Raw genomic sequence first — 72,089 nt, 5'->3', positions numbered from 1 at the left:
ATTTTGGCGTTTTTGTACGTGACAAGCTTAAAAACACTGAAAATACACGTTTTTCGTAATGTTAATCCGTTTCTCCATAAAAGGGTTTCGATGTTTTTTAGTGTTTTAGTTCGTGAGAATCGCAAAAAAAAAAAAAAAAAAAAAAAAAAAATTAAAAGACACGTTTTTGGTACTGTTGTTTGTATTCCAATAAAGGGTACTTTCCATGCATTTTAGCGTTTTGGTTGATAAAACGCTGAAAAACACTGAAAAGACAGGTATCTGGTAATATCTTTTCGATTTCCATAAAAAAAAGTGCTTTTGCATGCACTTTGGCGTTTTGGTATCTAACAATGAGAAAAACACTAAAAAACGCACTTTTTTTGTAATGTTGTTTTTCCATATACAGTTCGATTCAAGTGTTTTAGTATTTTGGTACATAAGAATATAAAAAAAAAAAATACTCTTCATACAATTTTCTGGTAATATCGTTTTTTTTTTTTTTTTACCATATAGAATACATTTCATGTGCTTCCCTTTTTCAACTTACGCAACAAGCTCAAAACCACTCAAAAAAACTTGTTTTTTTTGGTAATGTTATAGTTTCAAAAATGCTCAAATACATACAAAGTACACTATACATGGAAACGAAAACACATTACGAGAAACGTGTATCATAAGTGTTTTTCAGCTTCTTAGGTACCAAAACGCTAAAAGACATGAATATCACTTTTTATAGAGAAACAGATCATTGCCAAAAAATTATATATATATTTTGAGTGCATTTCTCATTCTTAGGTGCATAACGCCAAAATGCGTGGAAACCACTCTATATGAGAAAAAGAAACGATACGATATTACCAGAAACATTGTCTTTTATATGTTTTTGAACGTGCTAAGCACAAAATGATAAAAAAATTTTCTTAGGTACCAAAACGCTAAAAGGCATGATTAGAACTTTATATGGAGAAACAGGGAAACATAACCGAAAACGTATATTTTGAGTGTATTTCACATTGTTAGGTACCAAAACGCCAAAATGCGTGGAAACTACTCTATATAGGGAAAGGAAACGAGATTCCAGAAATATTTTAATTTAAGTGTTTACGAAAGCACGTTCAAAATGCTAAAAAGCATGAAAAACACCATATATGGGAAAACAAAAGAATATTACCTTAAACATCTCTTTTTATTGTTTTTAAGCTTCTTACGTAAGGTAACGATGAAACGGATACAAAAAATCCTTTAAGAATAAACAGTATAACTTTACCAAAAAATGTGTATTTCGAGTGTTTTTGAGCTAATTACATAGAAAAAAAAAAGCAAAAATGCATGGAAACTACTATTTATGGGAAATGATAAGACATTATTAGAGAAGTGTATTATGAGAGCTTTTGAATTTAGGTACCAAACTGTTAAAAAACAAATAGCATTCTATTTCGAGAAACAGAACATCATCGAAAACGTTTATTTTGGGTATTTTCACATTATTAAGTATCAAAACAGCAAAATGTATGCGAAGCCCCCTATTTGGGGAAACGATTCATTACTAGAAAAAAAAGTTTTGACTGTTATTTAGCATGTTATGCACTAAAACGCTAAAAAAAAATAAATGAAATTGGAATACAAAACAACATTACAAAAACCATGTCTTTTGAATGTTTCTAAGCTTTTAACAATGGCAAAAAACACTCAAAATACACATTTAAATGTTCTGCTTCTCGATATAGAGTACTATTTATAGGTTTTAGCATTTTGGTACCTTAGAACATCAAAAATTCTCTTAATACACATTTCTCGAAATATGCTTCCCTTTTTCAGCTTTGGGTAATTTCCATGTATTTTCTACGTATAAAGGTTAAAAGCACTGAAAATACATGTTTTTTGGTTTCTCCATATTTTTTTTTTTTTGCATAGCTTTCAGCGTTATGGTACGTAAGTAGCTCAAAAACAATGAAAAGATACATTTTGGCATTTTATTTATTTTTTTTTATATAAGGATCTATCCATACTTTTTTTTTTCTAAAACGCTTATAAATACTGAAAGGACACGTTTCTGGATATGTTCTTTATTTTCTCCATATAGGGTGTTTTTGTATTTTGGCTTTTTGGTACCTAATTTTGTGAAATACACTTAAAATATACGTTTTAGGTAATGTTATTCTATTTCTTCATATAGTGTTGTTCATACGTTTTAGCATTTTGGTAGCTAAAAAAATCTAAAAAAAACAAACACATAATATACGTCTCTCGCAATGACCATTTCTTTCCTAATAAAGAGTACTTTGCATGAATTTTTGCGTTTTTCTTTTTTTTATGTAAAACAGTCAAAATGCTGCTTTTTGGTAATGTTATATTTTTTTTTCTCCATAAAGGGTGTTTTCCAGGCGTTTTAGAGTTTCAGTAAGCAGTCGAAGAAAACACCCAAAAGACATGATTTTGTAATGATCTTTTTTATTCCCATATATGGTGCTTTTCATGCTTTGTAGCGCTTTGGTGCCTACCACGGTCATAAACACTCAAGAGACACGTTTCTGAAAATCTTGTTTCCTTTGTTCATATATGGTGCATTGCATGAATATTGGCGTTTCGGTATCAAACTGTGAAATACTCTGAAAATATACATGTCTGTAATGTTCTATTTCTCCATATACAGTGCTATTCATGCGTTTTAGTGTTTTAGAACCTAAGAAACTGAAAAAAAAAACACTCATAATACACGATTCTCGTAATATTTTTTTTTCTTTTCCCATTACCTTGAATGAATTTTTGCTTTTTTCTACGTAATAAACTAAAAAAAATAATCAAAATACTTATTTTGGTAATAATATTATGTTTCTTCATAAACTGTATTTTTCATGCTTTTTAGCATTTTGGTACGTAAGATGTTCAAAAACACTCAATAGACACGTTCTTCGTAATATTGTTTTGTATTCCTGTATAGGGTGAATTCCATGCTTTTTAGCACTTTGGTGCCTAACACGCATAAAAACAGTTAAAAGACACGTTTCCTGTAAGGTCGTTTTGTTTCCCCATATAAAAGGCTTTGCAGGAATTTTGGCGTTTTTGTTTATAAAAAAAAAAAACCTGAGAACGCTCAAATTACACGTTTTTATTTTTTATTATTTTTCTGTTTCTCCAAATGGTGTGTATTAACGGGTTTTTTGCGTTTTGTTACCTAAATTACCACCCCCCCAAACAAAAAATGCACGTTTCTCGTAATGTCTTTTCTTTCCCTTTCCTCTCATAGACTACTTTGTATGCATTTTCGCATTTTTCCTCGTAACAATCTGAAAACACTTTAGTTGTTTTTTGGTAATGTTCCCCATGTATTTTGGCATTTTTATACCAAACTGTGAAATACACTCATAATACACGTTTTTGGTTATGATATGTTTCTCCATATTGAATTGTAGTGTTACTTTTTATCCATTTCGTAACTAAGAAAGTTAATAACACCCATAATAAACATTTCTCGTAATATCTTTTATTTTCCTCATATAAGAAATTTTGTTTTTCGTTTTTGTACGTAACAAGCTTAAAATCAGTCAAAATAGTTGTTCTAGGTATTCTTATTCTGTTAATCATATTCTCCATAAAGTTTTTTTTTTTTATGTATCAGCGTTTTAGTACGTAACTAAAAAAAAAAAAACACTCAAAATACATGTTTTTGGTAATGCTGTTATGTTCTTCTATATAATGTGCTATTAATGCGTTTTAGGATTTTGTTACCTGAGAGGCTAAAAAAAAAAAAAACATAATACACATCTTTCGTAATGTTCTTTCGTTACCTCATATATGGTCCTTTCCATCCATTTTAGCATTTTTATACGTAAAAAGCTCAACAACAATCAAAGTACCATTTTTGGGGGTAATGTTATTGTTTTATTATAAAAGGTCTTTTAAATACGATCTAGCGTTTTGGTAGGTAAGACGCAGAAAAACAATCAAAAAACACTTTTTATTAATCTTTTTTTTTTTTTTTTTACCATATAGGGAGATATCCATGCTTTTTAGCGTTTTCGTGCATAAAATTTATAAAAAAAAAACACGCAAAAGATGTTTTCTGGAAGCTTTCGTTTCCCCGTATAAGTAGCTTTCCAAGCATTTTCCTTCGCAACAAGCTAAAAAAAAAAAAAAAAAAAAAATACTCGAAATACATTTTTTTTTTCGTAAAGTTGTGGTGTTTCGAAATGAAGAGTTTTTACATGGTTTTCAGTGTTTTGGTATATATCTAGCGCAAAAACACTAAAAAGAGTAGTTTTTAGTAATATGGTTTTCCTTTACCATATAAGGTCCTTTCCAGACTTTTTATCGTTTTGGTGCCTAGAACGTTCATAAACACTCTAAAGACACGTTTCTGAAAATCTCGTTTCCTTTCCCCATACAGGGTCCTTTGCATGTATTTTAGGGTTTTGATACTTAACTGTGAAATATACTCAAAATACACGTTTTTGGTCATGATGTGTTTCTCCATATAGATGTTTTTGGTCATGATGTGTCTCTCCATATAGTTTTCTCCTATTGATGCGTTTCTTTGTTTAGGTAGCTAAGTAGCTCAAAAACACCCATAATAGACGTTTCTCGTAATGTCTTTTTGTTTCCCTTTATAATTTAGATGCATTTTGACGTTGTTGCACGTAACAAGCAGAAAAACACTCAAAAATAATTGTTACTCCGTTTCTCCATAAATTGTTATTTGTATGCTTTTAGCGTTTTGCTAAGTAGATCAAAACACTCAAAAGACACTTTTTTATTGTTTGTTTTTACTCATATAGTCGGCTTTGCAAGCATTTTGGTGTTTTGGTACCTGATAATGGAAAAATACTCAAATACGCGGTTTTTTTTTTGTAATGTTGTTTCTCGATATAAATTGCTATTCATGTGTTTTACTATTTTGGTAACTAAGAAGCTCAAAAGCTCTCATAATACACGTTTCTTATTTTCTTTTTCCCATATAGACTGCTTTGCATGCATTTTGTCATTTTTGTACGTAACATTCAAAATATACGTTTTAGGAAATGTTATGATGCTTCATAATTTTTTTTTTTGGCATGTTTTTTAGTGTTTTGGTACATAGGTAGGTTAGAATATTGTTTTGTCAGAATATTGTTTTGTCTTTGCATATAGGGTGTTTTCCTTTTTTTTTAATCGTTTAGATGCCTAGCACGCTTGTAATAACTCAAAATACATACCTACAATACAATACAATACAATACCTAAGATCAAAAACGTGTTTGGTAATGTTATTCTGTTTCTCCATATAGAGTGCTGTTCATGCGTTTTATCGTGTTGGTAACTAAGAAGCTCAAAAAGACTTATAATACATGTTTCTTTTCGTTTTCCCATAGTTGATCATTCCCATGAATGTTGTCTTTTTTTCTACGTAACAAACTCAAAAGACCTCGAAACCTTGTTTTTTTTTTTATTCTGTTTTTCTATTAAGGGTGTTTTGCACGCGTTTTTTTTCTTTCTGTTTTTGTACGTAAGTAGCTCAAAAGCACTGAAAATAAACAATTTTGAAAAAGGTTTTGTTTTCTCATTCGGGATGCTTTCCATGCTTTTTATCTTTTTGGTCCTTAGCATGCTTATAAACACTCAAAAGAGAAGTTTTTGTTTGAAATCTCGTTTCCTTACCCCATATAAGGTGTTTTCATGCATTTTGCCGTTTTCTTCACCTAACAATGTGAAATACACTCAAAATACACGTTTTTGGTAATGTTCTCATTCTTCATACAAAGTTCTCGAGTTTTCGTACCTAACAAACTTAAAAACTCTCAAAAAATGTTTATTTTTTTGTAATGTTATTGTGTTTCTCCTTAAATGATGATCTACATGCGTTTTAGCGTTTTGATACGTAAGTAGGTGAAAAACATTCAAAAGACACGTTTCTAGTAATATTGATTTTTTTTTTTCTCACAAAGAGCGCTTTTGATGCTTTTTAGCGTTTTGGTGCCTAACATGCTCATAAGCATTTAAAAGAAACGGTTCTGGAATTTTTTTTTTTCAATATGGGTTGCTTTTTGCGTTTGCGTTATATCTCCTAACAATATGAAACAATCTCAAAGTACATGTTTTTGGTAATGTTTCTATTTATTTTTGGTAATGTGCTATTTATACGTTTTAGCGTTTCGGTTCCTATAAAGCTCAAAAACATTCATAATACATGTTTCTTGTAATGTTTGCTGGGTACTTTGCATGCATTTAGGCGTTTTTTTTCTTTTTTGTACGTTCAAAGCTCAAAAACATTAAATAGCTAAAAAAAAAAAAAAAAACACTCGATAGACATTTTTTTTTTTTGTAATATTGTTTTCTTTTTCCATATATGGTGCTTTTGATGCTTTTTAGCGTTTTGTTGTTGTTGTGAACGTTGTTGGTACACTAATAATACGTTTCTTTGTTTTTCGTAATACTGTATTTTCTCCATAAAGAGTGTTTTACATCAGTTTTAGCGTTTTGGTAGGTAATAAAAAAATATTAAAAAAATACTTAATTTTTTTTTGTCGTAATGATTTCTATTCCCGTATGCGACGATTTCCATGTTTTTTAGTGTTTCGTCGTCTACCACGCTGTAAAACACTCAATAGACTCGTTTCTGGTTATGTCGTTTCCTTTACCCGTATAAGAGGCTTTGCATGTACTTTGGTGTTTTGATATATGATAATATGAAAAACATTCATAATACGTTTTTTTTTCTTTATGTTTTGTTTCTCGATATCAAGTATTATTAAAAGGTTTGGCATTTTGGCACCTAAGAATCTCAAAAAATCTCTCATAATACACGTTTCACGTGATGTCTTTTCGTTTCCTCATATAGGGTAATCTGCATTCATTTTGGCGTTTCTATAATACTCAAAATACACGTTTTAGGGGAAGTTATACTGTTCCTCCATAAAGTTCTTTTTTTTTTTTTACATGCGTTTTAAAATCACCAAAAAGAGACTTTTTTCATAATATTCTTTTGTTTTCTCAGAGAGTGCTCTCCATGATTTTTATCGTTTGTTGCCTATCTCGCTCATAAACACATAAAAGACACGTTTGTAGTCATATCTTTTCGTTTCCGCATATAGGAGGCTTTACAAGCACTGGCGTTTTGATACCTAACAATGTGAATTACACAAAAAAAATATAATAAAAAAAATTTGATGTTATTCTTTTTGTCGATATAGACTCCTATTCATGTGTTTTAGCATTTTGATACTTAAGAACCTAAAAAAAAAAAAAAAAACACTTATTATACACGTTTTTCATAATGTCCCTTCCTTTCGCTAGATAAGGTGGTTAGGCACCAAAACGCTATGATGCATGGAAAGAACTCTGTATTGCAATACAAAAATACATTACAGAAACCGTGTATTTTGAGTGTTTCTGAGCTTTTTATGTACCAAAACGATAAAAGTATGCAAGACTTGCTTTCTGGAGAAAAAGAATAACATTACCAATAATGTGTATTTTGACTTTTTTTGCTCTTATTAAGTACAGAAACGGAAAAAAAACAATGCATGCAAAGTACCTTACATGGTGAAACAAAACGATATAAACAAAAAACTTGTATTATAAGTGTTTTTGATATTCTTAGATAAAAAAAAAGCTAAAAAGCGTGAATACCACTCTATAAGTAGAAATTTAACAGCATTACCAAAAACGTTTGTTTTGGGAATTTATCACGTTAGGTACCAAAGCGCCAAAATGGATACCAAGCACTTCGTATGGGGAAACGAAATAACATTACCAGAAAGGTGTCTTTTCAGTGTTTTTTTTTTTTTTATCGTTTTAGACATCAAAACGCGAAAATACATAGAAAGCAGCTTATATTCGAATACAGAATGTATTTTCAGTCGTGTTTTTCAGCTTCTTAGGTACCAAAACGCTAAAAAAAAATCTTCAAAACACCGATTATATATAATAAGTGTTTTTTAACTAAATATTTGAGATTAGGTACCAAAACAAAAACAAAAACGAGTGAAAAGCACTCAATATGGAGAAACAAAACAACATTACCAAAAACATGTGTTTATGTTTTTCACATTGTTCGGTACAAACATGACTAAATGCATACAAACAACGTGATTTAAAGAAAAGAACAGTCATCAAAAACGTGTATTGTGAGTGTCTTTGAGCTCATTAGGTGCTAAAACACCAAAATGCATGCAAACCATATTATATGAAGAAACGAAAGGACATTATGAGAAACGTGCATATTGAATGTTTTTGAGCTTCTTAGGTACCAAAACGTTAAAACACATGAATAGCTCTCCATATCGAGAAACAGAACATTACTAAAAATGTTATTTTTTTTTTTATCTTGTGTGTGTGTATTTCACATTGATAGGTACCAAAACACCAAAATGCTTGTAAAACCAAAATGCTTGTAAATATGGGGGAAACCAAAAGACATTACCAAAAAACGTATCTTTTATCTATTGACACCAAAATGATCAAAAAACATGGAAAGCACCATCTTTGGGAAAATAAAACAGTATTAACAAAAACGTCTCTTTTTAGCATTTTTTATCTATTTATGTACCAGAAGACTAAAATTAAATGCAAAAAACCCTTAAGGGAGAAACAGTATAACTTTACTAAAAACGTGTATTTTGAGTATTTTTGAGCTAGTTACATAAACACCAAAATGAATTCAATTTACCCTATATGGGTAACCAAAAAGACATCACGAGAATATATAAATAGCACTCCAGATCGAGAAACAAAACAACATTAACGAAAATGTGTATTATGTGTGTTTTTGCACATTATTATGTATCAAAACACCAAAATGCATGCAAAACAGGGAAAAGAAATGACATTATCAGAAACATGTCTTTTGAGTGTTTTATAGAGTGGTAGGCATCAAAACGCTAACAAAAAAAAAAAAAACTTGGAAATCGCTGTAAATTGGAATACAAAACACCACTATGAAAAAGTGTCTTTTGAGTGTTTTTGAACTTATTTCTTACCAAAACTCTAAAACGCAAGCAAAACACCCTTTATGGAGAAAATAACTACAAAAAAAATGTGTTTTTGTACTTGTTACGTACAAAAACGACAAAATGCATGTAAAGTACCATACATGGGGAAACGAGAAAATATTACAAGAAACATTAATTATCGGTGTTTTTTTTCTTTTTAGTTTCATAGGAACCAAAACGCTAAAACGTATGAATAGCACTTTAAATGGATATAAAAAAAATTACCAACAACGTCTATTTTGAGAATTTTTCACGTTATTAGATGAGATAACGCCAAAATGCATGGAAAGCACCCTATATGGAAAAAAAAAAAAACGTTTCCAAAAACGTTTCTTGTGGGTGTTTATGTGCGTGTTAGGCACCGAAACACTAGAAAAAAATATTATCTGCCCTATATGGAAAAAGAAAAAAAAAAACATTACTAAAAACATGTCTTTGAGTGTTTTTCAGCTAATTACATACAAAAAACGCTAAAACGCAAGCAAAACATCCTTTACGGAGAAACAATTACCAAAAAACAATAATTTTGAGTGTTTTTGAGTTTCTTAGGTACTAAAACTCGAAAACTATATATGAAGAATCAGAATAACATTACCAAAAACGAGTGTTTTGAGTGCATTTCACATTGTTAGATAAACAAAATGCATGCAAATCACCCTATATGGGGTAAAGAAACGACGTTTCCAAAAGACTTCTCTTTTCAGTGTTTATCAGCGTGGTAGGCACCAAAAGACTAAAACGGATAGAAAGCACCCTACTTGAGAAAAAAAAAAAAAAAACATCATTATCAAAATTGTCTCTTTTCAGCACTTTTGAGCTATTTGCGTACGCAAAAAAAAAAGAAAAACGTATGTAAAACACCCTTAATAAAAGGAAAAGGAAAAACAAGGAAAAGGAAAAAGACACTAGTCGAAACATGTATAATGAATGTTTTTTAGCTTCTTAGGTACAAAAACGATAAAGCGCATGAATATATTGATAAACAGAATAACAGCGAAAAACGTGCATTTTGACATTTTTTTACATAGGTATCAAAACGCCAAAAAAATAATGCAAATTTTCCTATATGGGGACGCGAACCGACATTACCAGAAACGTGTGTTTTCAGCGTTTTTGAACGTGTTAGCACCACAACGCTTAAAAGCATGCAAATCATTATAAATGGAAATAGGAAACAACATTATGGAGAGCGTGACTTTTAAACGTTTTTCACCTTCTTACGTTTCAAAACGCTAAAACGCATACAAAACACCCTCAATAAAGAAACAAAATAACATTATCAAAAATAAGTATTTTGATTGTTTTGAGGTTGCTACGTACAAAAACGCCAAAATGTATGTACACTGCTCTATTTGGCGAAGGGAAAGGACTTTAAGAGAAATTTGTATTATGATTATTTATGAGGTTCTTAGGTACAAAAACGCTTAAATGCATGAACGATATTCTATATGGAGAAAAGGAATAACATATACAAACATTTGTATTTTGAGTGTTTAACATTGTTAGGTAAGAAAATGTCAAAATGCATTTCAGGCACCCTGTATGGGGAAAGACAACGAGATTTTAAGAATTTTTTTTTTTTGAGTGTTTATAGAGCGTCCTTGGCACTAAAAGGATATATAGGGTGGAAAGCACCCTTTATGGGGTCTCCTTCAGTGTTTTTGAGCTACTTAAGTGCCATATCGCTGAAATGCTTGCAAAAAGCCCTTTATGGAGAAAAAGTATAATTTTACCGAAAACGTATTTTCAGTTTCTTTTCAGCTAGTTAAGCAGAAAAAAAAAAAAACGTTTATTAGAGAGTTTCTTAGCTTCTTTGGTACCAAAACGCTAAAACGCCTGAATAGCACTCTATATGGAGAAATAAAATAACAAATGCATTTTTGATCTTCTAAGTTACCAAACCCTAAAAGGCATGAATAACGCTCTGTATAGAGAAACAAAACATTATCAAAAACATATATTTTGAGTGTATTTCACATTGTTAGGTACCAAAAACGATAAAATGCATGCCAACCACCCTATATGTGGAAAGGAAACAAAGTGTTAAAAAAACGTGTACACGTCAGAAATCAGGCGTTCTGTGGCTTCCCTGCGTGATATGTTTACCTCCTGAAGGGCTGGACGTCTATGAAAAGACGTGGAAAAGTGCAGTGTGGTATCATCAGCGTAGGAGTGGATAGGACAAGAAGTTTGGTTTAGAAGATCATTAATGAATAATAAGAAGAGAGTTGGTGACAGGACAGAACCCTGAGGAACACCACTGTTAATAGATTTAGGAGAAGAACAGTGACCGTCTACCACAGCAGCAATAGAACGGTCAGAAAGGAAACTTGAGATGAAGTTACAGAAAGAGGGATAGAAACCGTAGGAGGGTAGTTTGGAAATCAAAGCTTTGTGCCAGACTCTATGAAAAGCTTTTGGTATGTCCAAGGCAACAGCAAACGTTTCACCAAAAACTCTAAAAGAGGATGACCAAGACTCAGTAAGGAAAGCCAGAAGATGACCAGTAGAGCGGCCTTGACGGAACCCAAACTGGCGATCAGATAGAAGGTTGTGAAGTGATAAATGTTTAAGAATCTTCCTGTTGAGGATAGATTAAAAAAACTTTAGATAGGCAGGAAATTAAAGCAATAGGACGGTAGTTTGAGGGGCTAGAACGGTCACCCTTTTTAGGAACAGGTTGAATGTAGGCAAACTTCCAGCAAGAAGGAAAGGTAGATGTTGACAGACAGAGCTGAAAGAGTTTGCCTAGGCAAGGTGCAAGCACGGAAGCACAGTTTCGGAGAACAATAGGAGGGACCCCATCAGGTCCATAAGCCTTCCGAGGGTTTAGGCCAGTGAGGGCATGGAAAACATCATTGCGAAGAATTTTGATAGGTGGCATGAAGTAGTCAGAGGGTGGAGGAGAGGGAGGAACAAGCCCAGAATGGTCCAAGGTAGGGTTTTTAGCAAAGGTTTAAGCAAAGAGTTCAGCTTTAGAAATAGATGTGATAGCAGTGGTGCCATCTGGTTGAAATAAAGGAGGGAAAGAAGAAGAAGCAAAGTTATTGGAGATATTTTTGGCTAGATGCCAGAAATCACGAGGGGAGTTAGATCTTGAAAGGTTTTGACATTTTCTGTTAATGAAGAAGTTTTTGGCTAGTTGGAGGACAGACTTGGCATGGTTCCGGGCAGAAATATAAAGTGCATGAGATTCTGGTGATGGAAGTCTTAAGTACCTTTTGTGGGCCACCTCTCTATCATGTATAGCACGAGAACAAGCTGTGTTAAACCAAGGTTTAGAAGGTTTAGGACGAGAAAAAGAGTGAGGAATGTATGCCTTCATGCCAGACACTATCACCTTTGTTATGCGCTCAGCACACAAAGACGGGTCTCTGACACGGAAGCAGTAGTCATTCCAAGGAAAATCAGCAAAATACCTCCTCAGGTCCCCCCAACTAGCAGAGGCAAAACGCCAGAGGCACCTTCGCTTAGGGGGATCCTGAGGCGGGATTGGAGTGATAGGACAAGATAAAGATATGAGATTGTGATCGGAGGAGCCCAACGGAGAAGAAAGGGTGACAGCATAAGCAGAAGGATTAGAGGTCAGGAAAAGGTCAAGAATGTTGGGCGTATCTCCAAGACGGTCAGGAATACGAGTAGGGTGTTGCACCAATTGCTCTAGGTCATGGAGGATAGCAAAGTTGTAGGCTAGTTCACCAGGATGGTCAGTGAAGGGAGAGGAAAGCCAAAGCTGGTGGTGAACGTTGAAATCTCCAAGAATGGAGATCTCTGCAAAAGGGAAGAGGGTCAGAATGTGCTCCACTTTGGAAGTTAAGTAGTCAAAGAATTTCTTATAGTCAGAGGAGTTAGGAGAGAGGTATACAGCACAGATAAATTTAGTATGAGAGTGACTCTGTAGTCGTAGCCAGATGGTGGAAAACTCGGAAGATTCAAGAGCGTGGGCACGAGAGCAGGTTAAGTCATTGCGCACATAAATGCAGCATCTAGCTTTGGATCAAAAATGAGGATAGAGAAAGTAGGAGGGAACAGAAAAGGGGCTAATGTCAGTTGCCTCAGACACCTGAGTTTCAGTGAGAAAAAGAAGATGAGGTTTAGAAGAGGAGAGGTGGTGTTCTACAAATTGAAAAATAGATCTTAGACCGCGAATGTTGCAGAAGTTAATGAAGAAAAAGTTGAGGGGGGTGTCAAGACACTTAGGGTCGTCGACAGAAAGGCAGTCCGACCTGGGGACATTTATGGTTCCCTCCCCAGATGGGGACTCCGAGGCTGGTGTAGGAGTCGCCATGATGATTTTAAACTTTTTGAGTGAAAGGTGTGTGTGTTATTAGGTGCTTGTAGTTTTGTGTGGAGGAAGAGAGTTGTCTTTAGAGGGCAGGCTGGGACTACCCCCTTGTGTTGTGAGACACAAAGGGAAACGTTCAGTGAGGTCACAGCTGGGTTTAATGATAAGTTCACAGCACCCCCTGAACAGTGCTTTAGACCTCACTGGGAGTAATTATCGTTTCGGCAGGTGTCTACTGCCTCCTCCTCCTCCTCCTCCTCCTCCTCCTCCTCCTTTTGAGTGTTTATGAAGGAAATAGGCACCAAAACATTTAAAACATGGAAAGCACCATATATACGAAAAGTAAACAATATTACCAAAAACGTCTCTTTTCATTGTTTTTAAGTTGCTTATGTACCAAAACATTGAGAAGCATGGAAAAATCCCTTAATGGGGAAACAGTATATTTTTTTTTCTTTTTCTTTTTTTACGTCGTTTTCCCTAGTCTGTTAGGGCTGAGACGGTGCCTCCTGATGAAGGACTTTTGGATTTGGCATTTGGGAACCGTTACCCCGAGTGGATGCCCTTCCTACCCTCGGACCGTAGCCAGGATTCGAACCCGTGCGCCTGAACCACTTGGCCCCCAAAGCGCGCGCGGTGCCACTGTACCACGGCGGCTCCAATGGGGAAACAGTATATATTTACGAAAAAAAAAAAAACGTGTATTTTGAGTGTTTTTCAGATAGTTACGTAGAAAAATTTATAAAATTCATGCAAAGTATTCTAGATAAGGAAACTAAAAGACATTACAAAGAATATGTATTATGAGAATTTTTCAACAAAAAAAAAAAAAACGCTAAAACGTATAAGTATCACTGGATATGGAGAAAAAGAATAAAATAAACAAAAACGTATATTTTGAGTGTTTTCACATTATTAGGTACCAAGACGCCAAAATGCATCCAAAGTCTCCGATATTGGGAAAAGAAACGAAATTAACATATGTGTCTTTTGAGTGTTTTTGAGCCTGGAAGTCACCCTTTATGGTTATACAAAACAACATTACGAAAAACGAATCTTTTGAGTGTTTTTTTTTTTTTTTTACTTACATAAAAAATGCCAAAAATTCAAGGAAAACACTCTTTATAGAGAAACAGAATAACATTACCAAAAAGAAGTATTTAGAGAGTTTTCAGCTTGTTACATAGAAAATTTAACCAAATGTATGCAAAAAAAAATCTATATGTAGAAAAAAGTCATTATGATTATGAATGTTCTTCAGCATCTCAGTTACGGAAACGAGAAAACGCGTTGATACCACTCTATATTTAGAAAAAAGAACATTACAGAAAAAACATAGTGTTTTTCACATTGTTTGATACCAGTACGCAAAAAATGCATAGAAAAATCCCATTATATGTAGAAACGAAACGACATTCTGAGAAACTTATCTTTTGCGTGTTTATTTATTTATTTATTTATTTATTTATTTTTTTGCATGCTAGGTACCAAAACGCTAAAAAGCATGGAAAGCATCACATGTCAGAAAACAACATTACCAAAAACGTGTTTTTTTTTCACCCTAAAACGCATGTAAAACTTCCTTTACAAAGAAACAGAATGACATTAGCAAAAACAAGTATTTTGAGTGTTTTTGAGCATGTTATGTACAAAAACAACAAAAATGCATGCAAAACAACCTATAGCAAAAAGAACATTACCAGAGACATGTATTATTAGTGTTTTGAGCTTCTTAGGTACCAAAACCATAAAACGGATAAATAGCACTTTATATGAAGGAACAGAGCAACATTACCAAAAAACGTGTATATTGAGTGTATTTCACATTGTTAGGCACCAAAACGGCAAAAAGCATGCAATAAAGCCTACATGAGGAAAGGAATCAAGTTTCCAGAAACATGCCTTTGAATGTTTTAAATGTGTTAAGCAACATAACGAAAAAAAAAAAAAAAACATGAAAATCAACCTATATGGGAAAACAAAACAACTTTACAAAAAAGATGTCTTTTAAACGTTTTTTCAGTTTCTTACATACTAAATCCCTTAAACGCATGCAGAACAACCTTCTTGAAGAAACAGAATAATAAGTGTATTTCACATTGTTAGGTACCAAAACAGCAAAAAGCATGCAATAAAGCCTACATGAGGAAAGGAATCAAAATTTCCAGAAACATTTCTTTTGAACGTTTTCAGCGTGTTAAGCAACATAACGTTAATAAAAAAAATGAAAATCAACCTATATGGGAAAACAAAACAACTTTACTAAAAAGATGTCTTTTAAATGTTTTTGAGCTTCTTAAATACTAAATCACTTAAACGCATGTAAAACAACCTTCTTGTAGAAACAGAATAATATTGCAAAACATAATTATTTATAGCATTTAAATGCATGCAAAGTACCCTGTATGGGGAAACGAGAGAACATTACCAGAGACGTGTATTATAAGCGTTACTATATGGAAAACCAGAACATTAAAGAAAATGTGTATTTTGATTTTTACATTGTTAGTTACCAAAACGCGAAAATGCATGCAAAAGCCTCCAATATGAGGAAGCGTAACGACATTACCAAAAACGTGTCTTTTCAGTGTTTTTGAGCGTGTACGACACTAAAGCTCTAAAAAGCATGGAATTCACCTTGTATGCCAATACAAAACAAAATTACGAAAAACGTGTCCTTTGGGTGTTTTCGATCTTCTTACGTATCAAAACAATAAAACGCATGCAAAACACACTTTATGGAGAAAGATAATATAATTCCCAAAAACAAGTATTTTGAGTGTTTTTCAGTTTGTTACTTACAAAAACATCAAAAGCATGGAAAGTACCTTATATGAGGAAACGAAAAGGCATTACGAGAAACGTGTATTTATGAATGTTTTTTTCTGCATCTTAGGTACAAAAACTTGAAAGAGATTGAATAGCACTCTATATGTATGGAAATGCATGCACGCAAAATGCATGAAAAGCACACTATATGTGGAAAGATTATGGCGTTTCCACAAACGTGACTTTTGAGTTTTTATGAGGGTATTATCCAAAAATACGTTAAAAAACGTATAAAGCATTCTATATACGAAGATAAAACATTATGAAAAACGTGTCTTTTGAGTGTTTTAAACTACTTAAGTAACAAAACGTTAAAACTCACTATTTATGAAAAGAAAAAAAAAAAGAGAAAAAAAAAAAAAAAAAAAAAAATATATATATATATATATATATATATATATATATATATATATATATATATATATATATATATATATATATATATATATATATATATATATATATATATATATATATGTATGTGTATATAATTATGTGTATATATATATATATATATATATATATATATATATATATATATATATATATATATATATATATATATATATATATATATATATATATATATATATATATATATATATATATATATATATATATATATATTTCTAAAAGTCTTGTTTATTTTACCAATATAGGGTGATTTACGTACATTTTGCCGCTTTAGTACATAAGAATATGAAATACATTAAAAATGCACGTTTTTGGTATGTTGTTCTGTCTCTTCATATAGATTTCTTTTCTAGCGCTTTCGAGTTTTTTTTTTTTACCTAATATGTTAAAAAACACTCATAATACACTTTTCTCGTAAAGACTTTTCGTTTCGTCATATAAGGTACTTTCCATGCTTTTTGATGTTTTTATTCGTAACAATCTTAAAAACAATAAAATTATATATATATATATATATATATATATATATATATATATATATATATATATATATATATATATATATATATATATATATATATATATATATATATATATATATATATATATATATATATATATATATATATATATATATAATTTTATTGTTTTTAAGATTGTTACGAATAAAAACATCAAAAAGCATGGAAAGTACCTTATATGACGAAACGAAAAGTCTTTACGAGAAAAGTGTATTATGAGTGTTTTTTAACATATTAGGTAAAAAAAAAAAACTCGAAAGCGCTAGAAAAGAAATCTATATGAAGAGACAGAACAACATACCAAAAACGTGCATTTTTAATGTATTTCATATTCTTATGTACTAAAGCGGCAAAATGTACGTAAATCACCCTATATTGGTAAAATAAACAAGACTTTTAGAAATGAGTCTTTTGAGTTTTTATGAGCGTGTTAGGCACTAAAAAAATTGATAAGCAAGGGAAGCACCCTATGTAAGACAGCAAAACAACATTACCAAAAACGTTTCTTTTCAGCGTTTTTAAACTACGTACGAAAACTCTAAAACGCCTCAAAAAACACACTTTATGCAGAAACAAAATAACATTACTGAACATAAGTATTTTGATTGTTTTGAGCTTGTTACGTATAAAAAGGCTAAAATCTGTGCACAGTATCCTATATGAGGAAATGAAAAGACATTACAAGAAACCAGTATTATTAGTGTTTTTGAGCTTCTTAAGTACCAAAACATTGAAACGCATAAATGACACTCTTTATGAGAAACAGAACATTACCCAAAAAATGTAATTTGTGTGTATTCCACACTGTTAGGTACCAAAACGCAAAAATACAAGCACGTACGTGGAAAGGAGGGGAGATTTCCAGGAACGTGTCTTTTGAGTGTTTATGAGAGTACTAGGCACCAAAACACAAAAAAGCATGAAAATCACCGTATGTGGGAAAATAAAATAACTACCAAAAACGTCTCTTTTCAGTGTTTTTGAGCTATTTGCGTACTAAAACGCTAAAATGCATGCAAAAAACCTTTTATGGAGAAACAGAAAAACATTACCGCAAACAAGTATTTTGAGTATTTCGGATTTTGGTAGGTAGAAAAACGCCAAAATACATGGAAAGTACCCTGTATGGAGAAACGAAAAGACATTACGAGAAATATGTATCAAAATTGTTTTTTTTGAGGTTATTAGGTATGAAAACTCTGAAATGCATAAATAATTCTCTATATGGAAAAACAGAACATTCTCAAAAAAAAAAAAAACGTGTATTTTAAGTGTTTTTCACACTATTAGGTACCAAAACGAGAAAATGCATACAAAGCCCTTATATGGGAAAATGAAGCGACATTAAAAGAAACGTGTCTTTTGAGTGTTTTTGAGAATCTTATGCACAAAAAGCCTTAAAAAGCCTGAAATTTACTCTATATAGAGATACAAACCATACGAAAAAATACGAATTCGAAGATACGAAATATGTGTCTCTCCAGTCTTTCTGAGCTTCATAAGTACCAAAACGCTAAAAAAGCCTGCAAAACACACTTTTTGGAGAAACAGAATAGCATTATTATAAAGAAAATTATGGTGTTTTTGTGCTTATTACGTAAAAAAACGTCAAAATGCATGCAAAGTACCTTATATGGGGAAACGAAAAGACTTTACGAGAAACATGTATTTCTCGCATGAGTATTTTTAAGTCTCTTAGGTAACAAAACACTAAAAGCCATGAATAGCACTCTATATTGAAAAAAAAAAAAAAAAAAATAAATAAATAAGATAAAATAAAATCAATAAATAAATAAATATTGACCATTACCAGAAACGTGTATTTTTAGTGTATTTCACATCGTTAGGTAACAAAACGTCAAAAAAGCATGCAAAGCATCCATAATAAGGAAAGACAACTAGATTTCAAGAATCGCGTCTTTTGAGTGTTTATGGAGAAAAAGCACTTTATATGGGGGAAAAAAAAAAAAAGTGATTTTTGCGTGTTTTCAACTAATTACGAAAACGTTAATATGCGTGCAAAAAAACACTATATGGAGTACCGCAATAACATCAGTAAATAAAAGTATTTTGAATGTTTTCAGCTTGTTATGTACAAAAAAAATAAAAAAACTTACTCCTATATGAGGAAACGAAAAGACTTTACGAGAAAAGTGTATTTTGAGCGTTTTTGAGGTTCCTATGTATTAAAACATGAAAACGCATGAATAGAACTCTATATGAAAAAAAGAAAAATATTACCAAATTTTAAGCGCATTTGACAATGTTACATAACAAAAAAACCAAAAATGTATGCATTGCATCATATATGGGATAAGGAAACGAGATTTTTAAAAGAATATATGTTTTGGGTGTTTATGAGAGTGTTCACCAAAACGAAAAAAAAAAAAAAACCTTATATGAAAAAAAAAAAAACAGATTCTGTTGAGTGTTTTTGAACGTCTTTCGTACCAAAAAGCTAAAACGCATCTAAAACACCCTTTATAGAAAAACAATAATTTGACGAAAAACAAGTATTTTGAGTGTTTTTGAGATTCTTACGAAGATAAACGCCAAAATGCATAGAAAGTACCCTAGATGGTGTAACGAAAACACATTACGAGAAACGTGTATTATGAATGGTTTAGATCTTCTTAGGCTAAAACACATAAATAGCACGCTATAAGTAGAAACAGAACGGCATGACCAAAATGTGTATTTTTTATTTTTCATATTTTTAGGTACCAAAACGCAAAAAAGTCTCCTAGGTGGTTAAACAATACGGCATTACCAGAAACATGTCTTTTGATTATTTTTGAGCCTGTTACGCAGGAAAACGATACATGGGAATACAAGATAACATTACGAAAAACGTGTATTTTCAGTGCTGTTGAACTTCATATGTACCAAAACGATATAACGCATGCAAAACACACTTTATGCAAAAAAGAATAAAAATTACTATTTTCAAGTGTTTTTGTGGTTGTTACGTAGAAAAACGGGAAAAAGCATGTAAATTACTCTACATGGTGAAACGAAAAGCGATTACCAGAAACATGTAGGTATTATAAATGTTTTTGAGCTTTTATGGTACCAAAACACGAAAATCCGTTAATATCACTCTATTTCAAGAAACAAAGCAATATAACGAAAAAGATGTAATTTCAGTGTTTTTCACATTGGAAGGTAGCATTATGCCAAAATGCATGTAATGCAACCTATATCTGTAAAAGAAACGCCCTTTCCAGAAACATGTCTTTTGAGTGCGTGCGTGTAGGCTCCAAAACTCTGAAAAGCATGGAAAGCACCCTATATAGGGAGACAAAACAACCTTATAAAAAACGTGTCTTTTAAGTACTTCTGAGCTACTTACATATCAGAACGCATGCAAAACACCTTCATGGTAAAAAAAATAAAAATAACATAACCAAAAATAAGTATTTTGTGTGTTCTTGAACTTGTTACGTATAAAAACGACAAAATGCATGCAAAGTACACTATATGGGGAAATCAAAAGACATTACGGTAGACGTGTATTTGAGCGCTTTTGAGCTTCTTACGTATTAAAACGCTAAAACACATGAAAAGCACTATATATAGAAAAACAGAACAACTTCACCAAAAACTTATTTTTGGAGTGTGTTAGGTACCAAAACGTCAAAATGCTTGGAAACTACCCTATATGATGAAACAAAACGATATTATCAGAAAGTGAGTGTTTTTAAGATTCTTAGGTACCGAAATGCTAAAACGTGTGAATAGCATTCAATATGGAGAAACATTACGAAAAAAGTGTATTTTCACCTTTTTTTTTTAATGTTCTGTACCAAAACGACAAAATGCATGGAAAGCACTCTATGTGGGGAAATGAAATGGCATTACCAGAAAAGTATGCAACCTATTCGGGAATACAAGGGAATATTAACAAAATCGTGTTTTTTGTGTTTTCAAGCTTCTTTCATAGCTAGATGCTCAAATGCATGCAAAATACCCTTCATGAACAAACGTAATAACATTAGCAAAGTCTTTAATTTTTTTATATTTTGAACTTCTTACGTATAAAAAAGGCAAAATGCATGTAAAGTACCCTATAATGGGAAACAAAACGATTTTACCAGAAACGTGTATAATGATTGTTTTTTTTATCTACTCAGACAGGAAAATGCTAAAACAAGTGAACAGCACTTTATATGAAGAAAAAGAATAATAATACCAAAAACGTACGTTTTAAGTGTTTTCTCCTTATCAGGTACCAAAACACCAAAATGCATGCAAAGCTCGTCATTTGAAGAAAGAGAACAACGTTACCAAAAACGTATATTTTAAGTGTGTTTGAGGTCGTTAGATATCAAAACGCGAATATGCATGCTATACGAGGAAACGAATAGACATTATGAAAATTATGTATAACTATTTTTGAGCTTCTTAGGTACTAAAAAGCAAAAATGCGTTAATAGCACTTTATATGGAAAAACAGAAAATTATTACTAAAAACGTGTATTTTGAGTTTTTTTTTTCACAAAGTTAGGTACCAAAACGTAAAAATACACGAAAAGTACTGTATATTGGGAAACAAACGACACTATAAAAAACGAATATTTTAAGTGCTTTTGAGCGTGTTAGGTACCACAACACTAAAAAAAAAAAAAAAAAAAGAAATAAAAAGATACTTCTAGATACTTCTGTTTTCATTATTTTTGAGCTTCTTAGGTACCAATAAAAAAAAAAAGCAAAAACGCCTGAAAAACAATATGGAAAAGAAAAAAAAAAAGAAAAACTTTGCATTACGAAAAGCGTATATTTTGAGTCTTTTTGAGCTTCTTATTTATCAAAACGTTAAAAGCATGCGAAACACCCTATATGGACAAACATAATAACATTAACAAAAAATTGTATTTTCAGATGTTTTAAACTTGTTAGGTACAAAAATGGGAAAATGAATGCAAAATACCCGACATGGTAGAGCAAAATTTAATTACCAGAAACTTTTCTTTTGAGTCTTATTCATTAGAGGTAAGAAACCGTTAAAACGCTTGAATAATACTCTATATGCATAAAAAGAACATTATCAAAAACGTATTTTTTAGTCTTTTTTTTCACAAAACGCCAAAATGCATGCATAAGAACATAAGAACATAAGAAATAAAGGAAGCTGCAAGAAGCGACCAGGCTTACACGTGGCAGTCCCTATATGAAATATACCTACCTATTTCCATCTATTATCCCCATCCAAAAACCTGTCTAGAATGCAAAGAACTTTTTATGTGGAAACGAAAGCATAACTTGCCCTTTTAGTGTTTTTTTTTTCATCGTTTTAGACACCAAAACGCCAAAAAGTATGAAAATAACCAAAAAACATGCGTTTTAAGTGTCTTTAAAGAAAAAAAACGCGTATTTTGAGTGATTTTGAACTACGTACGAAAACACAAAAATGCATGTAAGCACTATTTCTTTAAGAAGCAGAATAACATTACTAAAAACGTGTTTTTTTTATTGTTTTTTTTTTTTTTTTTTTTTTTTTTACGTACGAAACGATATTACAACGATATTACAATATTACAAGTGTTCCTGAGCTTCTTAGGTACAAAACGCCTGAAGAGCACTTTACATGGAGAAACATAACAACATTCTTAAAAATGTCTATTTTAATTTTTTTTTTGCAATGTTACGTGCCAGAACGCCCAAATGCATGGAAAGCACCCTATATGGGGAAACGAAAGGATATTACGAGAAGCGTGTATTGTGTTTTTGAGCTTCTTAAGTACCAAAACTCTAAAATGCGCCAATACCACGCTATATGTAGGAAAAAACAACCTTTTTTTTCACAATCTTAGGTACCAAAGCGCCAAAATGCATGTGAAACACTCTATATGAGGAAAAGAAACGACATTACTAGAAAAATATCTTTTTACTTTTTTTCAACCTGTTAGGCACCAAAACAATAAAATGCATGGAAAGCACTCTATATTGGAAGATAATAACACATTACAAAAAGAGTGTCTTTGCAGTGTTTTTCATCTTTATGTACCTAAACGCTAAAACGCATGGAAAACATCCTTTGTGGAAACACATAATAACATTACCAAAAATGTGTATTTTGAGTGTTTTTAAACTTGTTACCTACGGAAACGGGAAAATGTATGCAAAATACCTCATATCGTTCAACAAATCTTTATCAACGTGTATTGTAACTGTTTTTTAGCTTCCTAGGTAAGAAAATTCTAAATCGCGTGAATGGCACTCCATATGTAGAAACTGAATATCATTAATAAAACGTGTTTTGATTATTTTTCAGTGTTAGGTCCTAAACGCTAAAATGTATGTAAAGAACTTCATATGGGGAAACGAAACGACATTATCATATAGATGTCTTTTCAGTGTTTTTGAGTTTTAGGCACGAAAACACTAAAATACATATAAAGCACCCTATATTGGAATACAAAATGCGTCTTTTGAGTGTTTTGTGTTTTAGAACTTATTACGTACCAAAACGCTAAAATGTACGCAAAATACCGTTCACGAAGGAACAATATGATATTACCCAAAGCGTGTATTTTTAATGTTTTGACCTTCTTACGTACAAAAAATGCCAAATTTCATGGAAAGTACACTATTTCAGAAATGAAAAGACATTACAAGAAACGTGTATTATAAGTGTTCATGAGCTTCTTACTTAAGTACCAAAACGCTAAAACGCCTGAATAGCACATTATATGGAGAAACAGAATAACATTACCAAAAACCTCTATTTTGGGTGCTTCTTACATTGTTAGGTACGAAAACGCCAAAATGGATGCAAAGCACCCTATATAGGGAAAGGAAAGGACATTACAAGAAACGTATTTTTTCTTTTTTTTTCAGATTTTTAGATACGAAAACTCTTAAACACGTGAACAGCTCTCTATATGGAGAAACAGAACATTACTAAAAGCGTTTATTTCTAGTGTTTTTCACTTTGTAATGTACCAAAATGCCAAAATGCACAGAAATGATGCAGAAACGTGTAGAATGAGTGTTTCTGAGATTCTGAGGTACCAAAACGCAATAACGCGTTAAGAACACCATATAATGACAAACAAAATAATAAAAAAAAATAATAAATGTGTATTTTTTTTCATATAGTTTCCAAAACGTTAAAAATGCTTACGAAGAACTGTATATAAAGAAACGGAGCGACATTACGAGAAACGTGTATTATGAATCCTTTTAAGCTAGCATCTTAGGTACCAAAACTCTAAAACGCGCGAAGAGCACTTTATATGGAGTAAGAGAACATCACCAAAATCGTTTAGCTTGATTTTTTTTTTCACATCATTAATTATCAAAACGTCAAAATGTATGCAAAGCTCTTTATATTGGGAAACGAAATGGCATTACGAGAAACATGTCTATTGAGTGTTTTTGAGCGTTAGAAACGAAAACGCTAAAAAGATTAGAAAACAACCTTTATTGTAATACAAAACATTATTAAAACGTGTCTTTTGAATGTTTTTGAACTTTTTATGTACCAAAACGCTAAAACGTATGTAAAACCCCCTTTATGGAGAAACTGAATAATATCAGCAAAAATGTGTTTTTGTGTATTTTTGCGCTTGTTAGATAAACGTCAAAATGCATGTTACCCTATGTAATAGAAAAAAAAAAGAAAAAAGACATTATTAGAAATCTGTATTCTGAGAGTTTTTCAGATTATTAGTTACCAAAGTAAAAAAAAAAAGCTTGTATTGCATTCTGAATGAAGAAACAGAACAACATACCAAAAACATGTATTTTGAGTGTTTTTAACACTGTTAGATACCAAAATGGCAAAAAAAAACATGCAGAGTACTGTATATGGGGAAAGGAAACGACAATACTCAAGACGTGTGTTTACAGTGTTTTTGAGCGTTTTAGACACCAAAATGCATGTAAAGCACCCTATATTAGAATAGAAAAAAATATATTACCAAAAAGTGTCTTTTAAGTGTTTAGGAGCTTCTAAGGTATAATGCTAAAACGCGTGAAAAACACGTTATGGAGAGACAAAAAAGGATTACCAGAAATGTGTATTTTGAATATTTTTGAGCTTCTTAGGTAGAGAAACGGCGAAATTCATGCAAAGTACCCTAGATGATGTAAAAAAAAAAATAATAATAATAATTATAAAAATAGGTACTATGAATTATTTATTTTTAGATTCTTACGTACCAAAACACTAAAAAGCGTGAAACTTACTTAATTTGGAGAAACAAAACAGTATTACAAAAAAAAGTGTGCTTTAAGAGTTTTTCACATTTTTAAGCAGTAAAAACGGCAAAATGTATGGTTAATATAAGGAAACGAAACGAAATGTCTCTTTTAGCGTTTTTCTGCGTTTTAGGCATGAAAACGCTAAAACGCTTTATTAGATTACAAAACAAACGCATCTTTTTAGTTTATTTAAGATTCTTACGTATCAAAACGCTAAACCGCATGCAAAATAGGCTTTATTGAGAAAGAGAAAAGCAGTTTTTGAGATAGTTATGTCCAGAAACGGCAAAATGTTTTTCTGGTAGCTAACAAAGCGAAAACACTTATAATCAACGTTTTTTTGTTTTTTTATTGTTCTTTTTCTCCATATAGATTGCTACTGACGCGTTTTAGAGTTTTGCTGAGGTCAAAAATACTCACAAAATACGTTTCTACTAATGTCCTTTTCTTTCCTCATATAGGGTGCTTTGCTTCCATTTTGGCGTTTTGGTACTTAACAACATAAAAAAAAAAAACACTCGAAGCAAATGTTTTTGGTAATGTTGTTTCTTTCTCCACTAGTTTTAGCGTTTTGTTATCAAAGAAACGTTTCTTGTAATATCGTTTCCTTTCCTATAAAGGATACTTTGCATAAATTTTGGCGTTTTTGCACGTCACAAGCTCAAAAACACTGAAAATACACATTTTTCGTAATGTTATTCCGTTTCTCCATAAAAAGGATTTCGATGTGTTTTAGTGTTCTAGTTCGTGAGAATCTCAAAAAACTTAATAGATACGTTTTTGGTACTGTTGTTTGTATTCCAATAAATGGTACTTTACGTCCATTTTAGCGTTTTGGTTGATAAAACGCTGAAAACACTGAAAAGACAGGTTTTTGGTAATGTCTTTTCAATTCCCTATAAAAGTGCTTTTGCATGCACTTTGGCGTTTTGGTATCTCTCAATGAGAAAAAAAAAAAACTTTTTTGTAATGTTATGTTTTTCCATATAGAGTGGTAGACGGTCACTGTTCTTTTCCTAAATCTATTAACAGTGGTGTTCCTCAGGGTTCTGTTCTGTCACCCACTCTCTTCTTATTATTCATTAATGATCTTCTAAAACCAAACTTCTTGTCCTATCCACTCCTACGCTGATGATACCACCCTGCACTTTTCCATGTCTTTTCATAGACGTCCAACCCTTCAGGAGGTAAACATATCACGCAGGGAAGCCACAGAACGCCTGACTTCTGATCTTTCTAAAATTTCTGATTGGGGCAGAGCAAACTTGGTATTGTTCAATGCCTCAAAAACTCAATTCCTCCATCTATCAACTCGATACAACCTTCCAGACAACTATCTCCTCTTCTTCAATGACACTCAACTGTCCCCCTCTTCTACACTGAACATCCTCGGTCTGTCCTTTACTTATAATCTGAACTGGAAACTTCACATCTCATCTCTAGCTAAAACAGCTTCTATGAAGTTAGGTGTTCTGAGACGTCTCTGCCAGTTTTTCTCACCCCTCCCCCCGGCTGCTAACTTTGTACAAGGGCCTTATCCGTCCATGTATGGAGTGTGCTTCACATGTCTGGGGGGGTTCCACTCATACTGCTCTTCTAGACAGGGTGGAATGAAAAGCTTTTCATCTCATCAACTCCTCTCCTCTAACTGACTGTCTTCAGCCTCTCTCTCAGCGCCGCAATGTTGCATATCTAGCTGTCTTCTACCGCTATTTTCATGCTAACTGCTCTTCTGATCTTGCTAACTGCATACCTCCCCTCCTTCCGCGGCCTCGCTGCACAAGACTTTCTTCTTTCTCTCACCCCTATTCTGTCCACCTCTCTAACGCAAGAGTTAACCAGTATTCTCAATCATTCATCCCTTTCTCTGGTAAACTCTGGAACTCCCTGCCTGCTTCTGTATTTCCACCTTCCTATGACTTGAATTCCTTCAAGAGGGAGGTTTGAAGACACTTATCCACCAATTTTTGACCACTGCTTTGACCCTTTTATGGGACTGGCATTTCAGTGGGCATTTTTTTTTTATTAGATTTTTGTTGCCCTTGGCCAGTATCCTTCCTACATAAAAAAAAAAAAAAACTGTTTTAGCATTTTGGTACATAAGAATATGAAAAAAAAAAAAAATACTCATCATACAATTTTCTGGTAATAACGTTTTTTTTTTTTTCACCATATAGAATAATTTTCGTGCTTCCCTTTTTCAACTTACGTAACAAGCTCAAATACAATGAAAATACTTGTTTTTTGGTAATGTTATTCAGTTTAAAAAATGCCCAAATGCATACAAAGTACACCATACAGGGAAACGAAAACACATTACGAGAAACGTGTATCATGAGTGTTTTTGAGCTAAAGGACATGAATATCACTTTTTATGGAGAAGCAGATCATTACCAAAAAAAAAAAAAAAAAAAACGTATATTTTGAGTGCATTTCACATTCTTAGGCGCATAACGCCAAAATGCGTGGAAATCACTCTATATGGGAAAAGAAAACGAGATTTCCAGAAACATTGTCTTCTATGTGTTTTATGAACGTGCTGAACATCAATACGATTTAAAAAAAATTCTTAGGTACTAAAACGCTAAAAGGCATGACTAGAACTTTACAGTATATGGAGAAACAGAGAAACATAACCGAAGACGTATATTTTGAGTGTATTTTATAATGCTAGGTACCAAAACGCCAAAATGCGTGGAAACTACTCTATGAAGAAAGGAAACAAGATTCCAGAAACATTGTCATTTAAGTGTTTACGAACGTGCTAGGCACGTTCAAAACGCTAAAAAGCATGGAAAACACCATATATGGAAAACAAAACAATATTACCTAAAACATTTCTTCTTAATGTTTTTAAGCTTCTTACGTAAGGTAACGATGAAACGAATCCACAAAATCATTTAAGAATAAAAAGTATATCTTTACCAAAAAATGTGTATTTCGATTGTTTTTTAGCTAGTTACATAGAAAAAAAAAAGCAAAAAATGCATGGAAACTACTCTTTATGGGAAACGATAAGACATTATTAGAGAGGTGTATTATGAGAGCTTTTGAACTTAGGTACCAAATTGGTAAAAAGCATGAATAGCATTCTATTTCGAGAAACAGAACATCATCAAAAACGTTTATTTTGGGTATTTTCACATTATTAAGTATTATTTGAGTGAAATACACTCAAAATATACGTTTTAGGTAATATTATTCTATTTCTTTATATAGAGTGTTGTTTTTTCATGCGTTTTAGCATTTTGGTAGCTAAAAAGCTAAAAAACAAACACATAATACACGTCTCTCGTAATGACCATTTCTTTCCTAACATAGAGTACTTTGCATGCATTTTTGCGTTTTTTTTTTTTTGAAAAACAGTCAAAATGTTGCGTTTTGGTATTGTTATTCTATTTCTCCATAAAAGGTGTTTTGCATGCGTTTTAAGGTTTCAGTAAGCAGTCGAAGAAAACATTCAAAAGACATTTTTGTAATGATCTTTTTTATTCCCATATATGGTGCTTTCCATGCTTTGTAGCATTTTGGTGCCTACCACGGGTATAAACAATCAAGAGACACGTTTCTGAAAATATTGTTTCCTTTGTTCATATATGGTGCATTGCATGCATATTGGCGTTTCGGTACCAAACTGTGAAATACTCTGAAAATACACCTGTCTGTAATGTTCTATTTCTCCATATACTGTGTTATTAATGCGTTTTAGCGTTTTGGAACCTAAGAAGCTGAAAAAAAAACACTCATAATACACGGTTCTCGTAATACTTTTTTTTCTTTTCCCCATTACTTTGAATATATTTTGGCTTTTTTCTCCGTAACAAGCTAAAAAATAATCGAAAAAATTATTTTGGTAATATTATTCTGTTTCTTCATAAACTGAATTTTTCATGCGTTTTAGTATTTTTGTATGTAAGATGTTCAAAACACTCAATAGACACGTTCTTCGTAATATTTTGTATTCCTGTGAATTCCATGCTTTTTAGCGCTTTGGTGCCTAACACGCATAAAAACAGTTAAAAGACACGTTTCATGTAAAGTCGTTTTGTTTCCCCATATAAAGGGCTATGCAGGAATGTTGGCGTTGTTGTTTATAAAAAACCTGAAAACACTCAAAATACATGATTTTTTTTTTATTTTGTTCTGTTTCTGCAAATAGTGTGTTATTAACGGATTTTGCGTTTTGTTACCTAAATTCCCATCCCCCCCCCAAAAAAAAAAAACACAATGCACGTAAAGTCTTTCCCTTTCCCCTCATAGACTATTTTTTATGCATTTTGGCATTTTTCTACGTAACAATCTGAAAAACACTTAAGTAGTTGTTTTTTGGTAATGATATTCCGTTTCTCCGTAAAGGGTGTTTTGCATACATTTTAGCGTTTTTGGTAGAAATTGAAAAAAAATCAAATGACACTTTTATTTGTATTGTTGTTATTATTATTATTATTATTTTTTTTAATAAATATTGCTTTACATTCTTTTCAGCCTTTCAAGTGCCTAACGCACTGAAAAAAAAAAAACACCTGTTAATGTTTAGTTTCCCCAATTTTTTATTTTTTTATTTTTTTTGCAGGCATTTTCTAGTTTTAGTACGTAATGCAAAATATATTGAAAATAAACGTTTTTGGTAATGTAGTTCTATTTCTCCATATAGAGTATTAGCGTTTTTTTTACCTAAGAAGCTCGAAAACACTTCTAATACATACATTTCATAATGTCCTTTTGTTTAGCAATATAGGGTACTTTCAATACATTTTGTCATTATTGGACGTAACATGCTCAAAAACACTTAAAAATACTTGTTTTTGCTAATGTTATTGTGTTTCTCATTAAAGGGTGTTTAGCTTTTTTTTTTTTTTTTGGTAAGGAATTAACTCAAATATACTCGAAAGACGTTTTTTGTAACGTTGTTTTCTTTTTCCTATATAGTATGCTTTCCATGCTTTTTAGCGTATTGATGCTTAACACGCTCTTAAACAATCAAAAGACACCTTTCTGGAAAAGTCGTATAATTTACCTACATTTTGTCATTTTGACACCTAACAAAATAAAAACTCAAATTACAAGATTTTTGGTAATATTGTTCTCTTTTTCCATAAAGAATACTACTCATGCATTTTATACCTAAGCTAAAAAATTCTCATAATACACGTTTCTTGAAATATCTTTTTGTTTCCTAATTTAGGGCATTTTGCATGGATTTTGGTGTTTCTTTATGTAATAAACTTTTAGGCACCAAAACGCAAAAACGCGTTGAAATCATGTATTTTGGGAATACAAAACAACATTACCAAAAACGTGTCTTTTGAGTGCTTTTGAACTTCTTACCTACCAAAACGCTTAAACGTATCCAAACACGCTTTATGGAGAAACAGAATAACATTAGTAAAAATTTGTATTTTTAGTATTTTGAGCTCGTTGGGTGCAGAAACACGAAAAATGTATACAAAGTTCCCTATATGGTGAAATAAAATGATTTTACCAGGAGAGTGTATGTTTTTTTTTTTTAATCAAAACCTTAAAACGCGTGAAACACACTCTATACGGAAAAACAGTACTAAATTATCAAAAACGTCTGTTCTTAGTGTTTTTAGCATTGTTAAGTACCAAAACGCAAAACTGCATGCAAAGCACTTTTTTTCTGGTGAAATTAAAAGAATATACCATAAACCTGCCTTTTCAGTCTTTTCAGCATTGTATGAACCAAAACGCTAAAAACGCATAGAATGCACACTTTAGTGGAATACAAAACAATATTATCAAAAATGTGTTTTTTGAGTGTTTTGGGGGGTTTTCACGAACGAAAACGCAAAAATACATGGAAAACACCCTTTACGAAGAAACAAAAACATTACCAAAAAAAGTGTATTTTCAATGTTTTTGAGCTTTTTATGTACAAAAACGCACAAAATGCATAAGTACGCTATATGGAAAAGGTAATGAAACGTCTCTTAGGTACCACATTACTAAAAAGAGTGATTACCACTTTTTATGGAAAAAAAAAAAAATTACAAAAAACGTGTATTCTGATTTTTTTTTTTTACAGTTAAGTACCAAAACGCCAAAATGCATCCAAAGCACCCAATATGTGGAAACGAAAGAACATTACGAGAAACGTGTTTTTTGAGTGTTTTTGACCTTCCTAGATAGCAAAACGTTTATTTTGAGTGTTTATCATATTGTTAGATACGAAAACGCCAAAATGCATGCAAAGCATTCTACATGGAGAGACGAAACGTCATAAACACAAACGTGTCTTTTAGGTGTTTTGTGAAAATTGTAAAAATTATGTGAATAAAACGATATTACCAGAAATAATTTTTGTTTACCAGCTAAAGTACTAAAACGCAAAAACGCGTGAATAGTACACTATATGCAGAAATAGAAGATCACTGAAACAGTGTATTTTGAGTGTTTTCACATTGTTTGGTACTAAAATGCCAAATGTATGCAAAGCACTTTAAATGGGTAAAAGAAATGTTATTATCAGAAGGGTGTGTTTTGAGTGTTTTTTTTTTTTCAAGGTGTTAGGCACCAAAATGTTAAAAACCATGGGAAGTACCCTATATGGGAATACAAAATTACATAAAAAAAAAAAAAAAACATTTTGAGTGTTTTTAAACATCTCCCATACGAAAACAATGGAACGCATACAAAAGAACCTTTACGTGCAAACAGAATATTATTTGATTGTTTTTGAGCTTCATATGTAGAAAAATGCCAAAATGTATGCAAAGTACTCTATATTAGGAAACGAAAGATATCACCAAAAAGGAGTATAATGAGAGTTTCTGAGCTTCTTAGATACCAGAACAATAAATCGAGTGAAAAAAAAAACAAAAAAAAACAACATTACCAAAAAAGCGTGCGTTTTTTGTGTTTTCACCTTTTGTACCAAAACACCAAAATGCATGTAAAGCATGTAATTTGAAAAACAGAACAACGTTTCTAAAAACGTGTATTGTTTGAGCTCGTTAGGTACCAAAGCGCCTAAAAGCATGCAAACTACTCAACATTTGCAAACAAAAGGATTTTATGAGACACGTGTATAAACGGAAAATTACGTCAATATGGAGAAACATAAGAACATTACTTAAAACGTGAATTTTCAGTGTTTTTCACATTTTTATGTACAAAAACGTAAAAATGTAAGAAAACCACTTTATATGGGGAAACGCAACATTACCAGAAACGTGTGTTTTAGATGCTTTTGAGCATGTTAGGTGCAAAAATGCTAATAATTATGTGAAATAAAAAGATACTTCCAGAAACGTGTATCATTATTACTATTATTATTATTATTATTATTATTATTATTTATTTATTTTTTTTTTTAGCTTCTTAGGTATCAAAACGCAAAAATGCATGAATAGCACTTTGTATGGAAAAGAACATTACCAAAAACTTGCATTTTGGGTGTTTTTGAGTTTCCTACGAATGGAACCGACAAAACGCATGCACAACACCCATTATGTAAAAAAAAAAAAAAAAAGAAAGAAAAACTGAATAACTATCAAAAAAAAAAAAAAGTGCATTTTGAGTAACTTTGAGTTTGTCAGAAAGAAAAACGGCAAAATGCATGTAAAATACCCGATACGGTGAAACAAAACGTAATTAACAGAAACGTGTATTATGAGTGTTATTGACCATAGGTAATAAAACGTTAAAACGCATGAATAGCATATGAACAACATTATCAAAAACGTGTGTTTCGGGTGTTTTTCTCATTGTTAGGTATCAAAACGCCCAAATGCATAGAAAGATCTTTCTATGGGGAAACGGAATGACATTACGAAAAATGTGCCTTTTCACAAAACGCTAAAAAGCATGGGAATTACCCTAAATAGGAATACAAAACAATATTACCAAAAACGTGTTTTTAGAATGACTTTAAGATTCTTCATTATGAAAAAGTTAAAACGCATGCATAACACCTATTATGAACAATGAAAATAACATGGAGAAACAAAACATTACCAAAAATGAGTGCTTTTCACATAATTAGGTAACAAAACGTCAAAATGTATGCAAATCACTCTATATGGGGAAACGGAACACCATTACAAGAAACTAGTCTTTTTAGAGTTTTTGAGCGTATTAGGCACTAAAAGGCTAAAATGCCTAGAAAGCACCCTATATTGGAAAACAACAACATTAACAAAAAAGTGTCTTTTGTGGGTTTTTTTTATTATCTTACGTAGAACTCATACAAAACACCCATTATAGAGAGAGAGAGAGAGAGAGAGAGAGAGAGAGAGAGAGAGAGAGAGAGAGAGAGAGAGAGAGAGAGAGAGAGAGAGAGAGAGAGAGAAAGTGTACTATCAGTGTTTTTGAGCTTGTTAGATACGAAAACAGAAAAAAGCATGCAAAGTACCCTATGTAATGGAACAAAACGATATTACCAGAAGCGTATATTATGAATGATATTGACCATAGTTAACAGAACGCTAAAACGCGTGAAAAGCACTCTATATATAGAAACAAAAGAACATTACCAAAAACGTATGTTTTGAGTGTTATTCACACAGTTACGCAGGAAAACGCGAAAATTCATGCAAAATACCCTATATGGAGTAACGAAACGACATTACAAGAAACGTTTATTATAAGTGTTTTTTGAGCTTAGGTACCAAAACGCAAAAAAAAAAAAAAGATGCTTTAATAGTACTCTGTATGGAAAATCGGAACAACAATACTATGAACGTTTTTTTTCTTTTATTGTTAGGTACCAAAATGCGAAATGCATGTAAAGCAACATATATTGGAATAATAAAAGATATTTCCAAAAACTTGTGTTTTTAGTGTTTATGAACATCTTATGCACCAAAACATAATATGGGAAAGCCAAACAAGACTAAAAAAAAAAAAAAGTGTCTTTTTAGTGTTTTTGAGCTTCTTACGTACCAAAACGTTGAAAAATTCCCTTTATGGAGCAAGAATAAAATTAACAAAAAGAAGTATTTTGAGTTTCTTGAGATTCTTGTTACATAGAAAAATGCCGAAAGGCATGGGAAATACCCTAAATACGGTAACGAAAGAACATTACTAGAAATGCGTATTGAGATTTCTTTTGAGCTTTTTAGGTAGCAAAACGGAAAGACATATGAATGGCATTCTATATGGAGAAACAGATTAACATTGCCAAAAACGTGTATTTTTTGTGTTTTTTTTTTCACTATTTTAGGTAACAAAAGCCAAAATGCATGCAAACATACTATAGTAAAATAAAACCACATATCTAGAAACATTTCTTTTGAGTATCTATTGGAGCGTGTATTTTGAAACGAAACGTCATTTCCAGAAACATGTCTTTTGAGTGTTTATGGGCGTGTTAAAGGCACCAAAACGAAGAAAAGTATGGAAAACACCCTATATAAAGAAAAATAAAACGTGTTTTTTGAGCTTTTTTTTTTTTTTTACTATTTACGTACCAAAAGGCATGCAAACACATTTAATAGAGAAACAAAATAACTTTTCCTGAAACGTGTATTTTGAGAGTTCTTGAACTCATACGTTCAAAAGCATCAACATGTATGGAAAGTACACCATATGGGTAAAGAAAATAACATCATGACAGACGAATTTGGAGTGCTTTAGAGCTTCTTAGCTACAAAAACGGTAAAATGCTTGAATATCACCCTATATGGAGAAACAGAACAACATGTGTGCTTTGAAACGACATTTCCAGTAACATGTCTTTCGAGTGTTTATTGGCATGTTAGCCACAAAAATGTTAAAAAACATAGAAATTAACCTATCTGGGAAAACAAAACATTACCAAAAACGTTTAATTTCATATTTTTAAGCTAGTTATGTACCAAAATGCTTAAACGCATGCAAAGCACCCTTAATGGAGAAACAGAATAAATTTATCATTAGTGTTTTTGAGTTTGTTGCGTGCAAAAACACCAAAATAGATGCAAAATACCCTATATGGGAAAACGAAAGGAAATTATGTGAAAAGTGTATTAATAGTGATTTTAAACATTTTAGGTACCAAAAGGCCTTAATAGCTTTCTATAACGAGAGAAAACAGAGCATTACCCCCCCCCAAAAAAAAAAAAAAAATAATAAAAATAAAAAAAAAATATATATATATATATATATATATATATATATATATATATATATATATATATATATATATATATATATATATATATATATATATATATATATATATATATATATCCATATTGTTCTATTCATACGTATTAGGGGTGTCTTATTTTTTTTTTTTTTATGTAGGAAGGACGCTGGCCAAGGGCAACAAAAAACTAACAAAAAAAAAATGCCCACTGAAATGCCAGTCCCATAAAAGGGTCAAAGCAGTGGTCAAAAATTGGTGAATAAGTGTCTTGAAACCTCCCTCTTGAAGGAATTCAAGTCATAGGAAGATGGAAATACAGAAGCAGGCAGGGAGTTCCAGAGTTTACCAGAGGAAGGGATGAATGATTGAGAATACATGTTAACTCTTGCGTTAGAGAGGTGGACAGAATAGGGGTGAGAGAAAGAGGAAAGTCTTGTGCAGCGAGGCCGCGGAAGGAGGGGAGGCATGCAGTTAGCAAGATCAGAAGAGTAGTTAGCATGAAAATAGCGGTAGAAGACAGCTAGATATGCAACATTGCGGCGGTGAGAGAGAGGCTGAAGACAGTCAGTTAGAGGAGAGGAGTTGATGAGACGAAAAGCTTTTGATTCCACCTTGTCTAGAATAGCAGTATGAGTGGAACCCCCCAGACATGTGAAGCATACTCCATACATGGACGGATAAGGCCCTTGTGCAGTGTTAGCAGCTGGGGCGGAGTGAGAAAAACTGGCGGAGACGTCTCAAAACACCTAACTTCATAGAAGCTGTTTTAGCTAGAGATGAGATGTGAAGTTTCCAGTTCAGATTATAAGTAAAGGACAGACCGAGGATGTTCAGTGTAGAAGAGGGGGACAGTTGAGTGTCATTGAAGAAGAGGGGATGTCTGGAAGGTTGTGTCGAGTTGATAGATGGAGGAATTGAGTTTTTGAGGCATTGAACGATACCAAGTTTGCTCTGTCCCAATCAGAAATTTTAGAAAGATCAGAAGTCAAGCGTTCTGTGGCTTCCCTGCGTGATATGTTTACCTCCTGAAGGGTTGGACGTCTATGAAAAGACATGGAAAAGTGCAGGGTGGTATCATCAGCGTAGGAGTGGATAGGACAAGAAGTTTGGTTTAGAAGATCATTAATGAATAATAAGAAGAGAGTGGGTGACAGGACAGAACCCTGAGGAACACCACTGTTAATAGATATAGGAGAAGAACAGTGACCGTCTACCACAGCAGCAATAGAACGGTCAGAAAGGAAACTTGAGATGAAGTTACAGAGAGAAGGATAGAAACCGTAGAAGGGTAGTTTGGAAATCAAAGCTTTGTGCCAGACTATCAAAAGCTTTTGATATGTCCAAGGCAACAGCAAAAGTTTCACCAAAATCTCTAAAAGAGGATGACCAAGACTCAGTAAGGAAAGCCAGAAGATCACCAGTAGAGCGGCCTTGACGGAACCCATACTGGCTATCAGATAGAAGGTTGTGAAGTGATAGATGTTTAAGAATCTTCCTGTTGAGGATAGATTCAAAAACTTTAGATAGGCAGGAAATTAAAGCAATAGGACGGTAGTTTGAGGGATTAGAATGGTCACCCTTTTTAGGAACAGGTTGGATGTAGGCAAACTTCCAGCAAGAAGGAAAGGTAGATGTTGACAGACAGAGCTGAAAGAGTTTGACTAGGCAAGGTGCAAGCACAGAGGCACAGTTTCGGAGAACAATAGGAGGGACCCCATCAGGTCCATAAGCATTCCGAGGGTTTAGGCCAGCGAGGGTATGGAAAACATTATTGCGAAGAATTTTAATAAGTGGCATGAAGTAGTCAGAGGATGGAGGAGAGGGAGGAACAAGCCCAGAATCGTCCAAGGTAGAGTTTTTAGCAAAGGTTTAAGCAAAGAGTTTAGCTTTAGAAATAGATGTGATAGCAGTGGTGCTATCTGGTTGAAGTAGAGGAGGGAAAGAAGAAGAAGCAAAGTTATCGGAGATATTTTTGGCTAGATGCCAGAAATCACGAGGGGAGTTAGATCTTGAAAGGTTTTGACATTTTCTGTTAATGAATGGGTTTTTGGCTAGTTGGAGAACACACTTGGCATGGTTCCGGGCAGAAATATAAAGTGCATGAGATTCTGGTGATGGAAGGCTTAAGTACCTTTTTGTGGGCCACCTCTCTATCATGTATAGCACGAGAACAAGCTGTGTTAAACCAAGGTTTAGAAGGTTTAGGACGAGAAAAAGAGTGAGGAAAATATGCCTCCATGCCAGACACTATCACCTCTGTTATGCGCTCAGCACACAAAGACGGGTCTCTGACACGGAAGCAGTAGTCATTCCAAGGAAAATCAGCAAAATACCTCCTCAGGTCCCCCCAACTAGCAGAGGCAAAACGCCAGAGGCACCTTCGCTTAGGGGGATCCTGAGGAGGGATTGGAGTGATAGGACAAGATAAAGATATGAGATTGTGATCGGAGGAGCCCAACGGAGAAGAAAGGGTGACAGCATAAGCAGAGGGATTAGAGGTCAGGAAAAGGTCAAGAATGTTGGGCGTATCTCCAAGACGGTCAGGAATACGAGTAGGGTGTTGCACCAATTGCTCTAGGTCATGGAGGATAGCAAAGTTGTAGGCTAGTTCACCAGGATGGTCAGTGAAGGGAGAGGAAAGCCAAAGCTGGTGGTGAACATTGAAGTCTCCAAGAATGGAGATCTCTGCAAAAGGGAAGAGGGTCAGAATGTGCTCCACTTTAGAAGTTAAGCAGTCAAAGAATTTCTTATAGTCAGAGGAGTTAGGAGAGAGGTATACAGCACAGATAAATTTAGTATGAGAGTGACTCTGTAGTCGTAGCCAGATGGTGGAAAACTCGGAAGATTCAAGAGCGTGGGCACGAGAGCAGGTTAAATCATTGCGCACATAAACGCAGCATCCAGCTTTGGATCGAAAATGAGGATAGAGAAAGTAGGAGGGAACAGAAAAGGGGCTACTGTTGGTTGCCTCAGACACCTGAGTTTCAGTGAGGAAAAGAAGATGAAGTTTAGAAGAGGAGAGGTGGTGTTCTACAGATTGAAAATTAGATCTTAGACCGCGAATGTTGCACAAGTTAATGAGAAAAAAGTTGAGAGGGGTGTCAAGACACTTAGGGTTGTCGACAGAAAGGCAGTCCGACCTGGGGACATTTATGATCCCCTCCCCAGATGGGGACTCCGAGGCTGGTGTAGGAGCCGCCATGATGATTTTAAAATTTTTGAGTGAAAGGTGTGTGTGTTATTAGGTGCTTGTAGTTTCGTGTGGAAGAGAGTTGTCTTTAGAGGGCAGGCTGTGACTGCCCCCTTGTGTTGTGAGACACAAAGGGAAACGTTCAGTGAGGTCACAGCTGGGTTTAATGATAAGTTCACAGCACCCAATGAACAGTGCTTTAGACCTCACTGGGAGTAATTATCGTTTCGGCAGGTGTCTACTGCCTTCTCCTGGTTATATATATATATATATATATATATATATATATATATATATATATATATATATATATATATATATATATATATATATATATATATATATATATATATATATATATATATATATATATATATATATATATATATATATATATATATATATATATATATATATATATATATATATATATATATATATATATATATATATATATATATATATATATATATATATATATATATATATATATATATATATATATATATATATATATATATATATATATATATATATATATATATATATATATATATATATATATACGAGTATATATAACTTCTTATATAAGAACCTCAAAACATTCATAAAACGCATTTCCAGTAATGTTATTTCGTTACCCTATATAGAGTACTTTCAATGAATTTTATCGTTTTTATACGTAACTATCTCAAAACCACTCAAAATGCTTGTTTTTGGTAAGGTTATTCTTTCTCCATTAAGAATGTTTTGCCTGCATTTTAGCATTTTGGTACGTAAGTAGCTCAAAACACTCAACACGTTTATCGTAATGTTCTTTGGGATTTTTTCCATACCTTTTTGCATTTTGGTCCATAACACACTCATAAACACTCAAAAGACACGTTTTTGGTAATGTTTTTCTTTTTCTCCATATAGTGTTCTTTTCAGACGTTTTAGGATTTAAGTAACTAAGAAGCTCAGAAACACTCATTATATACGTTTCTGGTAATATCGTTTCGTTTCCTAATATAGGGTATGTTGCATACATTTTGGCGTTTTTGTACGTAAGAAGTTCAAAAATACTAAAAATCCACAATTTTTGTAATGTTATTCCGTTTATTCATAAAGAGTGTTTTTGCATGCGTTTGAGTGTGTTGGTATGGATAAAGCTAAAAAAAACACACAAAAGACACATTTTTGTTAATGTTGATTTGTATTCTCAAATAAGATTATTTCCATGCTTTTTAGCGTTTTGGTGCCTAACACGCTCAAAAATACTCAAAAGATATGTTTCTGGTGTTGACATTTCGTTTACTTATATAGAGTATTTTGCATGCATTTTGGCGTTTTTTGTATCTGACAATGTGAAAAACACTCAAAATACACGTTTATAGGAATGTTGTTCTGTTTCTTCATAACGAATGTTGTTCACGCGTTTTTTGATACCTAAGAATCTAAAAAAACACATATATTACACTTTTCTGATAATATCGTTTTGTTTTATCATATAAAGTGCTTTGCATGCATCTTGGCGTTTATGTCCCTGAGAAGCTAAAAAAAAAAAAACACTCAAAATACACTTTTTTGGTAATGTTATTCTCTTTTTCCTTAAGAATGACATGTTAGACATGTTTATGGTAATGTTGTTGCCCATTCCCATATAGGGTGGTTTCCATGTTTTTAACGTTTTGGTGCCTAACACGCTCGAAAACACTCAAATGACACGTTTCTCGTCATATTATTATATATTTTTTTCTCAATAAAAACTTATTTGTATTTATTTGGACATTTTGCAACATAGCAAAATGAAAAACACTCAAAACAAACGTTTTTAGTAATGTTTTCTTTCTCCATATGTAGTGTTATTCACGCTTTTGGTACCTAAGAATCTCAAAAACACTCATAATACACGTTTCTTGTCTCTCCTTTCCTTTCCCCATACAGGGTGCTTTACAAACATTTAACCTTTTTGGTACTTAATAATGTAAAAAGCACTCAAAACAGACTTTTTGGAAATTTTTTAAAAATTTTCTTTATGATGCGATTCATCGTTTTGCTACTGAAGAAGCTCAGGAACACTTATAATACACGTTTCTTGTAATATCGCTTTATTTGTGAAATACACTACGTTCCATGCATTTTGGTATTTTTTTACGTAATAAGCTGAAAACATTGAAAATAAACGTTTTTGGTAATCGTATTTTGCTTATCCATAAACTGTGTTTTGCAGGCTTTTTAGCGTTTTGGTACGTAAGCTCAAAAACACAAACCACTCAAAAGACACATTTTTCGTAATATTATTTTGCATCCAATATAGGTTGCTTTCTATGTAATTTAACGTTCTGTGGCATAAAACATTAAAAACACTGAAAAGACACCTTTTTGGTAATATAGTTTTGTTTCTCCATATAGAGTGCTTTGTAAGCATTTTGGTATTTTGACATCTAACATTGTGAAAAATACTCAAAACATACTTTTTTGTTATTGTCCTTTTTCTTCATATAAATTTCTATTTATGCCTTTTAGCGTTTTGGTACCTAAGAAGCTCAAAACACTCAAAATGCACAATTCTCGTAATGTCTTTTCGTTTCCCCATATATGGGTACTTTCCATGTATTTTTGCGCGTTTGTACGCTCAAAAAGACTCATAATACTTATTTTTGGTAATGGTATCTCACTTCTTAAAGTGTGTTTTTCAAGCTTTTTAGTACGGAAGTGGCTGAAAAAAAGAAAAAAAAAACACACGTATTTGTAAAGTTGTTTTCTTTCCCCATACACGGTGCTTTTCGTGCGTTTTGGTGCCTAACACGTTTATAAACACTTAAAAGAAACGTTTCTGGAAGTGTTTCTTTTCGAATATATGGTGCTTTGCATGCATTTTGGCGTTTTTGGCACCTAACCATGTGAAATACACTGAAAATAAACCGTTTTAGTAATGTTATTTTGTTTCTTCATACAAAGTGCTATTCATACGTTTCAGCGTTTTGGTACCTAAGAAACTATATATATATATATATATATATATATATATATATATATATATATATATATATATATATATATATATATATATATATATATATATATATATATATATATATATATATATATATATATATATATATATATATATATATATATATATATATATATATATATATATATATATATATATATATATATATATATATATATATATATATATATATATATATATATATATATATATATATATATATATATATATATATATATATATATATATATATATATATATATATATATATATATATATATATATATATATATATATATATATATATATATATATATATATATATATATATATATATATATATATATATATATATATATATATATATATATATATATATATATATATATATATATATATATATATATATATATATATATATATATATATATATATATATATATATATATATATATATATAATACACGTCTCTGGTAATGTCCTTTCAGGGTATGTTTCCTGAATTTTGCGTTTTTCTACGTAACAAGCACAAAAACATTAAAAACACCTGTTTTTTTGCTATGTTATTCTCTTTCTTTTTTAAAGGGTGTTTCCATGCGTTTTATCTTTTTTGGTATATAAGTAAAAAAAAACTAAAAACACACGTTTTTTGTAACCTAACCTTTTTTGTATTCCAATTTAGAATGATTTCCATGATTTTTAGCGTTTTGGTACCAAATACGCAAAAAAAAAAAAAATAAATAAATAAATAAAAAATTTCTGGTAATGTTTTGTTTCCCCTTATAGTGAGCTTTTTTTTTGGCGTTTTGGCACTAATAATGTGAAAATACGCGTTGTTAGTAATGTTTTTCTCTTTCTCGATATAGAATGTTTTCCATGCGTTTTAGTATTAAATAAAAAAAAAAAAAGCACATTCATAAAACACGTCTCCGATAATATCGTTTTGTTTTATGATATAGGGTGCTTTGCATCAATTTTGACGTTTTGGTTGGTACCTAACAATGTGAACTACACCTTTTTCGTAATATTTTGCTTCTTCTAATAGAGTGTTATTAACGGTTTTTTTTGGGTTTTGGTACCATAGAAGCTCAAAAAGTCTTATGATACATGTTTCTGGTAATGTCTCTTCATTTCCACATGTAGGATAATTTACATGCGTTTTGGAGTTTTCTACGTAACAAAATTCAAAAACATTTGAAAATAGCTGTTTTTGGAAATACGATTTTGTTTCTGCATGAAATATGTTTTTTACATTCGTTTCGGCGTTTTTGTATGTATGAAGTTTAAAAAAAGACACGTATTCCTTAATGTTGTTTTGTATTCCCATGTAGGGTGAACTTCATAATTTATAGCGTTTTGGTGCCTAACAGGATCATAAACAATCAAAAGATTCATATCTGGTGATGTCGTTTCGTTTCCCCATATAGGAGACGTTGCGTGCATTTTGACATTTTGGTACCTAATAATGTAAAAAACACTCAAAGTACACGTTTTTGTTAATGTTCTGTTTCTTTTCATAGAGAACTGTTATTCATGCATTTTACCCTTTTGATACCTAAGAAGCTCTAAAACACTTTTAATACACGTTTCTCGTAATGTGTTTTCGTTGCCCCAACTAGGGTACTTTCTATGTATTTTGGCATTTGTGTATGTAAGAATTTCAAAAGTAACTGTTTTTTTTTTTCATAAAGGGCGTTTTACTCGCATTTTAGCATTCTGGTATGTAAGGCTTTCAAAAACACTGAAAAGATCTTTTTTTTTTTTTTTACAAATAGTGTGGTTTCCATGCTTTTTAACATTCTGGTGCCCAACACGCTCATAAACCCTCAAAAGATACGTTTTTTTTGGATATCTCGTTTCGTTACCCCGTATAGGATGCTTTGCATGTATTTTGTCATTTTGGTATCTAATAAAGTGAAATACACTAAAATGTACGGTTCTAGTTATATTCCGCTTTTTTTTTTTCATAGAGTGATGCTCATGCGGTTTCGTGTTGTACTACCTAAGAAGCTCAAAAACACTCATAATGTACGTTTATTGTAATATATTTTCGTTTCCTCATATAGAAGTATGTTTTTGACGTTTTTGTACGTAACAAACTGAAAAAAAACACAAATTACCTGTTTTTGGTAATGTTATTATCTTACTCCATATAGGGTGTTTTCCATGCGTTTTAGCGGTTTCGTACGTAAGTAGTTAAAAACAATAGAAATACACTGTTTTTGTGATATATTTTTTTTTTTTTCATTTAGGGTGCTTTAGATGCTTTTTAGCGTTTGGTGCCTTACACGCTCAAAAGACTCGTTTCTTGAAATCTAGTTTCCTTTCCCCATAAAGGGTACTTACAATGCATTTTTTTTGTTTTGTTTGCGTTTTAATACCTAACAATGTTAAAAATATTGAAAATACACGTTTTTGTTAATGTTGTTCTGTTTCTCAATATAGAATACTATTGAAGCCTTTTAGCGCTTTTTTACCTATGAAATAAAAAAAAAAACTCATACGAGTAATAAATGTTTCTCGTCATGTCTTTTCGTTTCTCCATTTTGAGTACTTTACATGCATTTTGGCGTATTTGTACGTGATTAGCTGAAAAAAAAAAATAATAAGAAATACCTGTTTTTGATCATTTTATTGTGTTTCTCTATAAAGTGTGTTTTATATGCCATTTAGCGTTTTGGTACGTAAGAAGTTCAAAAACACGGAAAAATATTTTTCGTAATGTTGTTTTTGTATTCCCATATCAAGTAAATTCCATGCTATATAGTTTTTTTTGTGCCTAAGTCTATCAAAAACACTCAAAAGACACATTTCTTATAATGTCGCTTTGTTTTCCAATATAAGTGGTTTTGCATGCATTTTGGCGTTTTTGTACCTAATAATGTGAAAAACACTTAAACCAGAAACCTGTCTTTTCAGTGTTTTTCAGCATGTTAGGCACCAAAACGATAAATAATATGGAAGTTAATTACTGAAAACTGAAAATTACTGAAAACGTGTCTTTTCAGTGTTTTACGTAGAAAAACGCTAAAGCGGATGCAAACCAACCTATATGAAGAAATAGAATAACATTACCAAAAAGATATATTTTGAGTGTTTTTGAGCTTTTTACCTACAAAAAAAAAATGCAAAAATGAATGTAAAGCACTCTATATTAGGAAACAAAAGGACATTACGAAAAACGTGTATAATGAGTGTTTTTATAGTTTTAAAAGAACCACAAGGCAATAAACGCAAAAATTCGTGTATATAGAGAAATTTCTTACATAGAAAAAAAAAGATGAAATGCATGAATAACACTTTTAATCGATAAACAGAACTACCTTACCAAATTGTGTATTTTGAGTGTTTTTCACATTCTTAGTTACGAAAATGCCAAATTACATGCGAAACTACCTTCATGTGGAAAAAAAAAAAAAAATGACTACCAAAAAAGTGTCGTTTTAGTGTTTTTGAGCGTGATATGCAACAAAGCACTAAAAAGCAGAAAAATCACATTACATGGGAATAAAACCAACTTTTACGAAGAACTTGCCTTTAAGTGTTTTTTTTAACTCCTTACATACCAAATCGCTAAAACGCATGCAAAACACCCTTTATGGAGAAACAGAATAACATTACGAAAAACATGTATTTTCAGTGTTTTTGATCATGTAACCTATAAAAACGCTTAAATACATGTAAAGAACCCTATGTTTGTATAACAAAAGGACATTACGAAAATCGTGTATTATGAGTGTTTTTAAGTTCCTTAAGTACCTAAAAGCTAAAACCCACAAATAACACTCTTTATAGAGAATTTTTTTTTTTTTTGTTATTCATCTTCATAGGTACCGAGATGCCAAAATTCTGGCAAAATTCATGGAAATTTTATAAAGAAAAATCATAAAAAAAAAATAATTTTAGCTTTTTTCCGGAGTTATGTACAAACCTTGAAGTGCAGGAAAATCCTCCTATATGGGGAAATTATACGACTTTACCAGAAACCTGTCTTTTGAGTGTTTTTCAGCAATTTCAAAAATATTACTGAAAACGTGTCTTTCAGTGATTTACGAAGAAAAACGCTAAAACGGATGTAAACCAACCAATATGAAGAAATAGAAAAACATTACCAAAAAGATATATTTTGATGTGTTTTTGAGCTTGTTACCTACAAAAAATGCAAAAATGGATGGAAAGCACTTTATATTGGCAAAGAAAAGGACATTACGAGAAACGTGTATGAGTGTTTTATAGTTTGAGAAGAACCACAAGGTAAAAAAAACTCAAAACTCGTGTACATAGAGAAGTTTCTGACATACCAAAAAGTTGAAACTCATCAATAACACTTTTAAATTTGAAACAGAAATACTTTAGCAAATGTGTGTATTAGAAAAGTTTCTTACATATCAAAATGCTGAAAATCATGAATAACACTTTTAATTAAGAAATAGAACAACCGTACTAAATGCCTGTGTTTTGAGTTTTTTTTCACATTCTTAGTTACCAAAACCCCAAATTCCATGCAAAACTAGCTTTATGTGGGAAAACAAATGATATTACCAGAAAAGTGTCTTTTGAGTGTTTTTGAGCGTGTTAGGCAATAAAACACTAAAAAGCAGGGCAATCACATTACATGGGAATAAAAACAACTTTTACCAAGAACTTGTCTTTAAGTGTTTTTGAGCTCATTACATACCAATATGCTAAAACGCATGCAAAACACCTTTTATGGAGAAACAAAATAAGATTACCAAAAACATATATTTTGAGTGTTTTTGATCATGTTATCTATAAAAACGCTCAAATACATGCAAAGAACCTTATGTTTGCGAAACGAAAGGACACTACGAGAAATGTGTATTATAAGTGTTTTTAAGTTCCTTAAGTACCAAAAAGCTAAAACCCACAAATAAGACTCTTTATTTAGAAAAAAAAGTAAGAAAATGAAAAAATAGGATTTTTTTTTTTTGTTATTCATCTTCATATGTACCGAGATGCCAAAATTCTGGGAAAATTCAGGACTATTATATGATAAAAGAAAATTATCAAAAAAGTTAATTTTAGCTTTTTTTTCGGACTGTTATATACCAAACCCTAAATTGCATGCAAAGCCTCCTATATGAGGATATTAAACGACCTTAAAAGAAATCTGTGTTTTGAGTGTTTTTTTCAGAATGTTAGGCACCAAAACGATAAATAAATAAGGAACTCACTCTATATGGGAATTCAAAACAAAATTACTGAAAACGTGTCTTCTCAGTGTTTTACGTAGAAAAACGGTAAAACGGATGCAAACCAACCAATATAAAAAAAATAGAAAAATATTACCAAAAAGGTATATTTTGAGTTTTTTTGAGCTTGTTACCTACAAATAACATGAAAATTGATGCAAAGCACTCTATATTAGGAAATAAAAGGACATTGCAAGAAAAGTGTATAATGAGTGTTTTATAGTTCAAAAGAACCAAAAGGCAAAAAACGCAAAAACATGTGGATATGGAGAAGTTTCCTAGATACCAAAATGCTGAAACTCATGAATAACATTCCTAATTGAGAAACAGAACAACCTTACTAAATGCGTGTATTTTGAGAGCTTTTCACATTCTTAGTTACCAAAACCCCAAATTGCATGCGAAACCAGCTTTATGTGAGAAAAAAATTACATTACCAGAATAATGTCTTTTGAGTGTTTTTGAGCCTGATAGGCAATAAAGCACTAAAAAGCAGGGCAATCACATTACATTTGAATAAAACCAATTTTTATCAAGAACGTGCCTTTAGGTGTTTTTGAGCTTCTTATATACTAAACCGCTAAAACGCATGTAAAACAAACTTTATGGAGAAACAGAATAAAATTACCAAAAACATGTATTTTGAGTGTTTTTGGTCGTGTTATCTATAAAAATGCTTAAATACTTGCAAAGAACCTTATGTTTGGGAAAGAAAAGGACATTACGAGAAACGTATATTATGAGTGTTTTTAAGTTTGTTAAGTACCAAAAACCTAAAACCCACTCTTTATTTAGAAAAATAAATAAATAAAAAATAAAAAAATAGTAATTTTTTTTTTCATCTTCATAGGTACCGAAATGCCAAAATTCTGGGAAAATTCAAGGCAATTATATGAAAAGAGAAAATTATCAAAAAAGTTGATTTTAGCTTTTTTTTTGGACTGTTATGTACCAAACCCTAAACTGCATTCAAAGCCTCTTATATAAGGAAATTAAACGACCTTACCAGAAATCTGTCTTTTGAGTGTTTTTCAGCATGTTACTCACCAAAATGATAAATAATAAGGAACTCACTTTATATGGGAATGCAAAACAAAATTACTGAAAACGTGTCTTCCCAGTGTTTTACGTAGAAAAACGCTAAAATAAATGCAAACCAACCAATATCAAGAAATAGAAAAAACATTACCAAAAAGGTATATTTTGATTGTTTTTGAGCTTGTTACCTACAAAAAAAAAAACGCTAAAATTGATACAATGCACTCTATATTGGGAAACAAAGGGACATTGCAAGAAAAGTGTATAATGAGTGTATTATAGTTCAAAAGAACAACAAGGCAAAAAACGCAAAAACTCGTGTATATGGAGAAGTTTCTTAGATACCAAAATGCTGAAACTCATGAATAACACATGAGAAACAGAACAACCTTACCAAATTCGTGTATTTTGAGTGTTTTTCATATTCTTAGTTACCAAAAACCCAAATTTCATGCGAAACCAGATTTATGTGCGAAAACATGACATTTCCAGAAAAATGTCTTTTGAGTGTTTTTGAGCGTGATAGGCAATAAAGCACTAAAAAGTAGGGCAATCACTTTTCATTGGAATAAAACCAATTGTTTACCAAGAACTTGCCTTTAAATGTTTTTGAGCTCCTTATATACCAAACCGCTAAAACGTATGCAAAACAAACTTTATGGAGAAACAGAATAACATTACCAAAAACACGTAATTAGGGTGTTTTTTATCATGTTATCTATAAAAACGCCTAAATACATGCAAAGAACATTATGTTTGGGAAACAAAAGGACATTACGAGAAACGTGTATTTTGAGTGTTTTTTTTAAGTTCCTTAAGTACCAAAAAGCTAAAACCCACAAATAACACTCTTTATTTAGAAAAAAAAAAAAAAAATAGGAATTTTTTTTTCATCTTCATAGGTACCGAGATGCCAAAATTCTGGGAAAATTCAGGAAAGTTATATGAACAAAAGAATATTATCAAAAAAGTTAATTTTAGCTTTTTTTTCGGACTGTTATGTACCAAACCCTAAAGTGCATGCAATGTCTCCTATATGAGGAAATTGAACGACCTTACCAGAAATCTGTCTTTTGAGTGTTTTTCAGCATGTTAGGCACTAAAACGATAAATAATAAGGAACTCACTCTATATGGGAATCCAAAACAAAATTACTGAAAATGTATCTTCTCAGTGTTTTACATAGAAAAACGCAAAAACTCGTGTATATAAAGAAGAATTGAGAAACAGAACAACCTTAGTAAATGCGTGTATTTTGAGTGTTTTTCATATTCCTAGTTAGCAATACCCAAAATAGCATGCAATATTAGCTTTATGAGGGAAAAAAATGAAATGACTAGAAGTGTCTTTTAATTGTTTTTGAGCGTGTTAGGCAATGAAGTACTAAAAAGCAGGGCAATCACATTACATGGGAATAAAACCAACTCTTACCAAGAACTTGCCAATGTGTTTTTGAGCTCCTTACATATCAAACCGCTAAAACGCATGGAAAACAAACTTTATGGAGAAATAAAACATTACCAAAAACATGTTTTTTGAGTGTTTTTGATAATGTTATCTATAAAAACGCTTAAATACATGTAAATGAAACTTATGTTTGGGAAACGTAAGGACATTACGAGAAACGTGTATTATGAGTGTTTTTAAGTTCCTTAACTACCAAAAAGCTAAAATCCACAAGTAACATAATAATATATATATATATATATATATATATATATATATATATATATATATATATATATATATATATATATATATATATATATATATATATATATATATATATATATATATATATATATATATATATATATATATATATATATATATATATATATATATATATATATATATATATATATATATATATATATATATATATATATATATATATACTAAAAAAATGTGTCGAGTGTTTTTCAGCTTACGTACTAAAACGGTAAAACGCATGGAAAACACTGTTTGTGGAGAAAAAAAAAATACCAACAATGTGTATTTTGAGTTATCAGCGTAATAAGTAGTAAAACGCCAAAATGCATGCAGAGCGCCTATATGAAGTAACGAAACGACATTTCCAAAAACGTGTCATTTAGGTGTTCTTTTTTTCTTTTAGGGTATTAGGCACCAAAACGTTAAAAAAAAAACATAGAAAATACCCTATATAGGAAAATGAAACAACTTCAACAAAATCGAGTACTTTGTGTGCTTTTGAGCTTCTTACGTAACAAAACGATAACTAAACTAAACAAAAACTTGTGTTTGAGTGTTTTTGAGCTTGTTAGATAAGTAATCGCCAAAATGCATGCAAAGTTTCAGATATGGAGAAAAGAAAAGATATTAACGCTGTTTTTCAGCTTCTTATGTAACGAAACGCTAAAACACGTAAACAGCATTCTATATGAAGAAACAGATCATCATTACGAAAAACGTGTATTATGGGTGCTTTTCCCCATGTTAGGGACCAAAACGCCAAAATACATATAAAGCATCCTATATGAAGAAACAGAACGACATGATCACAAACATGTATTATGAATATTTTTGAGTTTGTGAGTTATCAAAACGCCAAAGTACATGCAAAGCACCCTATAGAAGAAGAAAAAAAATATTACCAAAAACATATCTTTTGAGTGTTTTTCAGCTTCGTACGTACCGAAACTCTAAAAGGGATTGAAAACGCACTTTACTGAGAAATAGAACATTAAAAAAAAAAAAAAACGTGTGTTTAAAGTGTTTTTAAGTTAGGTACCAAAACGACAGAATGCATGTAGAATACCTTGTCTGGAGTAACTAAAAGATAGTACCTGCAACGTGCCATTTGGAAATTTTCGAGCAATTAGGCAACAAAAAGCTAAAAAGTATGGAAATAGCTCTATATGAGAAAAGGAAACAACATTGTCAAAAACGTTTCTTTTTAGTGTTTTTGAGAGTACAAAACACTAAAATGTGAGCAAAGAAACATTTATGGGAAATTTTAGCAAAAAATTCTTATCTCAGTCTTTTAACTTGTTAGGTACCCATATTGCCCCATAAACCCCATATTGCATGCAAAGGACCCTATTTGAGGAAACGAAACGATATTAACAGAAACGTGTATTATGAGTGTTTTTATTTATTTATTTATTTTTTTTTATGTACCAAAACACTAAAACACGTGAATATTAAATTACTCTATATGAGGGAAAAAAAAAAACTTTAACAAAACCAGTAGTAAAACATCACCAGAAACTTGTCATTTAGGTGTTTTGAGCATATTAGGCAGCAAAACGCTTAAAAAGCAAGGAAAACACCCTATATGGGAAAACGAGATAACCTTAACAAAATCGAGTGTTTTTGAGCTTCTTACGTAACAAAACGATAAAAGATGTCCGAAAAAATATTAGCAAAAACGTATGTTCTGAAATTTTTTTAGCTTGTTAGGTATCAAAACGCCAAAATGTGTGCAAATTACCCTATATAGGTAAATGAAACGATATTAACATAAAGGTGTATTATGTCTTTTTCAGCTTCATAGATACCAAAAGTCTAAAACACGTAAATAATACTATATTTGCAGAAACAAAACAACATTACCAAAAGCGTACTTTATGAGTTTTTTCCCCATGATAGGTACCAAAACGCCTAAAAGCATAGTGAACACCATACATAAAGAAACAGACCAACATTACGAAAAACTTGTATGCTGAGTGTTTTTGAGCTTGTTAGATACAAAAACACCAAAGTGCATGCAAGACAACCTGTATAGGAAAAGCAATCAATATTAACAAAAACTTGTCTTTTGAGTGTTTTTCAGTTTCTTACGTACTAAAACTCTAAAATGCATGAAAAACACCCTTTATGGAGAAAGAGGACATTACTATAAACGTGTTTTTTGAGAGTTTTCCCGATCATTAGCTACCAAAACGCCAAAATGCAGACAGCACACTATTTGATGTAAAGAAATTATATTACCGGAAACGTGTCATTTCAGTGTTTTGAGCATAATAGAAACCAACCCCAACAAAAAAAAATATATACATATATAATATCGAAAACGTGTCTTTTGAATGTTTTTGAGCTTCTTACGTACCAAATTTCTAAAAAGCGTGCAAAACATCCTTTATGGTGAAATAGAACATTACCAAAAATGTGTGTTTTGAGTCTTTTTGAGCTTGTTGGGTACGAAAACGCCAAAATGCACACAAATTAACGGACATTGACAAACTAAAAGTTATTAAGAAAAAATATTATTATGAGTGTTTTTTAACTTCTTATGTACGAAAACACTAAAACACGTGAATATCACTCTATATGGAGAAAAAAGCATTAACCAAAAAAATGAGTGTTTTCCTCATGTTAGGTACGACAATCTACACAGAATACCATATATGAAAAAACAGAAAAACATTACCAAAAACGTATATTATAAGTGTTTTTGAGCTTCTTAGGTAATAAAATACTGAAACACGTGATTAGTACATATATTAAGGTGTTTTGGTTTCTAAAAAGCTGGAAAACGCTTAAATCATACGTTTTTGGTAATGTCTCCCGATAAAGGCTATTTATCGTTTTAGCATTTTGGAACGTAAGAAGCTCAAAAACACTCAAAAGACACCATTTTGATAATGTTGTTTTGATTTTTATATAGAGTGTCTTCCATGCTCTTTAGAGTTTTGGTGCTAACGTTGAAAAGCACCGAAATAAAATTAAATGGATGAATTTTTGCGGTACGTAATAAGCTTTAAAACATTCAAAATACACGTTTTTGGCAATAATATTTTGTTTCTCCATAAAGTTTCTTTTCCCTGCATTTTAGTGTTTTGGTACGTAAACAGCTGAAAACATTCAAAAGACACGTTTTGTTTCTCCCATATAGCTTACTTTGCATGCACTTTGGCGTTTTCGAAAACACTACCAATACATGTTTTTGTACCCTATATGAGGAAAGGAAACGCGATTTCCAGAAAAGTGCCTTTGGAATGTTTATTGGCGTGCTAAGCACCAAAACGCTAAAAAGCATGGAAAGCACCCTATAAAGGAAAACAAAACAACTTTACCATAAACGTGTGTTTTCATTATTTTTTTACTTTCTTACGTACCGAAACGCTAAATCGCATGAAAAAAAAAAAAAACGGAGAAATAATATCGAAAACAAATATTTCGAGTGTTTCTGAGTTAGTTAAGTAGAAAAACGCCAAAATGCATATATAATATCTTAAATGGGAAAATGAAAAGACGTTATTAAAATGTGTACTAATGGTGTTTTTTTTTTTACTTATTAGATACGAAGTCGCTAAAATGCATGAATAACACTCTATATGAAATAACATTACCAAAAACGTAGATTTTCAGTGTTTTCACATTGTTATGAATCAAAACGCCATAATGCATGTAAAGCCCCCTATTTGGGGAAAGGAAACGAGATTTCAGAAACGTATCTAAAATGTGTTCTTCAGCGTGTTAGGCACAAAAATGCTAAAAAGCATACAAATCACCTGATATGGGAATACAAAACAACATTAAGAAAACGTTTCTTTTGAGTGTCCTACGTACCAAAACGATAAAAAAAAAAAAAAACATAGAAAACATCCTTTATGGAGAAACAGAATAACATTACCAAAAACAAGTATTTTGAGTGTTTTGTTAGATTGTTACGTAAAAAACGCCTAAATGAATCGAAAATACCCTATATGGGAAAAATTAAGTCATTACGAGAAACGTGTATTATGAGTGTTTTTGACCTTCTTAGTATCAAAAGGGTAAAACGCATGAATAACACCCTATATGGAGAAATAGATATATGAAACGACATTAAAAACGCATGAAAATACCCTATATAGAGAAACAGAATACATTTACCAAAAACGTGTATTTTGAGTGTCTTTGAGCGTATTATGTACAAAATCGCCTATCATCAAACAAAACACCCTGCATATGGAAATGAAAGGACATTACGAGAAACGTTTGTTATGTTATTTTTTTTCATTACTTTCTTAAGTACCAAATCAGTAAAAAGCTTCAATAGTCCTCTGAAGAAAAAGAACAACCTTACCAAAAAACGTGTATTTTTTTACATTGATAATTACCAAAACGCCAACATGCATGTAAAGCAACTTATATGAAGAAACGAAACGAAATCACTAGAAACTTGTCTTTTGTTATTTTTTTGTGCGTGTTAGGCACCAAATCAGTAAGAAGCAACGAAATCACCCTATAGGGGAATACAAAACAACTTTACTAAAACGTGTCTTTGGAGTGTTTTTTTTTTTAGGTTCTTACGAACTAAAATGTCAAAATACATGCAAACACCCTGTTAGGTACCAAAACACCAAAAAGACCCTATATGAGGGAATGAAAGGACATAACAAAAAACGTCTATTATGATTTTTTTTTCTAGCTTCTTAGGTACCAAAACGCTAAAATAAATGAGTAGCACACTGTATGGAGAAAGAGAAACAAATTACCAAAATCGTGTAATTTGAATGTTTTTCACATTGTCAGGTAGCAAAACACCATAATACTTGCTCGCTATACGAGAAAATTTAACAATAATGTAAGAAATGTGTTTTTATGTGTTTTTCACATGAATGCTAAATAGCATAGAAAGCACCTTATATAGAAATGCAAAATAATAAGCATGTCTTTTAAGTGTTTTAAACTTTTTACGTACCAAAACGCTAAAACACGAGCAACAAACACGAATAACCTTACCAAATAGAAAAACCTTATGAAAAACGTGTATTTTGAGTCTTTTTGAGTCTGTTACGTACATCATATTAAAAATGCATGTAAAGCACCCTGTATGGGGTAACGATAGAACATTACGAGAAACGTGCATTGTCAGTGTTTTGAGTCTCTTAGGTACCAAACACTAAACCGCTTGAATGAAAATTGAATATATCCTATATTTCTTAATAGAGAAACAGAACATCACCAAAAACGTGTTTTTATTTATTTATTTTTTTTTTTACCTTGTTATGTACCAAAACGTCAAAATATATACGAAGCATCCTATATGGGGAAATAGAAAGACATTAGGAGAAAAAAGTTTTATTAGTGTTTTTGAGCTTCCTAAGTACCAAAACGCTAAAACGCATGAATAGCACCCTATATAGAGAAAAAGAACAACATTACCTGAAACCTTTATTTTGAGCGTTTCTCATATTATGTAGCAAAACATCATAATGCATGCAGATCCCTATATGAAGAAGCAAAACTATATAACAGGAAACGTGTCTTTTGAGTGTTTACTTGAGTGTTAGGAATCAAAATGCTAAAAAACATTGAAAGCACCCTATTTGGCAATATAGAATAACATTACCAAGAAAGTATCTTTAGAGTGTTTTTGACCTTCTTACGTCCGAAATCGCTGAAACGCATGCAAAACAACCTTTACGGAGAAACAGAATAACATTACCAAAAACTTGTATTTGATTGTTTTTGTGCTTGTTAAGTATAAAAATGCCAAATTACACGCAAAGCATCCTACATGGAGAAAAGAAAGGACATTACGAGAAAAGTGTATTATGAGAGATTTTGAGCTTTTTAGGTACCAAAACTCAAAAACACGTGATCAGCACTTTATATGGAAAAACAACTCTACCGAAAACTTTTACTTAAACTTTTTTCATAATGTTAAGTACCAAAAGTCAAAATACATTGGAAGCCCCCTTTATCGGGAAACGAAACGACATTATCATCAACGTGTCTTTTCAGTGTTTTTGAACGTGTTAGACACCAAAACGCTAAAAAAAAGCATGGAAAGCGCTCTATAAAGGAATACAAAACAACATTACTAAAAACGTGTTTTATAGGTTCTTATGTACAGAAACGCTAAAACCCAAGCAAAACACTCTTTATGGAGAAGCGAAATAAATATTTCGTTGATAAATTACATTCAGGACAGTTAGGGAACATCACTTAGAGAAGAATAAGATCACAGAAAAATGGTCCTAAATGGATGACTGAGGTTAAAACACTACATAGGGCGAAAGAAAAGTATATATGAGATTAAAGACAGGGGAAGTGGTTTTAAGGCCATAATATAATGAATTAGAAAAGTCAGGAGTTTAACAAGGAAAGCTAAAAATAGTTATGAATTAAAGGTAGCCAGCCAAGCGAAGATGGACCCCAAGGGATTTTATCAGGCATATAAGACGAAGAATAGAGAAACAATAGTTCCTTAAAGACAACAGAATGGGACCTGTTTAGTTGTTGAGAGGAGATTAGTAAAATTGTGAACGAGTATTTTTTAACTGTCTTTGCCCAGGAAAACATGCAGGATTTGCCGAATAGTGAGAAGATATTTAGAGTAGAAGAGAATGAGAAGCTGACAGATATTACCATAACTAAAGAGATAGTGGAACAGGAGATAAATAAACTGAAAAGTTCAAGTCACCAGGACCAGATGAAATATATTCCAGAGTATTTAAGAGTTGGAAAAAGGTTATAAGTAATCTGGATAAGGTCATGGCCAAGCGGCAGGCGACAGAGTGTTGTAATAAACGGCTCTAAATCCGAGTGGGGTCAAGTAATTAGTGGGGTGATAAAGGGATTATTAGTATTAGGGCCGATGTTCTTTGTAATATATGTCAGTGACTTGGATAGTGGAATTAGTAGTGCTGTTAGTAAATTTGCGGATGACACGAGAGTATGTAGATTAATTAGGTCAGAATCGCATACCATCGCCTTGCAGGCAGATTTGGATAGGATAAACGAATGGACAGACAGATGGCAAATGCAGTTTAATATCAAGAAATGCAAAGCACTTAGCGTAAGTAGAAGAAACCCACACAGTAGTTACACAATGAACAACCAAGTTCTGGTAGGTTCAGGGTAAGAAAAAGATTTGAGATTTAAAGTTAGCTCTGAACTCCGTCTAAGAAAGCAATGCAAAGAGGCCAGAAACAAAGCAAATAATGTATTATGATTAATTTTCAGGAGTGCTAAAAGTAAAACTCCCGAAGTAATATTAAAGTTACATTTAGCGCTGGTCAGACTTCATCTAGACTACGCTGTCCTATTCTGGTCATCACATCACAGGAAGGATAAAGGTCTATTAGAATCACTTCAAAGGAGAATGACTAAAAGGATACAGGGGATGAGGAGTATTCCTTACGAAGCGAGATTCAAGCTGTTAAATTTACATTCTTTAGAGAGACGTAGGTTAAGAGTGGACCTAATAGAAGTCTTTAAGAGGTATATGGGTTATAACAAGGGGAACATAAGGAAAATTCTTAGAATCTGTAACCATGATAGAACAAGAAAAATAGAACAGGCTTGAGCCTGAAAACTTGATGTTCAAAAAGGAAACAGGAAGAAATTGGTTTTGAAATACAGTAGTAGATGATTGGAACGGACTTAGTAATCAAGCTGTTAGTGCTGAGGCATTTGGCACTGTAAGAGAAAATTACACATTTATAGATGGGGATGAAAAGTGGAAATACGTAGGCATATTTCATACAAGTACTGCCACGTGTAGGCCTGATGCCTTCTTGCATATTTACTTATTTCTTATGTTCTTATGTTCTTATTACCAAAAGCGTGTATTTTCAGTGTTTTTCAGCTCTTCCGTGAAAAATAAAATGCCAAAATGCATGCAAAGCACCCTAAATGAAGAAAAAAAAAGCGACATTACGAGAAACGTGCATTATAAATGTTTTTGAGATTCTTAGATACCAAAACGCTGAAACTCATGAATAACACTCTTAATTGAGAAACAGAACAACCTTACCAAATGCGTGTATTTTTAGTGTTTTTCACATTTTTGGTTACCAAAACCACAAATTGCATACGAAACTAGCTTTATGTGGAAAGAAAAAAAAAAAAAGACATTTCCAGAAAAATGTCTTTTGAATGTTTTTGAGCGTGTTAGGCAATAAAGCACTAAAAAGCAGGGCAATCACATTACATGGGAATAAAACCAACTTTTACCAAGAACTTGCCTTTAAGTGTTTTTCAGCTCCTAACGTACCAAAACGCTAAAACGCATGCAAAACACCATTTATGAAGAAACAGAATAACATTACCAAAAACATGTATTTTGAGTGTTTTTGATCATGTTACCTATAAAAACGCTTAAATACATGCAAAGAATCTTATGTTTGGGAAACGAAAGAACATTTCGAGAAACGTGTATTATGAGTGTTTTTAAGTTCTTTAAGTACCAAAAAGCTAAAACCAACAAATAACATTCTTTATAGAGAAAAAAATCAATAAATAAATTTAAAAAAATAGGATTTTTTTATTCATCTTCATAGGTACCGAGATGCCAAAATTCTGCCAAAATTCAGGGAAATTATGTGAAAAAAGAACATTATGAAAAAAGTTAATTTTAGCTTTTTTTCGGACTATTATGCACCAAACCCTAAAGTGCATGCAAAGCCACCTATATGGGAAAATTAAACGACCTTACCAGAAACCTGTCTTTTGTGTTTTTTTTCAGCATGTTAGGCACCAAAACGATAAATAATAAGGAAGTCACTCAATGTGGGAATCCATCACAAAATTACTGAAAAGGTGTCTTTTCAGTGTTTTACGTAGAAAAACGCTAAAACTGTTGCAAACCAACGAATATGGAGAAATAGAATAACATTACCAAAAAGGTATATTTTGAGTGTTTTTGAGCTTCTTACCTTCAAAAAACGCGAAAATGGATGGAAAGCACTCTATGTTGGGATACAAAAGGACATTACAAGAAACGTGTATAATGAGTGTTTTATAGTTTCACATCAGCCACAAGGCAAAAATCGCAGAAACTCGGTGTATATGGAGAAGTTTCTTAGATACCAAAATGCTGAAACTCAGAAATATCACTCTTAATTGAGAATACAGAACAACCTTACCAAATGCATGTATTTTGAGTGCTTTTCACATTCTTAGTTACCAAAACCAAAAATTGCATGCGAAACTAGCTTTATGTGGGAAAAAATGACATTACCAGAAAAGTGTCTTTTGAGTGTTTTTGAGCGTGATAGGCAATAAAGCACTAAAAAGGAGGGCAATCACATTATTTGGGAATAAAACCAACTTTTACCAAGAACCTGCCTTTACATGTTTTTGAGCTTCATAAATACCAAAACGCTAAAACGCATGCAAAACACCCTTTATGGAGAAACAGAATAACATTACCAGAAACATGTATTTTGAGTGTTTTTGATCATGTTACCTATAAAAACTTCTAAATACATGCAAACCCTATGTTTGGAAAATGAAAGGATATTACGAGAAACGTGTATTATGAGTTTTTTTTAAGTTCGTTATGTATGAAAAAGCTAAAACCCACAAATAACACTCTTTATAGAGTGTTTTCTTACCTAACAATGTGAAAAACACTCAAAAAGCACATTTTTGTAATCTTGTTCTTTTCTCCATATAGAGTGGTCTTCAATGTGTCAAATAGGTCTTGGTACCTTAGAAATAAAAAAAAAAAAAACACTCATAATAAAAGTTTCTTCTAATGTCTTTTCGTTTCCCCTTGCAAAGTGTTTTGCATGCAGTTATGTTTCTTTTTTTTTTATGTAGGAAGGATACTGGCCAAGGGCAACAAAAATCTAATAAAAAAAAAATGCCCACTGAAATGCCAGTCCCATAAAAGGGTCAAAGCAGTGGTCAAAAATTGGTGGATAAGTGTCTTGAAACCTCCCTCTTCAAGGAATTCAAGTCATAGGAAGGTGGAAATACAGAAGCAGGCAGGGAGTTCCAGAGTTTACCAGAAAAAGGGATGAATGATTGAGAATACTGGTTAACTCTTGCGTTAGAGAGGTGGACAGAATAGGGGTGAGAGAAAGAAGAAAGTCTTGTGCAGCGAGGCCGCGGAAGGAGGGGAGGCATGCAGTTAGCAAGATCAGAAGAGCAGTTGGCATGAAAATAGCGGTAGAAGACAGCTAGATATGCAACATTGCGGCGGTGAGAGAGGGGCTGAAGACAGTCAGTTAGAGGAGAGGAGTTGATGAGACGAAAACCTTTTGATTCCACCCTGTCTAGAAGAGCAGTATAAGTGGAACCCCCCCAGACATATGAAGCATACTCCATACATGGACGGATAAGGCCCTTGTACAGAGTTAGCAGCTGGGGGGGTGAGAAAAACTGGCGGAGACGTCTCAGAACACCTAACTTCATAGAAGCTGTTTTAGCTAGAGATGAGATGTGAAGTTTCCAGTTTAGATTATAAGTAAAGGACAGACCGAGGATGTTCAGTGTAGAAGAGGGGGGGCAGTTGAGTGTCATTCAAGAAGAGGGAATTTTATATGTAAAAAGAAAAAAAATTGTTTATGGTAATAAAGGGTGTTTTGCATACATCTCAGCGTTATGGTACGTAAGCAGCTGAAAATACCCAAAAGATAAATTTTTGGTTGTCTTCTTCTCTCATATATGTAGCTTTCCATGCTTTTTATAACTTTGGTACCTACCACGTTCATCAACACTCAAAAGACATGTTTCTGGAAATGTCGTTTCATTTTCCCATAGATGGTGCTCTGGAGGCATTTTGACGTTTTGGTACATAAAATTGTGAAAAACACTCAAAATAAACGTTTTTGGTAATGTTCTGTTTCTCCATATACAGTGGTACTAAATAGTTTTCGCGTTTGGTACCTAAGACGCTCAAATACACTAATAATACATCTTTCTCGTAATGTCCTTTATTTTATCCATATTGGGTGATTTCCATGCATTTTGGCGTTTTGTTACGTAACAATGTGAAAAAAACACTCAAAATATACGTTTTCGGTAATGTTCTTTTGTTTCTTCATATATAATGTTATACATGCGTTTATGCATTTTGCTACCTAAGAATCTCAAAACACTGATAAATGAAGTGTCTTTTTATTTCTTTTCCTATCGCCATTTAAGATACTTTGCATGCATTTTTTTTTTATACGTAAGAAGCTAAAAAAAAAAAAGCAAAATACACGTTTCTGGTAATGTTATTCTGTTTCTCCATAAAATGTGCTTTGCATGCATTTTAGCGTTTTGGTACGTAAGTAGCTGTAAAAACTCTCAAAAGACACGCTTTTGGTAATGTTTTGCTTTTCCAAATAGGGAGCTTTTGTTGCTTTCTTAGCGTTTTGGTATCCAATATTGTTGTGTTTCTCCAAAGAGAGTATTATTCATGCATTTTCGCGTTTTGGTACGTGAGAAGCTCAAAAACGCTCTTAATATAAGTTTCTCATAATGTCTTTGGTTACTTTGGTTACGTAACAAGCTCAAAACATTGAAAATACACGCTTTTTTGGTAATGTTATTCAGTGTTTCCAAAAAGAAAAGCCGTTTTGGATGCGTTTAAGTGTTTTTGTATATACGTAGCTCATAAGCACTGAAAAGAAAAGTTTTTGTAATCTTTTGTTTTCTCCTATAGGGTGCTTTCCTTGGTTTTTAGCTACTTGGTACCTAACTCGCTCATAAACACTGAAAGGACATGTTTCTGGAAATGTTTCCTCTCCCCATATAGTATGCTTTGCATGCATTTTCGCGTTGCGGTACCTAATAACGTCAAAAAGGCCTTAAAACACAAGTTTTGGTTAATCTTGTTCTGTTTCTCCATATACAGTATTGTTAATACGTTTTAGTGTTCTGGTACCTATGAAGCTCAATAGCACTCAAAATATACGTTTCTTTTAATGTTTTATTTTTCCCTTTTATGGTTATTTCCACGAATTTTATCGTTTTTGTATGTAACAGGCTCAAAATCTCTCAAAATGCATGTTTTTGGTAAAGCTGTTGAATTTCTCCATAAAGTGTGTTTTGCAACCGTTGTAGTGGTTTGGTACGTAAGTAGCTTAAAACAATGTTTTCCCATTTACGGTACTTTCCATGCTTCTTAAGAGCTTTTTGTGCCTAACAAAATCATAAACTCTTAAAAGACATGTTTCTGGAAATGTCGTTTATTTTCCCCATATCGGGTGCTTTGAATGCATTTTGGCGTTTTGATACCTAACAAAGCTAAATACACTTAAAATACGCGTTTTCTTCATACAGAATGCAAATCATACGTTTTATCGTTTTGGTACCTAATAAGCTAAAAAAAAAAAAAATCATAATACTAGTTTCTCTTAAAGTCTTTTCGTTTTCTTATATAGGGTACTTTATATTTATTTTGACGCTTTTGTACATAAGCTGAAAAATCGCTAAAAATGCTCGTTTTTGGTAATGTTTTTGTTTCTGCATGAAGGGTGTTTTGCATGTTTTATCGTTTTGGTACATTATGAATTTAAACACTTCCAAACACGTGAAAAGTCACGTTATTTCTTTTTACCTTCCAACATAGTGCTCTTTTCATACTTCTTAGTGTTTTGGTGCCTAACACGTACAAACACTCTCTAAAGATAGGTTTCTTTTAATGTCGTTTTGTGTCGTCCTTTAGAAGTCTTTGCATGTATTTTTGCGTTTTGGTACCTAATAATATGAAAACCACTCAAAATATATATTTTCATTCGTGTTGTTTTGTTTCTTCATATAGAATACTATTAAGGTGCCTTTGTGTTTCGTACCTAAAAAGCTGAAAAGCTCTTATAATACACGTTTCTCGAAATGTCTTCGTTTCCCGGCATAGGGAACTTTGCATACATTTCGGCGTTTTTCTACTTACATACCTCAAAAACAATGAAAATATATATTTAAAAAAAAAACAAACAAAATACACGTTTTTATTAATGCTGCTCTGTTACTCCATATAGTGTGGTATTCATGCATTTTCGTATTTTTCAACCTAATAAGGTATAAAACACTTACAATATACGTTTCTCGTAATGGCTTTTCGTTTCCCCATATTGGGAACTTTACATGAATTTTGACAATTTTTTACGTAATTAGCTTAAAACATTAAAAATACACGTTTTCCCGTTTCTCCATAAAAGGTGTTTTGCATGCGCCTTTGCGTTTTAGTATGTAAGTAGCTCTAAACAATGAAAAGACTTTTTTTGTAATGTTTTGTTTTCCCATGTATGGTTCTTTCCCTGCTTTTTAGCGTTTTGGTACCTAATACGCTTACAAACACTGAAAAGACACGTTTCTAGAAGTGTCGTATTTTCCCTCATATGTGATGCTTTGCATGCATTTTAGCGTTTTTGTTTCTCCATATAGAGTGCTATTCATTCGCTTTAGCGTTTTGGTACCTAATAAGTTGAAAACACTCATACTGCACGTTTCTCGTAATGTACTTTCGTATCCATATATAGTGCACTTTGCATGCATTTGGCGCTTTTGTACGTGACAAGCTTAAGAAATAAAATGAAATACTAGTTTCTGGTAAGGTTATTTGTTTTTTCCATGAAGGGATTTTTGCAAGCATTTTAGCGTTTTTGTACGTTAGTAGCTGAAAAATACCCCCAAAAATACGTTTTTTGGGGGAATGTTGTTTTTGCTTTTCCAGTATAGGGAAGTTTTCATGCTTTTTACTGTTTTGTTGTTAACAAGTTCATATACACATATACATGAAAAAAAAAAAAAAACTGCCAAAAACGTGTCTTTTGAGTTTTTTTTTCAGCTCCTTACGTACCAAGAAGGTAAAATGCATGAAAAACACCCTTTATGGAAAAACAGAATAATATCACCAAAAAGAAATCGTTTGAGAGTTTTTGAGCTTGTTAGGTAGAAAAACGCCATAATGTATGGAAAGTATTCTATATGAAGAAAGAAAAAAAAAAAAAGAAACGTGTATTATGAGTAAATTTGAACTTCTTAGGTAGCAAAATGTGAAAACGCATGAATAGCACTCTGTATGGGGAAACATAAGAACATTACCAAAAACGTGTATTTTGAGTGTTTTTTTCATATTGTTAGGTGCCAAAAAGCCAAAATGTATGGAAGCCCACTAACTAACAAACAAAACTAAATTTAATGAAACGTGTCTTTTGAATGTTTATGAAAGCTAGGTATCAGAATGCTAAAAAGCATGGAAAGATCACCATATGGGAATAAAAAACTTTATCAAAAACATGTCTTTTCAATCTTTTTGAGCTTCTTACGTACCAAAACGCTAATACGCTTGCAAAACACTCTTTATGGAGAAACATAATAAAATTGCCAAAAACAAGTATTTTATGTGTTTATGAGCTTGTTACGTAGAAAACGCAAAAATGCATGCAAAGTAACCTTTATGAGGAAATTAAACGATGTTTCCAGAAACTTGTCTTTTGAGTGTTTAGATACTAAACCGATATAAAGCTTGGAAATCACTTGATTTGAACAACAAAACAACACTAAGGAAAACGAGTCTTTTAAGTGTTTTTGAGCTTATTACATACCAAAAACCTAAGCCGGATGCAAAAAAAAAAAAAAAATCTTCATGGAAACATAATAACATTACCAAAAACTTGTAATTGCCTTACCAAAAACTTGTACCAAAACATTACCAAAAACTTGTAATTCTTATTGTTAAGTACACATGCAAAGCATGCGAGAAGAAATGAGTTTTCCAGAAAGGTGTCTTTTCAGTGTTTATGAGTGTTCTAGCTCCAAAACGATGAAAAGCATGGAAATCACACTGTAATGGAAAACAAAACATTAACAAAAATGTCTCTTTTCAGTATTTTTGATCAACTTATGTATCAGAACGCTAAAACGCATGCAAAACACCCTTGATGGAGAAACAGAATAACATTACCAAAAACAACTTTTTTTTTTATTGTTTTGAGGCTGTTACGTGAAAAACGTTAAAATACATTCCAAGTACCCTATTTGGTTAAATGAAAAAAAAATATTACGAGAAAGGTGTTTTTTTTTTTTTTTACTTCTTAGGTAACAAACCGCTAAAGGGCAATAATTAGCACTCTATAGGAAAAAAAAAAGAACAATATTTCCAAAAACATGTATTTTGAGTGTATTTCACATTGTCAGGTACCAAAACTCCAAAATGCAAACAAAACACCCTATATGGTTAAAGAAAACGAGATTTCAAGAAAAGTGTCTTTTGTTAATGAGTGTGTTAGATACCAAAAGGAAAAAAAAAAAGCACCCTATATTGGAAAACAACACATTACCAGAAACGTTTTTTTCCACTGTTTTTGAGCAACTTATGTACCAAAACTTTGAAACGCATGCAAAATATTATTAATAACATCAAGAAAATAAGTATTTTGGGTGTTTTTTCAACTTGTTTCGTAGAAAAACGCCAAAAAGTAAGCAAAGTACCCTAAATGGGGAAATGGATAAACATTACGAAAAAACGTGTATTATGAGTATTTTATTAGTTTCATAAGTACCAAAACGCTATGAATGAGTATGAATAACACTCTATAGAGAGAAACAGAATTACATTACGTGTTATTTTGAATGTATATCATATTGTTAGGTTTTAAAATCCGTGGAAAGCCCCCTATATGGAGAAAGGAAGCGAGATTTCCAGAAACGTGTTTTTTTTCTAATATTTATGTGCGTGCAAACACCGAAATGATAAAAAAAAAAAGAAGGGAAAGTACTCTATACGGGAGAACAAGACATTACCAAAACGTCTCTTTATAGTGTTTTTGAGCTACTTAAGTACCAAAAACGCTGAAACGCTTGCAAAAAAAAAAAAAAACATGAAGAAACAGTATATCAAAAACGTGTTTTTGTTTGTTTTTGAGCTTAGTACGTGGAAAAATGCCAAAATGCAAGCAAAAGACTCTGTAATGTTAAACGAAAAGACATTAGGAAAAACGTGTATTATGAGAGTTTTAGAGCTTCTTAGGTAGCAAAATACTAAAACGCATGAATTTTATAGTGCACTTTATATCGACAAATCAGAACAACATTACCAATAATTTGTATTTTGAGTGTTTTTATTATTATTATTATTATTATTAGGTACCAAAATGCCATAATGTATTCACAGTCACCTATATAGGGAAATAAAACTACATTACTAGAAAAATGTCTTTTAAGGGTTTTTATTTTATTTATTATTTTTTTTTTCGTATTAGGCATCATAACGCTAAAAAGTATGGAAATCACCCTATATGGGAATATACATGTAAAACAATATTACGAACGTGTCTTTTCAGGGTTTTAGAATTTCTTTAACAATAAAACTCTAAAACATGCAAAACACACTTTATATATATATATATATATATATATATATATATATATATATATATATATATATATATATATATATATATATATATATATATATATATATATATATATATATATATATATATATATATATATATATATATATATATATATATATATATATTACGAAAAACAAGTATTTTGAGTGTTTTTAAGCTTGTTACGTAAAGAAACGCCAAAACATATGCAAAATCCTCTATTTTGGGAAACGAAAGGACATTATGAGAGATCTATTATAATCGTTTTTTTTTTTTACCTTTTTAGGTACAAAGACGCTAAAACGCATTGACAGCACTTAATATGAAAAAAAACAACAAAAAAAACATTACCTAAAACATATATTTTGAGTGTATTTAACAAAACGCCAAAATGCATGCAAACCAACGTATATGGCAATATAAAACATCATTACGAAAAAAACGTGTCTTTTGAATGAATGTTATACACTTTATGGAGAAAAAGAATATTACAAAAAATAACTATTTCGAGTGTTTTTAGCGTGTTACGTACAAAAATGCAAAAATGCATGAAAATAACGTTATATGGGGAAACGAAAGGACATTACGAAGAAAATCTATTATAAGTGTTTTGAACATTTTAGGTAACAAAATGCTGAAACTCAAGAATAGTACTCGATATCGAGACCAAAAAAACGTGTATTTTGAGTGTTTTCACATTAATAAATAGCAAATCACCAAAATGCATTGAAAATCCTCTATATGGGTAAAAACGAGATTTCCAGAAACGTATCTTTTAAATGTTTTTGAGCGTGTTAAGCACCAATACGCTAAAAAGCATGGAAATCACCTTATTTGGGAATACAAAACGACTTAACGAAAAACATGACTTTTTGAGTGTTTTTGAACTTCTTATGTACCAAAAACGTAAAATGCATGCAAAACACCCTTTATGCAGAAACAAAATAACATTACCAAAAACAAGTATTTTGAGTGTTTTTGAGCTTGTTACATAGAATAACACTAAAATATATGAAAAGTTTACTATGTGGGGAAACAAAAAAGACATTAGAAGAAAAGTGTATTATAAGTGTTTTTGAGCTTCCCAGGTACCGAAATGCGAAAACGCATTAATACCACCTTATACAAAGAAACAGAACAACATTACCAAAAACCGCGTAATTTGTGTTTTTTTTTCCCACATTGATAAGTACCATTATATTTGGAAACGATAAAATGTGTGTTTTTTTAGTGTTTCTTTGTATGTTTGTCACCAAAACGCTAAAATGCAATGGTAAACACCATAAATGGGAATAGAAAACAACTTTACCAAAAAACGTGTCTTTTGAGTGTTTTTCAGCCTCTTACGTACCGAAACCATAAAAAAGCATGCAAGACACTTTTTATGTAGAAGAATATCATTACCAAAAACAAGTATTTTGAGAGTTTTTTGAGTTTCTTGCATACAAAAACATTAAAATGGATGAAAAATACTCTTAATAGGTAGACGTAATGACATTACGAAAAACATGTATTATGATTTTTTTTTTTTTACATTTTAGTTATTAAAACGCTAAACCTATAAACATCACTCTATTAAGAAACAAAACTACATTAACAAAAACGTGTGTTTTGAGCATATTTCACATTATTAGGTACCGAAACGCCAAAATGCATGGAAAGCCCTTGATATGGGGAAATGAAATTGTTACAAGAAAGCATCTTTCGAAACGAAAAGACTTTACGAGAAACGTTTATTATGAATGTTTTTGGTTCTTAGGTACAAAAACGCTAATACGCATGAATAGAACTTTATATGAAGACACATAACATTATTAATAACATATATTTTGAGTCTATTTCAAATTGTTAGGCTTTTTTGTTACCTAATTATGTGAAAAGCAATAAAAATACTCGCTTTTGTTAATGTTGTGTTCCTATATAAAGATTATTTACACCTGTTTTAGCGTTTTCGTGATGTCTTTTCGTTTTTGCATGAATTTTGGCACTTTTCTACGAAACAAGCTGAAAAAGCACTCAAAACACACAATTTTATTACATATACTGTTTCTCCATAAAAGTTGTTTTGCATGCTTCTTAGCGTTTTCGTAAGTCGTTCAAAAAGACCAAAGAGAAATGTTTTTGGTAATGAAGTTTCTTTTTTTTTTCCATATTGGGTATTTTTCATGCTTTTTTAACCGTTTTGGTGCTGAACACGCTCATAAACACTCAAAAAACACATTTCTGGAAATATCGTTTCCTTTTCCTATAAAGTGTGCTTTGCGTACATTTTGGCGTTTTGGTACCTAACCATGTGAAATACACTCAAAATGCAAGTTTTTTATAATGTTAATTATCTCCATATATTTAGGCGTTTTAGCGTTTTAGTACCTAAGAAACTGAAAAAAAAAAACACTCATAACACAAGTTTCTCTTAATGTGTTTTTGTTTCCTCAGATCGCGTAATCAAGCATTTTGGCATTTTCTACGTAATAAGCTCAAAAACTCTCGAAATACTTGGTTTCAGTAATATTATCATGTTTTCTGCATGAAGAGTGTTTGCATACATTTTTTGCGTTTTGGTACCTAACAAGATCATAATCACTCAAAAAACATGTTCCTGGAAATGTCTTTTTTTTTTTTTTTTTTTTTTCTGATATAGGGTACCTTACATGTATTTATGCATTTAATTACTTAACAGTGTAAAAGAATACACAAAACACGTTTGTTTTTTTCTTTTGATGTTGTTCTGTTTCTCCATTTAGAGTTTTATTACAGGGTTTTCGCGTTTTCGTAGACAGAAAACTCAAAAACACTCATAACACACGTCTCTCGCAATGTCTTTTCATTTCCTCATTCTTTGCATACATTTTGGCGATTTTGTACGTAAACTCAGAAGCATTTAAATATTTGTTTTTGTTAAGGTTATTCTCTTTCTATTTAAAAGGGTGTTTTCCATTCGTTTTATGGTTTTTGTACATAAATAGCTCAAAAATACACCAAACACACGTTTTTAGAAATGTTGTTTTGCTTTCCCCATAGAGGAACTTTTCCATGCCTTTTAGCGTTTTTGTGCCTAACACGCTCATAAACACACACACAAAAAAAAAAAAAAATACTTGTTTCTGGAAATGTCGTTTCATTTCCCTAGAGAGGGCACTTTGCATGCATTTTGGCGTTTTTGCTATCTTACAATGTGAAAAAAACTCAAAAATCACGTTTTTTGGTAATTTTCTTTTATTTATTTATTTATTTTTCCATATAGAGTAATACTATTTATATCTTTTAACGTTTTGGTACCAAAAACTTAAAAACACTGATAATACACTTTTCTTGTAATGTCTTTTCGTTTCCTAATATTAGGTACTTTGCATACATTTTGGCGTTTTCGTAGGTAACAATCTGAAAACCCTTAAAATACTTGTTTTTTCGTAATTTTATTGTTTCTCCATAAATCATGTTTCACGTGCGTTTTAGCGTTTTGGTACGTAAGTAGCTCAAAAACATTTTGGTGCCTAACACGATCATAAACACTCAACAGACACGTTTGACGAAATATCATTTTCTTTCCCAACTATAGCCTATTTTTTCCTGTTTTTTTTTTTTTTTTGGCTTTTTGGCACCTAATAATGTGTAATACACATAAAGCACAAGTTTTTGGTAATGTTTTTTTTTTTTTTTTCCATAGAGAGTGCTATTAATGCCTTTTAACATTTTGGTACCTAAGAAGCTCAAAAGCACTAATAATGCACGTTTCAGGTAATGCCCTTTCGTTTCCCATAGTCTACTTTGTGTGCATATTGTCGTTTTTGTAACAAACTCAAAAACAATTTTTTTTTTTCGCAAATATATAATGTCTCGCCATAAATGTTTTTTTTTTTTTTTGCATGCGTTTTACCATTATGATACGTAATTACCTGAAAAACACTGAAAAGAGACGGTTTCGGTGACGTTTTGTTATCCATATAAGGGTTTTTTTTTTTTATTTGTTTATTTTTTTTTCGTTTTGGTACTTAACACGCTAATAAACTCATAAAAGACACGTTACTAGAAATTTAACTTCTTTTCCCTATATAGGGATCGTTGGATGCATTTTGGTGTTTTGGTATCTATGAATGTGAAAAAAAACACTCAAAACACACGTATTTGGTAATGTTTTGTATCTTCATATAGAATGTTATTCATGGTTTATTGCGTTTTGGTACCTAAGAAGCTCAAAAACATTCATAACACACGTTTCTTTTCGTTTCTCCATACAAAATTTTCGTACCTACGAAGGATGTATTTTGGCGTTTTTCCACCTATGCTCACAAAACACTCAAAAAACTTGTTTTTGGTAATATTATTCTTTTTCTCCATAAATTGTGTTTTGCATGCATTTTTTTGCGTTTTTTGTACGTAAGATACTGAAAAAAACACTCAAAAGACACGTTTTTTGGTACTATTGTTTTTCTTTTTTTCATATAGAATGCTATTCATGCGTTTTAGAGTTTTGGTACTTAAGAAGCTCAAAAAACAGATTTCTCGTAAAGACTTTTCGTTTCTCAATATCGAGTGCTTTGCATGCATTTTGCTGTTATATCTCCTAATAATGTGAAATACAATACACGTTTTTGGTATTAATCTTCTTTTTCTCCAAATAAAGCGCTATTCATGTGTTTTAACCTTTTGGTACCTAAGAAGCTATAAAAAAAAATATAATGATAATAAACGTTTTTGTAATGTCGTTTCGGTTCCCCATATAGGATAGTTTGTATGCATTTTGGTGTTTTCGACGTAAAAAAAAACTCAAAAACACTCGTTATTTATTTTCCATAAGGATATAATTCATGTTTTTTTTTTTTACCGTTTTCCTTGCTAATACGTTAAAAACACTGAAAATATATGATTCTGGAAATGTAGTTCTGTTTCCCCTTATAGGGATATTTCCATGCACTTTGCCGTTTTGATACCTAACAATGTTAAAAACATTCAAAATACAAGTTTTTTGATAATAATTTATGTTTGTTTTATATAGTGTGATATTCATACATATTTTTTTCTGGTTTGGTACCTAAAAAGCTCAAAAACAATCATAATACACGTTTCTCGTAAAGTTCTTTCGTTTCCCCTTATAAACTATTTTCCATGCAATTCAGCGTTTTTGTACGTAAAAAGCTGAAAAAAAATACACGTTTTTTGCTAAAGTTATTTTGTTTTTCCATAAAGCATTTGCATGCATTTTATCATTTTACGACGTAAGTAGCTAAAAAAACTCTCAGAAGATGTTTTATTAATGTTTGTTTTACGTTTTTTTTTTTTAGCATTTTTGTGCCTAGCACGCTCACAAACACACAAAAGACCCGTTTCTTGAAATCTCGTTTCCTATCCCGATATAAGGTACTTTCCATACATTTTGGCGTTTTGGTATCTAACAATGTGAAAAATCACTCTAAATACCAATTTTTGGTTATCTTATTATGTTTCTATATATAGGGTGCTATGCATACATTTTCTCGTTTTGGTACCAAAGAAGCTCAAAAACACACACAAAAAAAAAAAAATACACGTTTCTTGTAATATGTTTTCGTTACGAGATATAGGGTAATTTACATACATTTTGGCGTTTTCTACGTATTGAGTTGAAAAGCACTAAAAACACGTTTCTTTTGTAATTTTTTACTATTGCTCCATACTTTTTTTTTTTTTTTTTTGCATGCATTTTGGCGTTTTGGTACATACCTCAAAAAACACTGAAAAGAGATGTATGTAGTTATATCATTTTGTTTACTCATACAGGATGGTTTCCATACATTTTGGGTTTTGGTGCTTAGCACGCTCATAAACACTCAAAAAGACACGTTTCTGGAAATATCGCTTTGCATGCTTTTGGTGATTTGTTGCCTAACAATATGAAATACAGTCGAGATACATGTCTTCGATAATGCTTTTCTGTTTCTCCATATAGAGTGTTATTCATGCACTTTAACATTTTGGTACCTAAGAACCTCAAAATACTCATAATACAAGATTCTCATGAAGTCTTTTTGTTTCCCTATATAGGGTACTTTGCATGCTTTTTCGCTTTTTCTACGTAACAAGCTATAAAAAAATAAATAAAAAAATGTATGATTTTGATAATATTACTCTGTTTCTACATTAAAGTTTTTTTGCATGCGTTTTAGCGTTTTGGTACGTAAATAAATGAAGACTCAAAAGGCACGATTAATGTAATGTTGTTTTGTTTTTCGAAATAGAGAAATCATGTATTTTGAGTGTGTTTCACATTGTTACCCGCCAAAACGCCAAAATGCATGCAAAGCCCCTTATAATAGGAAAGGAAACGACATTTTTCAGAAAAAAAAATAGTGCTTTGAGGG

Source organism: Scylla paramamosain, chromosome 13 (genome assembly GCF_035594125.1).
Source record: "Scylla paramamosain isolate STU-SP2022 chromosome 13, ASM3559412v1, whole genome shotgun sequence".
Lineage (NCBI taxonomy): Eukaryota > Metazoa > Arthropoda > Malacostraca > Decapoda > Portunidae > Scylla > Scylla paramamosain.
The sequence above is the reverse complement of the archived record's forward strand: the minus strand, read 5'-3'. Positions refer to the sequence as shown.